At 36.6% G+C, this 72,089-nt stretch overlaps 2 protein-coding genes and 1 pseudogene across 4 annotated transcripts in view; 2 read left to right on the plus strand and 1 right to left on the minus strand.

The window, feature by feature from the left end:
- The first annotated feature begins 12,267 nt into the window (after positions 1-12,267).
- On the plus strand, positions 12,268-19,238 carry LOC120771344 (annotated as a pseudogene).
- A 2,574-nt stretch (positions 19,239-21,812) lies between these two features.
- On the plus strand, positions 21,813-37,277 carry LOC120772469 (angiotensin-converting enzyme-like). The gene is made up of 10 exons (XM_040101108.1): positions 21,813-21,863; positions 27,001-27,099; positions 27,205-27,735; positions 27,806-27,971; positions 31,470-31,833; positions 33,213-33,558; positions 33,623-33,843; positions 36,332-36,472; positions 36,646-36,818; positions 37,161-37,277. The coding sequence occupies exons 2-10, from the start codon at positions 27,046-27,048 to the stop codon at positions 37,190-37,192; spliced, it is 2,028 nt and encodes a 675-aa protein (XP_039957042.1). The 5' UTR covers positions 21,813-21,863; positions 27,001-27,045; the 3' UTR covers positions 37,193-37,277.
- A 29,602-nt stretch (positions 37,278-66,879) lies between these two features.
- Positions 66,880-72,089, minus strand: part of LOC120773108 (sodium/potassium-transporting ATPase subunit beta-1-interacting protein) — a 180,674-nt gene continuing 175,464 nt past the window's right edge. The window contains exon 7 of one of the 3 annotated variants that reach the window (XM_040102086.1): positions 66,880-69,191. In XM_040102086.1, coding sequence (XP_039958020.1) covers positions 67,852-69,191 — 1,340 coding nt within the window. In that variant the 3' untranslated portion in view covers positions 66,880-67,851. The remainder of the gene's footprint in view (positions 69,192-72,089) is intronic. The other 2 variants (XM_040102087.1, XR_005705124.1) reach the window with 2 other exon arrangements.

Genomic DNA, 72,089 nt, shown 5'->3' on the forward strand with positions numbered 1-72,089 from the left:
ATATTCTTCTAAAAGAGTGTAAGACTACCGATCATATGTTGGGTAAAGAAGCGAGGCAAATGGGTTTGTAGTGAAGGGGGGGCAAAACGAAATATCTCCTGTCATCAAACAAACAGTCGTGGCAGTCGAGACTTGGCTCCCACGTCACTTTTGTCAGTCATGACCATAGACCAAACTCTACAAGCCGACGTTACGAGTTTTCGAAAGAAAGGTTCTGAGGAAAATTTATAGTTCTTTGCGCGTTGGCAACGACGAATACCGCAGTCGATAGAACGGAGAGCTGTACGAGATATACGACCACATTTACAGCGAATTAAGAGACAGTGGCTACGCTGGCTTGGTCATGCCGTCCGAATGGATGAAAAAACGCCAGCTCTGAGAGTATTCGACACAGAAGAGGAAGACCTCCACTTGGATGAAAAGCCCAGATGGAGCAGGACCTGGCTACATTTAGAATCTTGAATTGGCATTAAACAGGGAAAAGGAAGAAGGGCTGGCGCCATGTTGTAAACTTGCCTATAGCCGCGCAAGCAGTGTCTACGCCCATAAAGAAGAAGAAGTAAAGTATGTTGATCATTTTATCGTATGTTCTTCCAAAAACATTTAAAAGATTTGTTTGAGTCTTTCGTAATTGTGTTTTAATATATCTATGGGGCGCATCGTCTTCTGTTTTTACATAGAGTGAGGACAACGATCATATTTTCTTATAATTTCTTCGGAAATTGAAGCGTGTCTTTGGACAATAATCCGTGTCAAATTTTAGTGGAGATATCTTGTCGAAAAGTTTTTCATGCAAGAACTTGAATTTGATCGTTCAGTTTATATTGTAAATGTATGTAGAAGGACCATAAAAACTATGCTTCGTCAGCTGAACTACTTTGTAGTTTTCCACAAAACACTCTTTGCATAAACTTTAAGATGGTTCAGAAAAATCAAACTCTCATAAACACAAAGTAATTTTCTGCTAAACGAAACGGTTTACAGAGCACTGTTAAAATAACCCGAAGTGTAGCAGCCCGCTTGCCGGCAAAAATTACCAAAGAGCAGAGAGATAGGCGAATAATGAAGTAAAATTCATGGCGCTAAAATAAAATCCCGTTATTTTTTAGCTGCTCCTGCAGTGCATCTCTGGAAATAAGGACAACAGTAACCTACTAAAGCATAGGGAAAAAAACTACAACACACAATGTAGTTGTTGTAACAGGCGCTTTTGTTGTGCTTGTTGTTGTTGTCTATGTGTAACAATTACAAAAACACACACATGCACAAGCGCGCACATATGAGTGCAGGCAGGGAAGAAGAAGAAGCACTGTAGAAGAAAAAGTAGAAGAAGAAGCAGCAGTAAAAGAAGAGAAATCGTGTTAGGGCGCAAAGCAAACTTATTTGTAGTGTTAACTGTCACATTGTGGCAGAGTATTTGTGTGTGCAACATAAAGTTTGTTGCACAAAGAAAAGTGAAAACGCAACGAAAGGGGGGAGGGGAAGGGGAAAGAACAACAAAATTTACGCGAGAAACTTCAAACAAAACACTACAGCGAAAATAAGTGTGTTGACGAACAAGTGGCGGGGCACACACACCGATACACACACTCAAATGAATTTACACACACTTACATTTATGATGTTTGTGTTCGCAGGAAAAATTAAAGCAAACAGCGGAATTCATAGTGTGTAAGGAAATCACAAAACTCATTTTGATTGCGCTGTTTTTGCTTTTCAGATTTTTTTCCTCGCGCCACCGAGACATTTTTGTTTATTTCTTTGCTGGTTTATTGTTGTTGCTTTGACTTGAAACCCGCAGAACATGCAAATGCGGCAGTGAAAATATGGCGGGGGAAGGTGGAAGTGGAGTGTACGGTTAAGTTAATTATATGCAGCCGAAGGGGAGCGACCAAGCGAAGTGGTAGGGCGGAAAACAAACGAGTGAGGGTGCGGGGTAATGCGAATTATAGGTAAGTCACGCAAATGCGGCAAAAAGTGAAGTCGCAAACTCATACATATATATGAAGCATATTTAAGGGTACAAGTGATGGAAAGTGCCTTGTTAAAAATTCTAAAAAAATGCTTAGGGTGTTTATTCGCGATGTGGAGCATAAACTCGTCACCTTTGTTTTAAATGAAAGTTTATCTCCTTGAGTCATTAGCAGACCATAAAAAATTTTTTTTTGAGGTCATTTCAACTGCAGTCTCATCAATTAAACATGGAAGGGAAACTTTCCGAAAGCCTGACCTTCAATGTCTTAGAAATAAAAAAAATTAATTTGTCGAAGATACCAAAAATACAAAAACAAAAACGAAAAAAAAAAACATTTATCACACTGAAGCTATAATACCCTTCACGGATGTATTTTTATAGCATAAATGCGACAAAGAGATCTCTAACTTGGTTTTGATCGATCAGTTTAAATGACAGATATAGGCTATAGTGGTCTGATCTAAACACTATATATTTGAAAATTGTAGAAATTCCGTGGATAATAATCTATGCCAAATTTAGGTAGATACCTTTTCAAATAAAAAAGTTTTCCATACAAAGACTTTAGTTGGATCGGTCAGTTTGTATGGCAGCTGTATGCTCTAGTTGTCCAAAATGGGCGGTTACGACAAATGATCAAGCTGATTTGGCGACAATAAGACGGATATAAAATTTCAGGTCGCTATCTCAAAAGAAACCAGGTCAGATATACACAGGCAGACAAACGGAAAGCCTCGAACGCGTAGCTCACATGGTTGTGGAAACATTTTTGAATACCAACTAAGACCTCAATAAGGGGTACCATGAATTGCAAGTAAATAACTGGGTTGCTGAAAGCGACCTCTTTTAGACTTATTCACCAGAAAGTACAAAATCGCGGAGGCGCATTTGCCATCAATGAGAGGTACTCGTCCTGAGCCCGCTGATAGAGTTAAGTTTCTAGGGTTCGTCCTAGACAAAAAGCTCTTGTGGAAACTCTACATCGAGGGGAAAGCAAGAAAGGCCTCAGTAGCCCTGTACTGGTAAACGGTGGAGCTCTCAACAAATTTAGTTCTTTAATAATCGATATTAGACCATGGTTCAAACTTATAATGTTTTATAGAATTTTTGTTTGATAGTAGACGCTGTAAGAGAATACACTTGCGCAAATTGAGCGAGGGTTCAATGGGCTTATTATAATTATTATATGATTAGACTGGTTTTTGTACCTGTCTACAGAAGTGTTGTAGGAAACTGTAAGACTGATGAGTTTGTTAAGTCAGGTACTTCAGTCTCAATAACTCCGAAATGGTTCACTACTGTTTGGGCCTTAGACCAGCCCAGCAAGCTGGTATTCGCAAAGTCCTTTCTGCCCAGGGTACATAGTAAGAGGCCTGAGGAATTCTTTGCTCTCAGCCAAGACAATCATTCAAAGGTTATAGGAGTTCTTACTGGACATTGTTCAATCGGATACTAGTTGGAATAGTTATTTGAAGGAAGATGAGAAAAGCAGCACTTCCTCCTCAACACATCTCGGTTCTCAGACTTTTCGACATCCAGGTAAAATTGCGGAAATAAAACTAAAACACATAAGGAGATTTTTTTTTAAGTTTAGGGTGTATTGCCGATAGCTGATATGCAACTAATGGCGTTTTTCGTTTATCTTCAAAAAAGCCTGTACAAAAAGTGATCCCCTGCCTTACTGAGGGATTGCCCATCTAACCTAACCGGCCATACATCTGTCAGTGCAAGCGATAACTTGAGTAAAAGTTCAGATATATTGATCAAACTTGGCACACCCATTCCTTAGCACTTATAGAAGGTTATTATTGCAAATGAGCCATTGTCACGCCCACAAAATGGCCGTTAATTCAAATAATGAAAAGAGGCATGGTGGTCTTGTACGAAAATAGGTCTAATGTACTTATATATATCTCTCGAACTTCTTAAACTAAACCAATCCAATATTACCTTTAAGGTATTCCACCACACAGCTAAAACTGATCAAATTCGAGTGCATATGGCCTAACCTATTCTAACCCATGGCTGACTTTTTACTAAAAAAATTACATATACATATATTATTAAATAAAGAACATTATTTTCAATACCATGCCTAGCTATAATATACCTATGATATCGGTAAATATGTAAAGCATATTAGGAAAATTAATTAGTTAAGCGTCTAGTATTGAATACAACATATGTACATAGTTTGATCGTGAACTAAGGTGAAACCTATTGACCTTTAGCGAACCTTTTGAAAAGACTTCTCTGAAGATTTAATTAATTTTTCAAAACTCCCGGAAAAAGTTCCGAAAGCTGTGTCTAATTACAAATAATGTTCTCCTTTTTCTCTTGTCCCAGTAAACAATCACCAAAGAATATTAATATACTTATTTCCAGAAACAAGATCAGTGAGAAAGCATACGGCGAAATATTTGTCCAGAATTATTTTATTGACAAGCTCTTTGGCCCTCGTTCTGCAACAACTTTACCAAAGTCACCAAATGCTTTGGTAAAAATTGAAGAAATTAAAAAAAAAAAACAAGAAAAAACGTTAACTTCGGCTGCACCGAAGCTGATATACCCTTCACATGTGTATTTCTTTCAGTCACTAGTATGTGTTCAATTTGCATGGCAGCAATATGCTATAGTGAGCCGATCTGAACAATTTTTTCGGAGATTATATTATTACCTTAAGCAGTAATCCATGCCAAATATCGTGAAGATACCAGGTCAAATGCGAAAGTTTTCCATACAAGCATTTGATTCCGATCGTTCGGTTTGTATGGCAGCTATACATACTTATGTTATAGTGGTCCGATATCGGCAGTTCCGACAACTGAGCAGATTTTTGAAGATGAAAACTAAGAGACTAGTTCGTATATATACAGACAGACGGACAGACGACAGACGAACAGGCAGTCAGATGCACATGGCTACATCGACTCAGCTCAACATACTGATCATTTATAATGTATAATAGGTGATTTAAAAAGAATTGGTACTCGTAAAATATGTTCCTAGACACCTCTAAGAAAGCCTCTCCAAATATGAGGTTTTTAATTGTAACGGGAAGGTCCTCCACCTAACGGTTTTTTATTATTTCTTATTATCAGATAGAAAAATTTATATCTCGCTTCCAACTACTTGAAAAAATATCTTGTTAATTAGGTTTTGTAGGAAATTGAATGTTCTAAAATATGGTCCCTTATGATTTTTTCATAAACCCAACCGTTTAAAAGATATTAACGGTTGAAATTTGACTATTTTTGGAAAAATTTTGTATTTCTTATGAATTTTATAACTCAATGAAAAAAAATTATTATGAATAGATTTTTGGAGAGGCTTTCTTAGAGGTGTCTAGGAACCTATTTTTCAGAGTACCAAACGAAAAAAAATTTTTTTTTTTTGATCCACCCTAATATGCATTGATGTTTGACGATGAATATCTCGTAAACGCTTAACTTAATCGAAATATCATCGTAGACCATTTTTATAGAGCAGTAAATTTCCTACAAAACTATGTGTTTCATCATTCATAATAATTTTTTTTCATTGAGTTATAAAATTAATAAGAAATAAAGAATTTTTCCAAAAATAGTCAAATTTCAACCGTTAATATCTTTTAAACGGTTGGGTTTACGAAAAAATCATAAGATACCATATTTTAGAGCATTCAATTTCCTACAAAACCTAATTAACAAGATATTTTTCAAGTAGTTGGAAGCGAGATATAAATTTTTCTATCTGATAATAAGAAAAAATAGAAAACCGTTAGGCGGAGGACCTTCCCGTTACAATTAAAAACTCATATATGGAGAGGATTTCTTAGAGGTGTCTAGGAACATATTTTTGCGATATACAAGTATACTTTATAGGGTCTCCGACGCTTCCTTCTGGTTGTATATGGAGGATAAAATTAACAAAAGAATACAAAGAAGGAATATATGAAGCTTAAATGCATGTAAGATAGAAGACAAAACTAAAATTAACAGATTAAAAATCAGAGTTAGCTCTTCCATCCTCAGCCCGTCGCATAGTAATCGCTGTGGTCAAAACAGACAGAAGCATTCCTTCGAGCCAAGGAGCTTCTAATAATAAGCAATATCAACTTAACTATTTAGATCACATACATCACACATACATATATTTATATTATTTAAATACACATGTATAGATGTATGTACATATGTATATAGTATATTTATATTTATAGCCGATGTTGCTCATTTTGCTTAACTCTGCCGCCCACATTTGTTGGAACATAACTTAAGTGTTCTACAAACATTTTAAATTGTTACATTGTGTCAGTGATTCAACCACACTCTCTTAACCCATACACACACATACATTATCTACTTTTGTATATGCATATTTTGCATTCCAGCGTTTTCCCACAAGCATACACGCATGGCAATAAACACGGCTGCAAATGTGCTGTGAGCATTTTAAAGCTACGGAGAGCTGCTGGTTTTTTATGAGCCATTAACAACTATTGTTGTTCCTGCATAAGCCGGCTCAGGTGACAAATGCTCTAGGCACACAACTACACACACAACCACATATACATACATGAGTCGTGGTGTACTCTAATATTATGGTTTGATGCTATTTAGGTTCAATGCTGCTCAGTTAGAATGCTTTCAAGTCGCTGTTGTGCGAAAGTGCTTTATTGCTGAATTTTAACTTTAGCCCTTAAGGCTCATATGGGTCATAGAACAACCCATGACCGCCATCTTTAAGAGTCTTAATTATGAAGGGAGATATAATGTTTACTTCAAATATTTCACAAAGTTTTGCTGAAGGGGACGTACAAATTGCATAAACAATTTCATAATCCGATCAACATAGACAAGCAATGATACATAAATTGTCAACAAGCTGAAAGTAATTGGATATGTTCAAAACATACCTAAAAATACTAAAGCAAGTATTGCTGAAGACTGCAATTTGTCGATTTCAAGACTTGGTCAAGCATTTGGACAACCTTGCAGATTTTGAAAAAGGATTTAGGCATGCATCCATATAAAATTGTCTTCACTTAAGAACTGTATCCATCAGACCACAGAAAATGTGAATTTTCCGATTTTACCTTGGAATAACTTGAAACGGTAACAATTGTCTAAAAAAAATAATCTTGCTCAATAAGGCTCACTTTCATCTGAGTGGTGCGTAAATAAACAAAACAGTTGATTTTGATGCAAAGGAAACCCATAAATGATTCATGAACAACCATTACTTTCACCTACATTGACAGTTTGGTGTTGATTTTGGTTTGATGTAATCATCGGTTCGTATTTCTTTCGAAATGAAGCTGGTGACACCATTGCTGTCAATGAAGAGGGGTATAGGTCGATGATAACCAATTTTTTATGACGGCAATTGGAAGAAGATGAACTTGACAACAACTGGTTTCAACCTGTCGAGAATACGTGCGAATTATTGCAAGAAAAGCTTGGAGATTCGATTATTTCAAGAAATTCTGACATTGAATGGCCTCCAAGAAGTTGTGATTTAACATTATTAGACTACTTCTCGTGGGGTTATTTGAAGTTATTGATATTAAGCACTAAATTAGATTCAATTCAAGCTATAGAAGTTAATACTAAACGAGCTATTCTTGACATATGACTTGGTTTAGTAAGAAAAGTACTTGAAAGTTGAGTAAATCGAATTCGTCCCTGCAACAAAAGTCGTGGAGACCTTTGAATGAGGTTATATTCCGAACTTAATTGCAGCGATTGTACTTCACACTAAATAAAATGCGTTTGACTTCCTTAATCCCTCAATTTGTGTGTCTTTTTTGTTCTAAGAATTTATACTACTGTGATAAAATTAAAAGGTGAATTTTGTCCATTTCATCTTTTTAAAAGTAATCCCCTCCCGTTGCAATACATTTATGCCAAAGAATCATCCAGCCATCAGAGCTGTGAACACGTGTTATAACCTCTCTGCGGCAACAAAAAGAAATTCGACACTCCGAAAGTTTTTTTTCAACTCTGTGTACGGTTGATTTTTTTCACATTTTCCAATAAATTCATACAGGTAAATATGATTATAATATTAGTTGAGCCTTTAGCCTTCGACACATAAAAGAAATTTTGCACGAATTTACATTGTGTTCTTTATCCACCGCCATTTTGCAAATATGAGCGTTTGGGGAATCTCGGTTTGGTACATTTGACATGCTAACTTCATATATTTGACGTGTATAAGTGATTTTTCGTGCAGAATTTCAACAACACAATAGTTTTTCAACATTTATTGATAGTTTCGTGCTCCAAAAAATTTTTTTTTAGTCATTATGCCGCGGAACTATCCCAAACAAGAGAAAATTGTTGATTTCGACAACATTTTGGAGGTGAAAATACATCACAACAGCGTTCGACAATCTGCGACAGCACACAAAATTCCGAGGACCAACCTGATGCGTTATATTGCAGCATTTGAAGGTGCGAGCATCGACGTTACTACTGCCAATGCCGATGTAATGAAGAATTTGCTGGCTGAAAGCACGACGATGGGCACAAAAACAGTGAGTTCTGCTGGTTTCTTTCTTTTTCTTTCATCGAATAATAAATAATTTTTTTTTTTATTTCAGGTCTTCAACATCGAACAAGAGAAGGCGCTACATCCTCCAGGCCAGCGACATCAACTATGCAATTAGTTTGATGGAGCTTCGTAAGCTCGCGTATGAATTTGCTCGGAAAGTTGACGCGTCGTATCCTGATCCATGGAACGACAATTAATAGGCGAGTAAGGATTAGCAGTGGCGTTCGATGCATTCTTTGCCAACTTTTCATCCGTTCTCGGTAAGACGCCGTTTGAACCTCACCGAATATGGAACATGGATGAAACCGGGTGCCCGACCTTGCCAACCAGACCTGTCAAAACCATCGCGCGCAAAGGACAAAAGCAGGTCGGCTCATCAACATCTGCCGAAAAGCACCAATGTGTCTTTGGCTTTGGCCGTCAGCGCGCTTGTGGCCAGTCTATACCGCCATTTTTCCTCTTTCCCGAGTCAACATGAAAGAGATTTTATGACTCATGCGAGTCATGGCGCTGTTGGTGTTGTTGAACTGTTCTGGTTACATGAACTCTGACGTATTCCCTCAATTCATACGTCATTTCATCAAGCACACCGGTGCTAATGCCGATTCGCCAACCATGTTGCTGCTGGACAACCACGGTTCGCATTTATCGATCGAGGCGATAGATTTGGCGTTGATCATGGCATCACGCTGCTGTCTTTTCCGCCGAAATGCACGCACAAAATGCAGCTGCTAGATGTTGCGGTATTTGCACCATTTAAAGACATGATGACCGTGAAGCATGATGCATGGAAAAAGTCCAACATTGGTGTCACATCCGATCTGCATCATGTGCCGCCCTTTGTCGATCAGTGCTCCTGATGTTATGTTAACGCCGAAAACCATCAAATCTGGCTTCCGAACAACTGGGCATCTACCCGTTCAACCCGCAAATTTTCACTGAAGTTGACTTTTGTCGCTTCGAACTGAGCGGCGAAAATTTGTCCGGTGACGAAGAGAAAGACGCCGACAATCAACGCCAAGTTCTTGCCTCTGGTGATGCCATTGTGACTGCTGCGTGAATGAGGAGGTGTCAACGTCGGAGGCATCGACAAGTGCCCCAGCTTCAACAAGTGGTGCTGCATCATCGTCGTTGTCTCTTGTTTCGGCTCCACAGCCCGTGATGCATTTGAAATCGGTTGGCCCGGTGAAATTGGGCACACCTGCCCCGAAATCAAAAACGTGGTTTGCAAGACAATGGAGTCAACGATTTTGACGTCGCCTGAGGTTGTCGCAGATCTGCGTGACAAGGCCGAAAAAAGCGGCCAAATTGACGAAGGCAGCCGATGAACCAGAAGCCAAAAAGCAAAAGGCCGCAGCAAATCGAAGACGCCACGGAAGAGAAGCCCGTTTCGACTGAAACCGACATCGAAGAGGACTTCGATTTTTGCAATGATTTGTAAGAAAAAGATGCTGAAGCACGAGAATCGTCAAACACGGCCATCCATGGCACGTTTGTGATCGAGGTTCACTTGAATGCGCCGACCGAACCCGAACATCCTACACCACGCATCCACTGCGAGTCGGAATAATTTTTTCGCCAATTCCTATTTTTCTTATTATTTATGAATCTCTTCATTTTCATTGATAAATAAACGTTTTTCATCGGTAACAATCATGTTTTTTAATCGATTTAATACTGCCGACATTCCCCACCTTTTTTTCAAAAATCGCAAAAATCAGGCTTTTTGCGCCAATGGCTATAACTTTTAAATTTTTGTGAATTTTATCATGTTAATGTTATCAAAAAGGAAGGTTGACTGCACTATCCATGCTTTGGGAATTTCTTTCAGCCAAAAATAACTTTTGTGTGACTTTTAACTCAGAAATCAAAACGTGGCCCATTCCCCACCTTCCCCTATTATATAAATAATCAAGCTGAGTCGTTTCAATCGTGTCCGTTTCTCTGTCTGTATATACGAGCACTAGTCTCTCAGTTTTTGAGATATTGCTTTGAATTTTTACACAAGTCATATTTATCCCAAAAAGCTGGGCATTTGTTGGAAACGCCGATATCGAACCATTTTCACGAAATTTGGAATAAAGATTGTAGTATATCTGCGAACATATTGTTCAGATCGGAGCACTATCGCATATAACTAGCATAATAAATGGTCCAACAAAATCAAGATATATGTACATATGTATTTTTATACACTTTTGTGCTAAATTCATCTGCGAAGGCTATTATAGCTTCAGTGGGGCCGAAGTTTATAAATTGAAATATATTTTTTTTCTATGCGATCTTTCTTTTTAAGGGCTTACATGGGTTTACGGGTTTCAAATTCTCAAATTTTGTTATTGTCTTATTAAATTCTACAACACCTCTATAATATTCGGAAGAGCCATAATTTTCAAATTGATCTGAGTAATAGTTTCGCAGATACAGCCTTGGAGAACTTGTGCTAGAGGCTAGCTAGGCTAAGTTCGCCGCCTTTAAACGAATTTTTCTCGAAACTGTTTTTTTGAAGTCGGTTGCCACGATTTCTCGAGAACCGCTCAACCAATTTTTATGAAATTTTAAACAGGTCTCTGAGAGGGAGAGATTTTTTTCGGTTACAACTGTTTGAAAAAAATGTCGAAAATTTTCACTAAAATTTTAATTTTTTTTTGTGTTAAAATATCTGCCTAAAATCCAATTTTTAGTTTTATTTTCTTCTTCCAAGTTCTAAGTTAAGGTTTTTATCAAAATACGTATTTTTTACTTTAGATGATTCTGTAAGGAGTTATCCTGGCACAATTTATTCCATTTGGCTAATCCTCTCATCTTTATTTTTTTTCTATTAACCAAATACTTTTTTCGAAACAATTCCTATTTTCTTTTTTGTCTTTTTGCATTTATTTGTGCTAATTATATTTCAATTTTGAGAGTTTAGCACTTACAAGTAGTATCGCAAGCTGCCAGGACCGCATGGGAATACTCCTGTTTCTCTCAACTTCGTTCACAAGTTCTCAAGACCGCACACACCGAGCGCTAAAATTGAACTAAAATTCTTAAAGTTTATCAAATAATGGCTTGTCTTTATTCATTAATGATTTTTTCTATGGTTTTTAATAGTTATGGAAGTTATGGAAAATATAATATAACCTAATGTCACTTTTCTTTAGTTCACAGGCGAAAAAAAAAAACGATTTAGTACTAGAAACCACTCATATTAAAACAAAATTTGAGTTTTGGTTATAAAGTGGTTATATATTGGTTATCATACATTCTTATTGAAACCAAATTAGAGCTTTCTGTTCTTTATATCCTAATTTTGTCATCTTCGAATTTTCGCTATTAACATATTCTCTCATAGCACAATCGCACTTTCTGTAATCATTAACTTAAAGTTCTCGATTTTGTCCTAAGCCTGATAAGCGCCATCAAAATAAAGCTTACGTAATAAATTTTATATTCTGCAGCGATATTGAAAAGAAACACAGTCAGATAGACAAATTATCCCTATTTTAAAAAACTTATTAATAATGTTATACACATATGTACATGTGCGTATATAAAGATCTATTTCTTGTATTATATTTGTATATGCATCTTGTGTTGGGTTATCAGCTCCGACCATGCATAGGTCAGCTCATATCACGATTCTTTATATGGTATACACACATATATATGAATAAAAAATTCATTATTGAAGCAAAGCCAGGCCATTAGTTGATAAACTTCAAGAATTTTAGTTTAATTTTAGCGCTCGGCGCGCGCGGTGTTGAGAACTCGTGAACGAAGTCGAAAGAAACATGAGCTTCCCTAAGTGGAGCGGGCAGTTTACAATACTGCTTGTTAGTATTAAAACATTTAAGCTTAAATTTGAAATTAATATCATACATATCTGTATTAAACAGCTGGTAAAAACAAAACAAGGAAAAAAAAATGTTTCGAAAACAATATTGGTTATTTGAGAAGAAAAAATAAAGTTGAGAGAGTAAAACAACACGATTAAATTGTGCTAAACAAGAAAAACCGAGAAAAAAAATTTTAAATATGAAAAACGTAAGCTTCGGCTCGACTCAAACTATATTAGCCTACGCAGGAGAATTTAAAATAAAAGGGTATATGAAGACTTATATCTTGAATTTGTTGGACCATTTATTATATTATTATAGTAGTCCGCTCTGAACAATATGTTCGCAGATTGCAGTGTTATCTTGGACAATAATTCATTTTAAATTTCATGATAATATCTCGTCAAAAAAGGTTTCTATATTAGAAATTCATTTTGATCGTACAGTTTGTTTGTCAGCTATAAGCTATAGTGGTTCGACATCGGCGGTTCCATCAAATGCCCAACCTTTGAGATGAAAATTACGTGTGCAAAATTTCTGATCAATATCTCAAAAACTGAGAGACTAGATCGCGCATATACAAACAGACAAACGGACACGGCTAAATCGACTCAGCTTGATGATTTATATGTATACTTTATAGAGTATTCGACGTTGCCTTCTGACTGTTACTTAATATACCCTGTTCAGGGTAAAAAGTATTCATTCACAAAACATAAAATTTTTAAAAATATTATTATTGAGAATTGAAGTGATATAAAATTAGACTTAATGCAGACTTTAAGTGAACCTGGTCAATATAACTCTCAGAGCGCATATCAGAACAATCAATATAATAGGTTGTCAAAAAAGTCTTGCGATATTTTCGCCAGTTGGCGCTGAAAGCGCGTAGTTCTAGTGTTTTTCGTCGCATCGGGTCATGCTATACCTTTTTGGAAAAGCTCATTTCACACGCTAACACGTGTTTGATTGATTGTCGTTTCTTTTAAGTCGTTCGTGAGCAAACATGGAGCAAAATAAAAAGAAAAATACGGCATATTTTACAGTACTACTACGATAAAGACAAAAATGCATCTCAAGCCGCCAAAAAAATGTGTGCAGTTTATGGACCCGATACAGTTTCCATTTCCACCGCACAACGATGGTTTCAACGTTTTCGTTCTGGTGTAGAGGTGGTCGAAGATGCGCCACGCTCCGGAAGGCCTGTCGTCGAAAATTGCGATAAAATCGCTGAATTGGTCGAAAGAGACCGGCATAGTAGCAGCCGTAGCATCGGTCAAGAGCTGGGCATGAGTCATCAAAAATTCATTTCAATTTCAATAAAAAAAAATTCTATAAAAATACTGCAAGACTTTTTTAACAACCCATTATGTATGGGGAAGGGTATTGAAAGTAGTGCCCAACAATATGGTATCTATACCTTTTCGTGATAATAAATATGTTTGTGATCTATGGTATTTTATTTCTAAGATTTCAAAATACTTCAGCATATTGTATTGAAACATAATGGCCTGTTTTTTATAAGCGGTGCCAAAAGAATGCTCAACTCATATAGAAATTACCTGAAGTATTTAAGAACTTTGAGAATAACTTTGATAAGTCCAAACATTCCGCCCATTTAAATTTTAATTTACCGCTGAACTCTTACTTAACTTTGGTCCTACATTGTCTTCTTTTTTGACTTTATTGGCTCTAAACGAAATCGATAAAATGTATTTCCTTACTTTCTCAAACATAGACATATTTCCGGAGATTGTAAGAAATGAGGGCTATCAACTCAGATGCCTTACGCTCCCTCATAAATGTTATTCTTGAGCTTACGTAGCGATTTATACAGATCACTTCAGTAAATGAAAATATTTTTGAGAAATATATATCTTAAAAGTCCGACAAAGATATGGATACAACAACAATTAAAATACAAACGAGTGAATATGAAGCATCCAGACCAAATAACTAGACGCCTTTTATATTTTTATAGCAATTTTTATTCTAACGTAAATCACTATAATTACCAAATTATCCTAACCTTAATTTATAAATACAGGTGAACTTCCTTAACTCGAGTCGCCATAATCTCAAAGAAATCTTGGGCTTCAGAGGCTTTGAGGTATGGAAGGAAATTTGATTTATGGAGAACTGCGAGTTATGGAAGTTGAAATGTGTGTGCTTTGAAGATTTAAGTCGGACCCATGTACAAAATACTAACTAAAATAAATTTCCTCCACAGTTAACAGCATTTATCTGCTTCGCAGAGGCACAATATAATCACAGTAACCCACATGAGCCCGAATTTTTCAACGAAGAAGCTGCGCAGTATCTGCTCACACAAATGAACGATGTATATTGGGCCAGCGCTACGGCATATCGGCAATTCGCCGACGACACACTCAGCCCCGAAATTTTGATGCGCGAGAAGTTGCGACCCTTCTATGGCACAATGCAGAAGTTCGATTGGCAAAACTTTGTAGATCCACTGCTGAAACGACAATTCGAGGTGATCTTGCGCGGCGCTAAATATCCGCCAATCAATTATAAATTCAAGCGTGCCACCAGCACGCTGAAGAATATGACGGAAGAAGTGGGTGTGCAACATGAAGGAGCCGAGCAAATGCAATATGGCCTTCGTGCATCAAATCAAAACGGTCTTCACGAACAGTGATGATCTAGATGAGATCAAGCATTACTGGAAGGAATGGCGCAATAAAATGCCCGCTGAAGTGAAGGAAGCGCTGCACTACTACATAGCGTATTACCGAAATATGAGCACACCAGATGTACAGCCCTCAGCTTTCTGGTATGATCAGTACGAAGATCCGCATCTGATCTATGAGCTGGAAAAGTTGATGGATTCATTGCGACCCTTCTATCGAGAAATCCACGCACATTTACGTAACGTTTTGCGGCACAAATACGGCGATGACGTCATACCACCGACGGGTCTTATACCGCACCATCTCATGGAGCAAGTGACATATCAGGCATGGAAGAAGGAAACAGTGCTGCAGAACCCCTTTGTACAACGGAAGTTACCCAATATGCAGACCGAATTGGATGGCGCGGGTTTGAAACCCTTCGATTTGGTTAATATTAGTGTGCAATTCTTTGGTTCGCTTGGCTTCAGGAATCTCACAGAGTAGGTTTCAGAAATTCGAAAGTTTTTGCTTAAATGTATATTTATTTCTGTTTAATACTTCTTCAATTAGCGAATTCATGAATGACCACTTCATCGAAATGGGCGCCGGTACCGGTGGACCCGATTGCAAGTCGCGCATCTTCGATTTTGGTGAAGTAGAGTTGCACTTCTGCCCCAAAGTCTACTACAAGAAACTGCTGCAGACACACGGCGACATTGCGGCCGTGCAATATGCGATCGAGAAGAATAATTTCCGCGTTGGACTCAATCAGGAAGCATGCCCCGGATTTGGTGCGGCTTTGGGCGAGGCAGTCATTTTATCTGTGTCCACACCGAAGCATTTGAAGCAACGCTTAGGTATTTTACAGAATTACGATTATGATGATCTCTTAAACTTGAACCGTCTATACCGTTTGGTGAGTAGCGATAAGAACTAGTATTTTTTTGGGTACGAAATGTGATAAGAAACACTTTTGAGTGGGTATCAAAATAGAAAAAAAAAGTAAACAACATTTAGCTTAAATGAAATCATTTATTTCTCACAAATTTTTTATGCTCTGCTCTCTTCTATGAGCTTTTTTACGCTCTACTCTCTTCTATAATTTTTCTTACGCTCTACTCTCTTCTATTACTTTTTTTACGCTCTGCTCTCTTCTATCTCAGGCCACTCACACTATGCTCACTCTGCCCACATACTTTGTGCACGAAAAACTCTGGGTCGACATGATCGATGGCAGAGTGCAGCCGGAGCATTATAATTGTCATTACTGGAATCTGATGCAGAAATATATGGGCGTGGAGCCACCACTACAGACCGATACCGGTGTTTATGATATGCCCTATAAGTTCTATGAGGGCATAGTTGATCAATTCCGGAGCACAAAGTATGAAAATATCACGAATAAATTTGAATGAACATTGTATTAAATTTTTATTTTTGCAGAAAACTATTCGATGAGTTCTTGGGCTATCAAATCTATCGCGCCATCTGTCTGAACATAGGCGAGTTCGAACGGCGCAATGCTTATAAACCATTGGACAATTGCGATTTTCATGGCGACAAACATGCGGGCAAATTCCTTTAGTAAGTAGAGTGAAGGTATCAACTGTGCTGGCATCATTCCTTTAGACATTCCCTTTTAAACGAAAGAATGTAGACCTCTAAGTCAAACCTCATTCCTTTTGAGGACACTCCAACCTAACTTAGGGACAAGATTCCATCAGTTAGTCTGCCGAAGGCTCATCCGGTCTATACGAAGTGTAGATCCACTGAGACTGCACTTCACTCGTTAACTTGACATATAAAGAGAGCCCTAGAGAATAAAAAGTATACCCTGGACGTCTTTCTTGACATAAGCGGAGCATTTACAAACGTTTCCAGTGGCGCAGTCGTTAATATTTCGGAAGCTCTGCTAAGCTGCAGGAGGATTAATGTAGAATGGAACGAAGTCAGACTGCTCAGATTAGCGTGAACAGGAACTCCTCCGAAGGTGTCCTGTGGCCTCAACTGTGGTCCTTTGTTTGCTACAAGAGCTTCCGGGAAAATTTGAAGGAACATATCCAAACTTATAGCCTGTGCAGACGACATAGCTATGCTAGTGGTGGACAAATTCCTAGACACAAGTAGTAGCGTGAAGAATACGAATCTAAAGGTCATACACCAATGGGCATTATCGGCTAAACTGAATATAAATGCCAGCAAGACGGATTTGGTACTCTTTACATGGAAGTAAAAGATCCAGTCATGGCTCAACGGGGTAGAGTTAACTACTAAGGAATATGCGAGCAATTTTGGACAGCAAACTGATGTGGAAGCTCAATGTAGAAGAGAGGGTGAAAAAGACTAGTTGTGCTCTTAACGCATGTAAGAATATGCTAAGGTCAACGTGGTGCCTATCACCTGTCCTCATGCAATGGTGTTACACAGAGGTAGTCAAGCCATTCTTATTCTGCGGTGCTTTGATGTGGTGGGCCGCTGTCAATAAATTATCATAAAGGAAGCCGTTGGGGTCAATATAGCGACTCACTTCTCTCTGCATTGCTCCCGCTATGAAACCCTTTCAACGGTTGCACTTGAAAGATTGCTCAACCTGCCACCAATTGAGATTGTAGTGATACCTCGGCAGTGAAATCAGCTGTAAGATATTGTGGCAGCCGGAAAGCTGCGGCATATATACTGAGTTTGAGGCCTCAAGGGCGTTCCGGAAAATGAAATGGATTTTGAGATTGCCAAAAGTGTCATATGCTTGATTACCGAACCACTTCAGTACGCAAGTCGTTAAAAACGATACACAATGAGACTTTCGAAAGGGCTGGCAGTGGGATCAAATAAGATGGTATGGCTTAGGGGCATGCCGGATCGCTACGGAAGGAAAACACGTAAACTTTTTACTCACATGGGTCTCGAAAGGACTGCAAGATGGTTGTTGGCCTAGTCAAAGGACACAACTTACATGGATCATATCCGAGCTGTATAGACATTATTAACGATGACACATGTAGAAAGTGCAGGGAAGTAGGCATGATAGAGACTAGAATACAACCTCTTTTTATGTCTGGCCTTATCGAGAACTCGGCTTAGATATCTTGGAGTTCGCATTTGAAGGGTTTACATGAAGTATAAGAATTAGACACGAAGTCTCCATTAATCATCTCAAAAAGCTTTGACGTTCTGCTGGACGTAAACTTCAGTTCGTATTAATAATGAACCTCCGTCTGACATCACAAAGGACCCGTGGCTCCAGTTAGTGTAACTTAATCCAAAGCTTAAACGCTTATTTCTTCAATTTCTGAGCTGTACAAGAGACATACAGCTAATTATAATATAGCTCAGACTTCGAAAAGTCGAAATTTATCTCAATTTATTTTTTAATTTGTTATATTTACTCTGACACCTACTTTTATGAGAAAAGATATACCCACATAAATATTTACAGTTCATTCTTTCTTTCAGCGACATGATGAGCGCCGGTTCTTCAAAGCCCTGGCGTGAAATCATCAAACCACTGACCAGCATAAAATTAACAAATATGACTGCCACAGCCTTTCTGGAGTACTATGAACCATTGAACACGTGGATCAGCGAGGACAATGTTAGCAAGAACCTGCGTGTCGGCTGGATGCCCATCGATAGTGAGTGCACAGAAATGTCATTTGCCAAACGCTTTTTCACGCTTCGCACTTTTCACACAAACACACGCACACGCACACACACACATGCTCATACACGCTCACTTATCTACCTCATCTATCACACATTTTCACTATTTATATTCTTTTTGCCGCAGAATGCAAGCTTGGCACCACACTACCACCAAACGCCACCAATGTGTTTTATTGAGCGTGTGAGAAGGAGGAGGAGGGGCACACGGCAGGCGTGAATGCGTGGCACGTGTCAGCACGTTCCAACTGTAATCTGCACGGAATCTCAAGCAGCGACAACACCAGCACAGCTGCCCGTCAACATCATCAACCAGCCAACTAACCAGCCACCCACCCACACAAACGCCCACACACACACACACACGCTATTGTATATGGCAACATACTGTTTAAAAGTGTTTTTATTCTTTAGAATTTTTTGTTTTACTTTCACATAAGCCGTTTGCAACAGTAAAATCTGTGAATAGATTCTCATAAACGTGATGTCAACCAAAGTCACATAGATTGAGGCAAGTGTTGATGAAGCTGCTGTTTAACATTAAAGAACATTAAGTCGATAGTCAAGTAGTTTAATATAAAGGCGCCACGTTTTCACAAATCGAATTAAGCAACTTGTAGTTTTTTTGAAGCAACATCTGGTAATAGGAAATATATTTTAATGAAATGGCCTAACTCAAACTAAGGATTATTGAAATCTTGAAGATATGAGAGCGAGGAAAACGATAAATGAAAGTCAGTTGAGATAATGAAATTGGAATAGTAATCATGAATTTTATTAAAACGCTGAATTCGGAAGTAAGTAAGGAGCCCACCTAGCGTGACAGTCTAAAATTATGGACTAAAACCTTATTTTTGAAGGCATTAACTATCGAAAAAGGAAAAAAAAATTTTTTTTTGTTTCACACTATCTTTGGTCTTGAGATCACTTCGCACAACATTTCAGTCAAATTAAGCGTACTTAGGAATATTACAACAGAGCTTGGAGATAGAGAAGCAAACAACTCGTTTCGTCACCATAGAAACCTGAGGACTTTAACTTTACTTCTTGGTGTCGCGTTCACACGGCTCTGAGACCATTTTTTATTCATCCATGCATTTTATATAGACAACATCTTAGTTTGCCATTGAATTTAAAGAGAAACTACGTTAGGTAAGGCTACGTTAGAGGGCTGATCCACCACTCTCACTATCTCCAAGTTTTTTGGTAAACACACTTAGAATGTTAAGTGCGGTTAACTAAAACTCTGATAAAAAAAGCAATACTAAGTCTCTACAAAAAGCCTTAAAACCGACACAAACTCTCTTAGATGCTTTCTTTCTATTTCCATTGGATATCTAAGAGTATGAGATCCGATGCTCCATGAACCCCGATCGTACAATTAGAACTGCTATAATTATGGGGGACGAAGAGTTCACTAGACTTCTTACGATTTATCCTGGAATGGAAAGAAATAGCGACTGAGCAGTTGCTAGTAGCTGACCAGGGCTTGCCGAGCTGCCCTGAGGCTTTAGATTAGATTAGATAAAAAAAATGATGATTTCACCGCGAGTCTGTTGTGTCCTCTCCTAAGTCACAACAACTCACTTAACCCCAGCATATTGATAAATTCCAATATACTGCTAGGTGCTATTGAGGCGATATGATTCCTAGTTTGAGTCAATTAGCAGGTGTTCTGGAATTTCAGGCTCCATGATGCAGAACTGCTAATTTGCACAAGAAACTAGGCCCACGTTAGAGAAATGCTTCTTAAGCTTACAAAGGCCAGTGTAGAATGCGACAAGTGGCCAGAGTTTGTCTCATGGGAGGCAACTTATCTTAGCGCTTGCCTCGAAGTTCTTGCCAATATTCCTCTCTGCCCACTTCATCATGCTTGCGGAGCAGCTCCTTTGTGATATGAGAACCAACAATTAAAAGGTTCAGGTCCTACCATGTTGGTGGATGCTGCGAAGCGGGCGAACTCATTAGCCAGTTCATTCCCGGCTATACCTTTGTGACCGGGTACCCGGATAAGGTGCACTTGGTTGTGATCTGATAGACTGTTCAGCCGTTCTATACAATCCTGCAACAAACGTATAATTCTACGTTCATTGCGCTAGTTGTGGTGGGGATTTATTTCTACGCACATACTTATAGCAAATACCGGAGACCTTACTATCCAGTACTGAAGGACAAAAGCTAGATGTACCCATTATCAAGCTAATGAGTCTGAAAAACCTGTCCTAGCAAGCTTATCAAGCTTTCAATTTCCTGTATTACTTCTACATCCAAAACAGCCTAGTCATGAAGCAACTCAAACCCAAAGACAGACATCTTTTCACTAGTCTCGAGTATACAGTTAGCGAGCTAATGGCCGATCTGCTATCAGAGTGGATAATCACTACTCTGAAGGAGGCTGCGCTTCGAAACAGTAGATCTACTGTGTCAAACTGAAGTCAATGGATAGTTCCCGACAGTATTATCCTTCAATAGCGCTGTAGCGATTTCTTCTCGCACATACTTCCTTCGATTTTTTTGTAAAGCATAGACCACTCAGTTTGCGGAAGTGTATGTATACCAAATTCTTTTAAACTCCGTATACTGTATTTCCCCAGCAGATATAATAGTATGAAATGTGGAGCCGAGAGAACATTAATTAAATAGTCATTTAAACTCTAAGCATCTTATGGTCTTTTATTGGTTTTTATGTATAATACAGTAGACATGCTCTGCCTTCAACTAACATGGGAATGTTATAGGGTTCCCAAATACTTATATGAGAGAACTATCCAAGGCACAAATTTCATGGTTTTCTTTACACTCTCTCTCTCCAGTGTTTCTTAATATATTGAAGTTCAATACTGTCGGGCACAGCGAACCACAAGTTCCATTTTAAACTTTGATTTTAACCTGAGAACATAAACCACATATAAATGATATATGGGGTAAAGCAGAAGAAAAGCGCCGATAGTCCTGCTGCAACACCATAGTCATGTTTAGTGTATGGTTTTCACTTTCAAGAGGATCACCTTAATAAATATTCTTAAAAACCAATGAATGGTATAAAACTGTGCCCAGAAAATTGTTTCTCAAATCTCACGCTCATTCTCTAGTTTTAAGCGCGTATTTATAATAGCTGATAAGCTCGCAACATCCAGCTTGCCATAATCAGAAGTTTTTCCAAAACTTTCAGTCTTCTCCGCGGCTTTGAACGATTAGTGTCGGAAATCAGTATTTCAACACCAGACTTTTAAAGTAAATACATATATATTTTGAAAAAAAAAACATTATTCTTGAAAAAAAAAAATATTTTAATTTTCTAAAATTATATTAGAAACTAAACTAATATTGAGTGCAAATTAAGTGCTGATACACATACATATATATATATATGTATTTATATATGTACATAAGGTCTATATATGGTACACATTGATCAACGAATAATTTTTTGTTTGAAAGAAAATTTCCGGAAAAACATCGTCAAAAGTTTTATGAGATTTACTAATAGATTTATGTATACATACATTTGTCTGAAGTGCCGAAAATAGAAGAATAATCTTTGAAGAAAAGTATTAATTTTTAATATTTATTTATTAAATAATGCAAAATAGTTTGAAGGAGAAAAGGAAAACACAGCTGTTCTGATTATGATAAACTTAAAAAATTATAGAATAAAAGAAAACCTTTTCTCATTAAAAAGAAAAAAATTCGAAAAAAAGGTATTATTAATTTTGATCGAACAGTTTATAGATACTGCGTAAAAATCGCCATACACAATATTATTTTTACATAGTACTATATGTATATTGGGGTTATTTTAAAAGCCGAATATCTCGAGAAGTATGAATGATAGCGATTTTGACCTCGAACTTTTTTTGTAGCAAATGAAATTTCCTACAAGTCTGTCATGTACATTTTTTTATATCTCATGTCATTTACGAGATATATACAAAAAATGCGAATTTCGTCGAAAAATCAGGTTTAGAGCCCCGTACTACCTCGCCGGTGTCGTAATGGGCACTTTTGTAGAGTGTTCAATTCTAAGGAATATGTGTCTAAAGTCAAAGCGATGCCATCTGAGCTATAGAAATTTAAAGATAAAAAATCACGATTGTCCTTTATTTTCAATGGAAAATTTTTCCATGCCTTGGTCCAATTCTTAATGTTAATATTAAGGGCTCAAATTTTCAGTGCATTTTTTTTTTTGGGATATTTCCAAGGTAATTTCTTGATGGTACTGAAAAAATGAATATTTAAAAACAAAAAGACTAATGTATATGTTGCAGTTGGTCTGTTACTTACCTTTGTGCTACCTGCTAACAACCAGTGAATTCGTTGATCTAATATAATTAGGAGTGATGCTAACCGCTCCATATACACATACATAGATATATAATTTCAAAGCCTTTTTTTGCAAATTCTCAACTTTGTCTTATCAGTCAGTTTTTTAAGTAAATAATTTCATTCACAAAGTTATCGCAACAATTTTTAATGCCACTGATTATAGACTCGTCGAGCTGTAAGCGTTTAAGTAGATGTGTGAAACATTTCAACTCATTTAATGGGGTGTTCTAGACGTTCTAGTCTAGTAACAAAGGAATCCATTTTTATTTTTCAAAGTTTAATTATTGAAAAATAGGTATACAAGAGAATTTTGCAAAATTCAAATTATTAAATTTTCAGAGAATAAGGTATTTTGTTGATCCTGCATCCATACTGGTTCGTCTAGTTCGCGAAATTTTAAACGCGTTTTTCTCCAAACTGTCTTTTACAAAACGATACCAAAGATTTCTAGGATTGTTCTGGACCGATTTACCTGAATTAGAATATTTAAAGAGTCTTCTTTATATACTTATCTTTGTCTAGAAATAACAATACGCCAAAATTTCATTTTTAACTATTTTATCAAAAAAAAAAAAAACATAACAGTAAAAAAAAGTGGTACGAAAGTAGTAAATTTTACCCAAGTTTCAGCCATTGCAACACTATTCTGTATTAATATTAATAAAATTCATACCTCTAGACTATAAAACTCACTTAATTTAATTTAAATAGATACTCACAAATACGAAGCCATCCTGTCGATTTCGATACAGGAGGATGATACACAAAATATGGTCGAATTATGCCAAAGCGATGTGTCTCAATATTTAGAAAACGTTCAAAAATATCTTTAAGAGCAGATTTTTATGTAAGAATCTAAATTTCGAGTTGTCAAAAACATTATCAGCCTTTAAATTGAAGAGTAGGAACACTTTCCCAAGTACTAAGGCTCTACATTAATTGGACAATCGATTAATACCATTCTCTCCGAACAATTAATGGAACTCCAGATCTCCTAGTAACAATACAATAGCAAAATCTCGAAAAGAGTAGATTGTACGAAGAAATATTATTTGTAAGAAAAGGTTTAAGAGTCATTAGGCACTATATGTAGACACCAAATTGAAAAGCATTCATGGAAACATAAAGTTAACTTATACCTTCGTTGGAGATAAAACAACTGAAGAACTAGTATGAACTTAGACGAAGTCTCTTAAGTGATAACAGCTATAATTAAAAAACAACTTTCATTATAACTTTATCTGGTTTCTGCCTCTTCTACATTACATTATTACCGCATTGAATGCAAATATAATTTCATAGTTGCTGAGAAACTAACTGAAAACAGCAAACAGTTGCGACAATAAATTCACGTCAAATCAGAACCTCAAATATTTTTCACTTTATACGAAATTTTGTCTTACATTTGAAATAAAAATATTAGAACAGAAGGATAGTATTAGGTTTTCAAATATCACCCTTCCGCCTTTTTGTCTTTTGAATTTCGCGGCTATCTATAAAGCGCTACGGAGCTCGTATCTGGCAATACTATACATCTTTGAAAGGTCTTGACATAACCTACAAAACAACGCTATGCATGATTAGTTTGGATTTTGCGTTCCACAGTTATAGACGTGAAAACATGGAGTTCACTAACGCCGAAATTCGCGCTATGTTAAGGTTTTCCTTCGTTAAAGGCAAATACGCTAAAGAAACGTTCCATGAGACTAATGGTGTTTTGGGGGATGGTACTCTATCATTTCGAACTGCGAAGGAATGGTTTCAACGATTCAGAACGGGTGAAAAAAACACCATGGAAAACATCGAGTTAGACCGCCATGTGGCATCTCGAGACATCGCCCAGAAGATGGGAGTTAGTCACCAAACCATTTTAAACCATCTGCAGAAGGCTGGATACACAAAAAAACTTGACGTTTGGGTGGCGCATGATTTGACGCAAAAAAACTTTCTGGACCGAATCAACGCCTACGATATGCTGCTGAAACGGAACGAACTCGACCCATTTTTGAAGCGGATGGTGACTGGCGACGAAAAATGGATCACATACGACAATATCAAGCGAAAACGGTTGTGGTCGAAGGCCGGTGAATCGTCCCAAACAGTGGCCAAGCCGAGATTGACGGTCAGGAAGATTTTGCTGTGTGTTTGGTGGGATTGGAAGAGAATCATCCACTATGAGCTGCTCCCATATGGCCAATCGCTTAATTCTACCATTTACTGCGAACAACTGGCAACTTGAAGCAAGCGATCAACCAGAAGTGTCCAGAATTGGCCAACAAGGAGGGTGTAGTATTCCACCAGGACAATTCATTGACTGTTCGTTGATAACTCGTCAGAAGCTACGGGAGCTCGGAAGGGAGCTTTTATCGCAGCCATCATATAGCCCGGACATTTAGCCAAGTGATTACGACCTGTTCTCGTCCATGGCGAACGCCCTGGTTGGTGTAAAGTTGAACTCAAAAGAGGTTTGTGAAAAGTGGCTGTTCGAGTTCTTCGCAAATAAGGAGAGGGCCTTCTACGAAGGGGATATTATGAAGTTGCCGTCTAGATGGAAACAGATTATTGAACGAAACGGCACATATTTGAACTAATCCGATGACTTTAACACTTTTTATAAAGCAATGAATAAAGAGCAAAAAGGCGGAAGGGAGATATGGCAACCTAATATTTGAAATAAAAATATTAGAAAAAAGTATTTCAGAGAGTCATGTTTCTTGAAGTATTATGGTGATGTTCATAACCCCCACACTCACCCTCCTCCTTACTAAGTCAATGCATATATGCATATATAATTCGAATGATTCTGTAAATACAACATTTAAGTCAGGCTACTAGAAGTCTAGTACATTGCGGTAAAATTTTCTGTTTGTTCTTTCTTATCACTAATTTCATTGAGACGTCTCTGGTGTGGGCGCGCAATCAGCTACTCAACTGACCGCGCTTAATTATACTCTCGCAACAATGTTGCTAACGAGAGTATTATAGTTTTGTTCACATAACGGTTGTTTGTAAGTCCTAAAACTAAAAGAGTCAGATATAGGGTTATATATACCAAAGTGATCAAGGTGACGAATAGAGTCGAAATCCGGATGTCTGTCTGTCCGTCCGTCCGTCCGTCCGTCTGTCCGTACGTCCGTCTGTCCGTCCGTCCGTCCGTCCGTGCAAGCTGTACCTTGAGTAAAAATTGAAATATCATGATGAAACTTGGTACACGTATTCCTCGGGTCCATAAGAAAGTTAAGTTCGAAGATGGGCAAAATCGGCCCACTGCCACGCCCACAAAATGGCGGAAACCGAAAACCTATAAAGTGTCATAACTAAGCCATAAATAAAGATATTAAAGTGAAATTTGGCACAAAGGATCGCATTAGGGAGGGGCATATTTGGACGTAATTTTTTTTAGAAAAGTGGGCGTGACCCCGCCCCCTATTAAGTTTTTTGTACATATCTCGGAAACTACAATAGTTATGTCAACCAAACTCTACAGAGTCGTTATCTTCAGGCATTTCCATATACAGTTCAAAAATGGAAGAAATCGGATAATAACCACGCCCACCTCCCATACAAATGTTATGTTGAAAATCCCTAAAAGTGCGTTAACCGACTAACAAAAAACGTCAGAAACATTAAATTTTACGGAAGAAGTGGCAGAAGGAAGCTGCACCCAGCCTTTTTTTAAAAATTGAAAATGGGCGTGGCGCCGCCCACTTATGGACCAAGAACCATATCTCAGGAGCTACTAGACCGATTTCAATGAAATTCGGTATATAATATTTCTTTAACACCCTGATGACATGTACGAAATATGGGTTAAATCGGTTCACAACCACGCCTTCTTCCAATATAAAGCTATTTTGAATTCCATCTGATCTTTCTTATCACTAATTTCATTGAGACGTCTCTGGTGTGGGCGCGCAATCAGCTACTCAACTGACCGCGCTTAATTTTTATTTCGTATTTCTTCAAACTTTTTTTTGTAGTATTTTTTTAGCGATAAGTACATTAATTTTTTTGTAATTTCCTTTTCCGCTCAACTTTCTTGCAGTTTCATTTCTCTACGCGCTCTGCCTCTCTCTCTGCGTCGCTGTCAATGCGAGCGAGCAAAATGATTGATAGACGCTTAACCCCACACCAGCAAGCGTTGGTAAGCAAAGCTAAGAGAAAGCAAAAACTGAAATAACTGTAAATAAAAACAAACAAAAGAATCTAACTCTGCTGCAACAACTAAATTTCGCAACTAATCTTCCAGCTGCCAAATGCCACTATCACGCGCTGCCGACTACTCGCCTCGCTCTGCTTGCTACTTTGTCTTTCAGGTGCGGCGCTTGCTGCACAATCCCCAACACCGGTTGTGACAGCCACTAACGCCACCACGAACGCAACGAAATATCCACATGCCGCCGTCTATGAGGCACATGCCAATCAGTATTTAGACTGGGCCTCGACACGTATGCAAAGCATTTGGGCGCGGCGGCGCAGCAGTTTCCTCAATCTCACCACCAAAGGACGCGGTTACAACGCCATCAATCAAGCGCCGATTAAGCAAGAAATCGAAAATGACTATCGCCACCTCGTGTATGCATTGGCGATGAACCTCAGCACCGTACCGGTGATGCAGCTGAAAGATCCAGTATTGCGGCGACGTGTGAGACGTCTCGCAAAATTGCAACTCTACGGTCTGCCGGATAAGGATTACGAGGAAGCCAAGGATTTGTTGCATACGATGCAAACGTTTATAACCTCACGCATGGTTTGCTCGCTGGGAGACTGTCAGCAAACGGTAAAGTTGCGAAATAGTCGAAAAGAGGCACGAAACTGAAATGCAAAATTAATTTTTGTTGCCTTTCCAGGTCGCTATGGTGCCGGCGATAGTGAATCATGCAATGCGCACGAAGAGTCTGGCTGACTTGGAGTACTTTTGGCGTGAATGGCGTTCGGTGTTGGCGGATCGTAATCGTGCCAAATCGGCTTTCATCTCATATGTGCGAATGCTGCGCCTGGCGGCCTCATATAACGGTATGTTTTTAAGGAGGTTACGACTTATATTTTTCATTAGTCATATTATTAGTCTGGGTTTGGTGAACAGCCAAGACGGTGTTTATCTACATATAATAAAGAATTACTAAAAAACAATTGGATTTAGGAAGATGGAGAACCTCTGAACTCTAAAAATAAGTGCAGTATATCATAACGCTTATATCCGATCGAAATATATGGTTTAGATCTGAAGCGTTATTGTTACAATGACACAAAACACTCGAAAACTGTTTTGAAAACGTTCTTGCGAACTCTTTAGCGGACACAAATCCATATGAAGTCTGTTGAGTAGATTTTAACATTTTGGAAAACGACCGAGGTCTAATTAATCGACTCAACTAGGCTCAGGGAACTGTGGGGCGGCTTTTCAAGCTCATTATGTACACCTGCAGCCGGAAGCATTGGTTATCGAAGGAGGCAAAAGAACAGCTGGTGTCGTGTCGCAATGGAGAGAAAACAGACTGTCTACCTCTCAACGTTACAATCGACCAAAACACATGCGGAAGTTGAAGATTCCTCTTCGGGAGTTGCATTTGCAGATCACCACAGAGAAAGGCCAAAATGCCTGAATACGAAGAGCTTAATAAGCTGGTCGACAAAGGTGGTACTCGAAAATTCTTCAAAAAGTTGCGGCGACTATCAGAAGGTTTCAAGACCTGATTATACTCTAGTAGAACCTTCAGAGGTGAAGAAGTGATTGATGCTCAGAGCTTACCGAAATTATGGAGGGAACACTTTTCCAGCCTGTTGAATGGCAGTGAAAGTATAACACTAGAAGTTGGTGAACCGGATTCCCTAATTGATGACGACGGAGCGGCCATTTCATTTTCCGACCATGAAAAAGTTCGAATAAGAACAAAGCGGCGGGGGCTGATGGATGCTAGCCGAGCTATTCAAATGCGGCGGCGAAGAACTGAACTGGTTTCAGATAAGGTGACTCACTATCGTTTAACTAATTCTTGCTAATTCGAACTGTGTAAGCAATTACGTTACGAGTTTTCGAGAAAAAGGTTCTGCAAAAGATTCATGGTTTTTTGCGCATTGATCAACGACGAATACTGCAATCGATGGAACGATGAGCCATACGACATGGACATAGTTCAGTGAATTAAGAGGCAGTGGCTACGTTGGCTAGGTCATGTCATACGTATCGATAAAAACACTCCAGCTCTCAGAGTATTCGTCGCATTACTCATCGGTGGAAGCAGAGGAAAGGAAAACTGCCTTATGGAAATAGAAAAGAAAGAAAAGCTTAACTATTCTTCATAACTCCTTTCCCAGCTTCCACACTACGCTTTTTATCAAAATAATTAGCATTAAAATAAATTTAGGCACCTTCAAGGCTCATTTTACCAGCAGCGAATTGCAATTAAAATCCCCGCAGTGTCGTGGTTGCTTGAAAAAAGAAATAAATTGCGCATTAAATAAATTTTACGCAAGTCATGTCAGTTTCGGCTAACACACACACACACCCATCCGTAAACTAACGGTAACCCATAGACGTAATGTTAACCTAATTTCTGCGCAAAACACAAAGACGAAGCACATATGTATATATACGTACAAGTGATTATCCTGCAACAAATTGTGAGTAAAATCATTTAGGAGAGTAGACCTGGAGTAGACTTTGTTGAGTACAATTGGCGATGAATTGGTCTCCAACAAAATGAAAAATTTCGAGGTTCCCTACTTTTTTAAAGAAAAAACAGAGAATCTTCAAATTTAATGGGGAATGATTACTATTACTCAAAAGAACATTCCTTGGCATTCCTTTTTTGAAGATTATCTCTTTCATATGTTGGCCGCGGCTACATTTCAGAAGGTCCATCAATTTTCGATGACTCGTTGGAGTATTTCGACTGATAACTGGCGACTAAATTGCCTGAATCGAAGCGGAATTGTTCGCATAGAATTTAGACTTTGCATATTCCCACAGGAAAAAATCTTGCTGGCCAATCGACCGGCCCAAAACGTGAAATTATCTGCATCTGAGGTGGCGTTAAAACCAAATGTCGCCGAGATCACGAGCTTGAAATAGTCGTTATCATGGCGCGATAGCGGCAACGGTATCGTTTTTGAAGAAATATGGAACGATGATTCTACCGTCCTACAAAGCACACCAAACCGTTGATTTTCTGGATGAAATGACAGCTTTTGGATCTCTTCCAGCTGCTCTTCGTCTTAAATGCGGCTATTTTGCTTGTTTGCATACCCATTGAGTCAGAAATGGGCCTCACCGCTGAACAAAATTTGACTCGAAGACGTCGGATCTTCCTGGAACTTTTCATGAGCCCATAGTTCAAAGCGATGTCGTTTGAGAAGGGCGAACAGTTTCAGTTCTTACATAAGCTGTACGCTTTTAATTTAAAATCTGGACGTAAAATGCGCCAAGTCGTTCCATACGTCAGTCCAAGTTGCTGCGAACGGCGCCGAATCGACTCTCCACGGTTTTCGTGTACACTCTCAGCTATGACTGCTATATTTTCTTTGCTGTGTGCTGAAGGTGGCAATAATGTATACTGGGTGTCAAGCTCTGATCAGGGTTTTATTCTTGATCTAGGATTGATCCTTTTCAGACTAGTTTAAGTAAAGATCGAAAGATAACTAGTTGTGAAAAAGAGTCTCGTTATCAAATGACTTTATATAATCGTCAAGTATCGTCGCCTTCCAACTAGTTCACTGCCATGTTTGTAAACTAGTTTTTTTCCGACCAGTGACGCTTCAAAAGCACAAGCTCAAGCATATAATAATATACAAATCGAAGACACAGGAAGCTAACTTAATATCCCACTAACTCGCTACCTGCATCCGCCCCGCCTTAAAGAGCAGTTTGTTAAGTTGGCACAGCAGCCATGCGGTCAGGCGGTCAGGCAGCCAAAGGCGGGTCAGTCGTAGCAATGTGCGCCTTCAATGTGTCGGGCATGAAATTGCAAATAGATGTCGTAAATTGCATTTAAAATGGCACATACAACTAGTCAATTAGAAGACACACGCACACACACATATATACTACTATACTTTGTGCAATAACGCGATGCCTGGCTGCGTATGTGTGTGTGCACATAAATATGTTAGGTAAATTGACCGGTGGACTCATAACCCGAAGGCCCTTATACCTCCATGTGTATGTAAGAAGTAGCACAACCTGAATATGCCGAGCAACCGCTTGAGATGTCAGGTCTGTCAAGTCAGTTGCGGCGGTGTGCTGCTGCTGGTGCTGGTGCTGGTTGTGGTGGTGGTAATGAGGCAACCAATGACCATGTGATTGACGAGAAATCAATGAGAACAAGATGCCATTCAACTAATCACAAACGAAAACGACATTTACCAACACCACTAATAAAATGGCTGAAGCACATATGCGCACACAACACATCACACTCATATACCTCAAGTCCACACACGTCCACTTACCTAGATTTCTTCGGTTAAATCAATGCTTGTATATGATGTTTGTTTGCTCTTGTTCCCAATTAGGCCACATAACCCCATCACGTACCTGGTATCTGTATTACGATACTGATAATTTTCAACGTGAGCTGGAGAATGTCGTATGGGAAATAATGCCGTTATATCAGGAATTACACGCCTATCTACTGAAAAGTGTACGCAGCACTTATGGCGAGAAATTGTATGCCGAAGAGGGCGCCATACCGGCGCCTGTGTTGGAGCAAATTGTACGACAGGCTTGGTCGCCGCGCCCTGTTTTCCGCACACCCTTTCCGACGCATCAATTGCCGACCGTTAAGCAGCGGTTGGAGGAAATACTTGTGACACCAGTGAAGATTATTAAAAAGTCAGCGGAATTCTTTGAGTCCATCGGGTTGAATCATATGTCGGAGTAAGTACATATCTAAGTTTATGAATAATATATGTGGAAGCTATTACAACGCTCATAACTTCAAGGTAGGAGAAATACAAAGATTAAGAGTTCAAATGGCTAACTAGCTAGCCAATTGGCTGGCAAAGCCGAAATAAGTTTCTTAAACTTAAGTAGTCTAGTAAAGTTTCAATGCAAAGATAGAATTATGGGCTGGAAAAATATTATTGTGGAGTAGAGACTAGGAGTTTTTGAGACCCGACGTAAAGTTATAAGAGTCAAACCGAAAATCCGTATACTTTACAACTTACAACAAAAATAATGTCGATAAAAACCTAACCGTCAATGGCGACCTTTATCGCCCCATGATAACCGACAATTTATTGCCTGAAATTGAAGCTCGTGATCTTGGCGACATTTGGTTTCAACAAGACGGCGCCATTTCCCACACATCGCATCAATCAATGGACTTATTGAGAGAACACTTCAGTCAGTTTGGGCCGATCGTTTGGCTACTCAGATCTCGTGATATCTTACCGCTAGACTTTGTCCTGTGGGGATATGTAAAATCTAAAATCTATGCGGCCAATCCCGCTTCGATTCAGGCCTAGGAGCAAAACATTAAGTATGTCATTGGCATGTTACCAGTCGAAATGCTCGAACGAGTCATCGAAAATTTTACTCAACAGATATTCTTCATTAAATTTGAAGATTCTGTGATTCTTTAGTAGGAAATCTAGAAATGAATTACTCCACATATATATGCTTTTATTGGATCCAAGTTTTTAATCGATTGTAGCACTAACAACTCAAAAGTCAAGCTAAATTTGTGGAGTTATCCATAAAACATCAGGTTTATACTGTTAAACCCCGACACAGGCAAGTCTATGGTCCTCAGGTTTACTTAAAACAGTAGATCTATTAGGCCTTATCTGAATGATTTTACCATTTTTCGATTTTAGAGATATAAGCTCAAGCTTCCTTTCAATTTAATGAGCTTTATAGTTTCGAATTTTCTTATGACCTTCGAGCTCTTCTTGAAACTGAATAGATTTTTAGAAATTCCCTTCAGAATTATTTAATATACCAGCTGCACAGAGACAGTAGGTGTTTGGGACTAAAAATATTGACCACGAAGACTAAATTTTAGAGGCCCTACCTCCGAAATGACCAACCAATTGAAGTTGAAACACTGGCTCCGAACATAAATCGTGAAGTTCCAAACTGGAATTTCCATATGTAATACTGTTTCATAGGAAACTCTTAAACTTCACAGCTAAACTCTTCAACGATATTTCCGCGATATTTCGATTCCATACTTTTTTGGTTCTGCTTTCTTTTCTTAAAATTGAAATATGCATAACTAATCTAACTTCTAACATACTCTTTATTCCACACAGCTCTTTCTATGAACGCTTTTCACGTCGCATTGGCGATGAGGAAATCGGTTCCGATTGTCACGCTGAAGTATTCTACTTTCCACCGGAAGCGGCGCTACGCTATTGCCCCAAGTTGGATTATAAGAAACTCTTGCAAATGCACGGTAATATGGCCGAACTGCAATATAATCTCTATCGTGGACGGTTGCCTTTTGGCGTGGACAGCGAGCCTTGCCCGGGTTTTGCAGCTGCTATTGGCGAAGCGGCCGTTATCGCTTCGGGCACACCACGGCATCTCAACCGATTGCATTTGCTCTTCAATCACAGCTTGAGCGAGGAACAATCAATGAATCGACTGTTCCGTATGGTAAGACAAGCGACTTTTATGAAGACCTATACATTGCTAATGTTCCATTTGCACGTTTCTTCAGGGTATTCACACAATTTTGGCGATACCACAGTACTTCATAAATGACAAGTTTTTGGTCGACGTGATGGACGGTCATATTGGCGCTCAGGAATTGAATTGTGCTTACTGGAATTTGCAGAATAAGTATGCTGGTATTGTGCCACCGCAGCGTCGTAATGAGAATACTTTTGATCCTGATTTTAAATTCTATCGTGGTCTGAATCCAGAGAAACCAAATACCGAGTGAGTAGACCATACATACATACATATGTATGCCTTTTTCACGAGAAAGATGTATTACTTTTGAGGAATAATCATCGAGTTTGTGAATGAGCAGCTTCAGGTTAGCTTGTTTACAGATTTATATGTCGGTCAAGTACTGAAATAGTCGGCTCTTTGGAAATTGCAGTATCAAAAACATTGAGTTTGAACTAAAAGTTTAGAGAAAATCATTGGGTTACAAAAATGGAAAAATTTTTAAGTATTGGGATTCATAGGTTCATAGCTCCACGCCAATGCCCTTTGCGTTAAAGATTATCACATAAATTGGCTGTAGTTGGGGTACTCTTTATTTCTGTGCAGAGTGGAGGTTCAAACTCATTACTTTCAGTCGTTTTAAGCTTGCAAAAACAACAAGAAACGATTCGGAATAAAAGTTTCAAAGGACTCAGTTCACAGTGGACCTTAAGGTCCATGCTGGATGAGTATAGAATAGACTTCTAACTACTTACATACATATATAACTTTGTTAAACAAATGAAAGTGAGGGTAGTGGAGTAATAGATACTACTACTAAAATAGCAGTTTAAAGTGTTCTAAATTTTAATATTATTTAAAGAACCTATCCCATGGCACTGTCGGATCTTGAACACCTCATTACATCAAGAACACATTTCTGACTAAAATTCTCAGTGAGAATCTCCAACTTTTTCAATACTTTTTCAAGCTTCTTGAGGGTCTTCAAAATTTATAAGAAAGTTTTTAGTAAATATTACAATATGGGTATCAAATTAAAAAGATTTAAGAAGGCTAATATTTCAAAAACAAGAGCGTTGCCACATATTTCAAATAAATTGAAAAAAAAAATAAAATATTTAAAAATAAAAATTTTACAATAAGTGTATCAAAATATAGAGGACTTAACTTACAATTAAAAATATTTTTCAGGAGAGTTGCCACCTACTAATTTTTTTTTTGTGCCCTTACATTGATAAAATACTATTTGAGCGCAAAATTAAATCGATTTAATAGACTAACAGTTGATTACAAAAGTTACAGTTTTTACGATAGTTGCCACATATTACAAATAAAATTATAAAAAGAAAATATGAATTATGCAATAAGAGTATCGAACTATAGACAGTTAAAAATATTTTTCAGGAGTGTTGCCACCTATTTATTTATATTTTTTGTTCTATTACATTTACAAAATGCTATGTGAGTATAAAATTAAATCGATTTAATAAGACTAACAGTCATTAAAAATGTTAAATGATAAAATAAAGTAATAATGAGATTTGCCACTTATTTAAAACTAACTATAAAATTTAGATGATAAAATAAAAAAATGAAAATCGTAATGTTTAAGAATATTTTTTCAGCAAGGTTGCCACCTATTTAAATTTTGCGAGAGTTGCCACTTATTTAGAACTCATTACAAAAATTAACTTATAAAATGAAATAATAATATTGTAATTTTTGAGAATAATTTTTCAGTAAGGTTGCCACCTATTTAAATTTTTACCTATTACATGGAAAAGATTAAATCAAGAGAAAATATGGGCTTACAAAAAAGATCTGTCATTGTTTATATTTATAATTATTTTGGGAAGAGTTGCCACCTGTTCTAAATCTTTATAAATATTTTGGGAAGAGCTACCACCTGTTCTAAAAAATACGGACATCAAACAAAAGAAATCTGACAATGCTTACCTTTTTAAATATTTTGAGAAGAGTTGCCACTTGTTGAATTTTTTATTGTACAAATTTTTATATTTTTTTAGTGCATTTCTTCATAACTACCACAGAAAAAGTTAGAATAAAATTGATCTTTTAAGGACGAGAATGTTTTTTTTTATTCTATAACTTTTGAGAAAGCTTGTCAGTTCTCCTCAGTAGAAACTGGTATTTGATTACCAGCGGGACCTCAAAAAGTGCTTCAAGTCAAATATTTTCGCTTAGAGCCCTTGTTCGATTGTTAATAGATTTAAGTAAAAAAATTTCGAAATTCTCAACTAAATTAACCTTGTGCTACAGCCGCAGCAAGTAGGGCGCACAAATGAGACCGCGGGCGAAAATTGCACCGAAAAGAAGCCACACACCTACAAACAGAGCGATTTTTATTTTACCTCACATAGTAGTACAGCTATGCATTGACACATGTCAATGGCGGAGTTAGTGCGCTGGAGCCGCGATGGAATTTTTGGCATACAAACACCCAGCTACATACATACATATATACTCTTGCAACACATATGTACATACATATGTAGTATATAGCAGGCGAACATTTCGATTTTTCTGACCTCCGTGCGCCAACAGCATTGCCGCCAACGCAACATTTCAACAGCTCGCGTAGCGTAGGTTTTCTAAAAGTAGTTAGTCTCCGCAGCAGACTCCATGGAATGGTGCATTTCTAAAAGCTCTGTATATTCAAATATTCTAACTGCAACAACGACAACAACTATGAGCTGTGCCCCACCGAATACACTTTTTCACATTTTGTTAACAGGAAATTGCTTTCGGAAATACTGGGCTATCAGTTTTATCGGGCATTTTGTTTGGCCAGCGAACAATATCGACCCGGTGATCCGGAATATCCATTGCACAACTGTGATTTTCATGGCAGTACGAAGGCCGGTGATTTGATGAGGTAAGTACCATACGTTTGCTCACGCATCACTTACACACACATTTGCATACACATAAGCACACACACGCAGTCACAAACACATTTGCACATAAACACCCACACACACAGCTGACCGCTTCCTTTCTAAGCTTTGCCATGCGAAAAAAGGCTCACTGAATGATTTCACTCCGCAGGCAAATGATGGAGGCCGGCGCAACCAGGCATTGGCGTGATTTGATGGAAATCGCCACAGGTGAGCGTAAGCTGAGCGGCAAAGGTGTGATGGAATATTATGCGCCGCTATACACTTGGCTGAAGGAGCAGAATAAAAAGAATGGCGTGGAAGCCGGTTGGGATTCAGAGACCAGTGAGTATGGGCGCTATAATGCGTGTTAATAATAAGTAAATATATAGGAGGGTGCACAACCTTAACAAGTTCCTAATATTGATTGGAGTTTTAGTAGTAGAATTTTTCGTCAGAAATTCACTCCTATCTAAAATACAGAGGTTATAAATATACTATACATACTACTGAGGTGCGACTACACTTAGGTGATTGAATCAGTGACAATCATGTCTATCATAGAGGACCGAAATATTTTCAAGTTATATTATCAAGTTATTTATATTTAAGCTCACTTTGATATCAACGTGCTGACTTAAAATGCTCATAACAATACTACATATTCCCTTTTTTTATTTTTGATAGGATGCAGCAAGGACTACAACATTTCATCCTAAAGCTTTGGATACCACAATTCGCTCTTTGTATTAAAAGTAAATATATATATATATATGTATATCGATATTTTTATGATATGATTATGATGCGATATTAAATATATTATTTTGAAAAAATAATAAAAAATTTAAACCGATTAAATTGCGATATTATTTCTTTAAAATTTCTTTAAAAATGCAAGATAAAAAACAAACAAATATTATATGATGTTTATATACCAATGCTCTAAGCAAGATTATTTTAAATATATTCAGATCCCACTTACTGTTGGAACTATGAACAATTTATGAAAGATTTTCCTTATAGATTTAGCTTTGAGGGCTTACAAAATCCGACCCGTTGAATGCGAACAACCATTGAGCGCATCAGAGATCGGCGAATGAGCCCCAAACGAGATGGCCATTGATCCCAATTTTTAAACGAAACATTTATTCAATGATGAAACTCACTTTTGCTTGAATGAGTTCGTTTATAAACAAATTTCAGGTATTTGGAGTGAAGAAAATCCAAAAACCATTGTTGAGACACCTTAACATCCTCAAAAAGTTAATGTTTTCTGTGCCCTATAGGCAGGGGAGTTCCGAATTTCCATAAAAATTAAGCCGGCTATAATGTTACAGTCAATAGGAAACCCTTTAGAACCATAGCTAATGTCCCTTTCGTGCTTTAATTGAAGGTTAATGATGTGAACGACCTTTGGTTCCAACAAGACGACGATACATGCCTTATAGCCAATAAAACAATCAATTTTTTGAAAGAAACTTTCGGTGAGCGCATTATCGCGCCTCCAAGATCGGTCGGATAAGCACCAACAAACTGATTGGACCTTATCAGTGTGGCTTTAGACCTGGAAAATCAACATCTGACCAGATATTTGGATATTGGAAAAGACCCGTGAAAAGAGAATTGACACTCAGCAACTCTTCGTCGACTTCAAAGCAGACTTTGACCGTAACAACCGCGCCGTTAGTTTTGCTTTCTCCAGGTTGGACAAAGAAGCGAAGTAAATGGGTCTGGTGGTGAACGAGCGTAAGATAAAATATCTCCGGTCATCAAACAAACAGTCGCCGCACTCGCGACTTGACTCCTACGTCACTATTGAACTAACATAATTTCGAAGTCGTAGATAATTTCGTTTATCTTCGAAAAAGCATTAACACCATAAAAACGTCAGCCACGAAATCCAATAACACTCCAGCTCTAAAAGTATTCACCGCAGTACTCGCCGGGGAAAGAAGAAGACCTCCATTCCGCCGGAAAGACCAGGTGGCGAAGTTATTTCCCAAAATAACTAAATTAATTAAAATATTTTACAGCAAGCTGCGGAAAAATCCGATAATATACGAAAACACAAAGATCAAGCAGCCCTTACAACCGTTTTCTGCCAATTTTGTACTAAGAAATGTTTTCTACCAGCTTCAAGCTCATAATTCTTGGAAAATTCTTAGCCTCCTACCTGCTTATTAACTAAAAAGGTTAGCGATGACTTTCTCGGTATACCTAAACAATTATTTTGGCTAATTAAACCCTAGACTAGCCTGTCAACTTGTCCAACAAATTTTTAATTGTTTCGAGAAATAATTTCAGCAATATATAAACAAAAGTCCCCGCTGGCACTTCCACTCCTTTACTCTACGCACGAGGTAAAAACTACTTATTTGAGACGACTTCGCTCAACAGCCAAATTGTGAAGTGCCGGCGGTGCATGTCAAGTGATGCCTGCAATAACACACACACTCATGTAAATATGCTTGTATGCGTGGAGAACTGTGTTATATAGTGTTCACATGGGTATAAAATTGTATAATATGCTCACTCAGCAGCTAAATAATCGCAGCCATCATGTGCACATGATTGTTCATTATTTGGGGTCCCCAAAAACACGAGCAAATTCAGGCGGATAATGTGGCAAGCAGCAGCAGCAGCAGCAGGCGGATAAAAATCTAACAAGTTCATAATTTAACAACATGCCAGCAATAGAAAGTTTGAGGCAAACACAGAAGCACCTAGCCGGAAAGGCACACACACACTGGTGAAAAAATTTACACGTGATATACATATACTTTCCATGTATGCATATGTACATACACCAGCATACATATGTATGTACTATATGTACATATAATATGGACACACACTTTATGGCCACATAAACTTTCGAGATCTACAAAGTGTCGGTAGCTTATTTCATAGCCACTTTGACCTCTTACGCACACACACACACACACTCACATTTAGGCATATACAAGCACATATAACAATTTGCGGAAACCTTTTCACTACCTTTCTCTCTAGTTTTTATGTCATCTCTTTATTTTATACTTTACTACCTCTCGGCCGAACTCAATTTCGCCAAATAAGACCATTTAATGCTGATTTAAATTTACTCGCTGGCACCTTTGGTTGCTCTTTTCAACCTTTTCGCTTGTCTCATCTTACGTTGAGCACACATTGTGGTTATTTGACCTTCAAACATGCGGTACAAATAGTGAACAAATAGGTCTAATAAAAATGGTTTAGAAAAGGTTTATTTTAAATATGCCCTGGCGAACATTTGATAGAATAGCTATTTATATGGCCACCTTTTTTAAATGGTTGCTTTAAATGAATGGATTCCGCCTGCGGGATTTAGCCAAACAGATTTCGGAGAATTTAGTTTCAGTGCTAAGGTGAGATTTTCGAAAATGGAAAAATTAATGATTTTAGAAATATGTATGAGCGTGGTAAGTCTATTACGTATATATCGTCACCTAAAATGCAAAACATCGAAAAAAATTTAAATTACATAAAAGTTTCAACTTCCGCTGTCAGATATAACCAATATATAACCGATACGTAACCAATATGTAACCAATATATAACCATTTCAATATGAGTATTATATCGTTTTTCCTTCGCCTGTAAAGTTATGAAAAGTGATGTTACGTTATTTTGCATATATTTTCTTTGAAAAATACTGGATTTTATTTCGAAAAAAATGTTTTTTAAAGACATACTATATATGTATGTATATATATAAGTAAACTATAATTGAAAGCAAAGCGCTGATATGGATTTAAAATTACCGAGGAAAACTGCAGTAAAACTGAAGGTTCCTGAATTGAAGTATTCTGTATGTTAACTAAAATCTGATCAAATTTGACCCGGACTGATCCATTTAAACTTGTGCATAAACTGACTTTATGGAACTCTTCCCAACATTGGTACTTTCTTAGGAACACAAGTATTTGAGTAGCACAAAAAAATTCACAACAGGTCGTGAAGTCATCGAAAACTTGCCTCATGTAAGACGTCTATGCATTTCTCTAAATTACGATAACGTCGAAAACTTGTAAGAAACCATGCTTGAAAATCTTTGTCGGAGAATCATAGAGATCGCAGAAAATTTCATAGACTCTTATATGTAGAGTCAACACATTTACGTTAATGTTTCGGGTATGATCCATGTCAAAGCTAAACTTATACCAAAAGACATGAATCTTTAGCAAAAACGACATCGAGCAGAGGTCGCAAACTAGATATTTAACAACGTAACAGAGGGCTCTACAATCATCAAAAACCTCGCTATTGCGATGAGACATGGGTTTATAAATACGATGTCGAAACTGTTCTACAATCGAGCTCCATAATAAGGCGAAACCGAAAAATATAGTAAGTCAAGTAAGAGCGTGGTCGACTTTACCGACAGTTAATGAAAGATTTCGCTCTAATTCCTTCGCGAGTCGATATAGGGAAGCTTTGTCCTTGATGCATTTTCAACAAAGGTTCAGTTTTCGTTGATCTTTTGAAAGAGAATTACGTTAAACGTCATGAGTGCTAAGTACGCGTCGCGTTACGAGGCTGTGTTCCTTTGCATCCACCCGAAAGGTCCCAAAATGTCGCAATCAGCGGCTGCTTAATATATGAGAAAGTCGATGGCATTTATACAGAAGTGAATACAGCGATATAAAGTGGCCAAAAATGTCGATGATTTACCAGAACGTGGTTCGATGAGAAAAGGGAACAAAAAAGATGAAAAAAGAATGGTGAATCTTTTTTAGCGGAACACTGCGGCAATACAAACAAAATTAATGGCAAAAGGTTTAGATATAACGTACAAAACTATCCGAATCCTTCTTCATACTCATGATCTGAAATGGCGCAACACAATGAAGAAGCTTCTGTTGACTGAAAAACTCTCATTGGATTGGCCGTCGCAGTCGCCCGATGCAAACCCTATTGAAAATGTGTGGGCATATATTAAACAGAAGCTTCGTGGAAGACGCATGTAGCATAAGGACAGAGAGGACTAATAGACTTACTGCCGTCCCCACGACAGTCTGGTCTAAGTGACCAGAACGAACCCGGATTTTTATCTGACCAAGGACTGTCAACTCGGTGCCACGCCTAGAAATTACTTTAGGATAACTTTCTGCCGCTACAACACAAACAGAATAAGTAGATTTGTTTCGATATTCGTGACGAGGTTGCAAAAATAAGACTGTCGATAACAACTTGTAGGTATGAAATTCATTTAAAAATGGAAATCGGCAATAGCAACGAAGAAAAGATCCACGCGAAACTTTGAGCTTCGTACTGTCTCGAAGGTTACAGCAAATAAAAGCTCAGAACCAGCTTATTTAATTTTGGTCTTACGGTAATATGGTCTTGAGGGCACAATGTTGATTCCTAATACTAAGGGTGCTCAAAGGCTGGTCCCCATAATGAAGAAATTAATTTTAGAAAATGGTTACATATTGAGATAAAATATCGAACATGTTGTCCGACATAAAACCATAAGGACTTACATCATTACGGTTCCAGTTGCTCTACACAACTCCGAAAACTTACTGCTCAGGGCAGATTTAGAGCCACTGTTGTAATTTCAATAAATCCTGTAGACAAGTCCAGCGAAAGTATAATGACCGATCGACGGCATAAGGCTTTAGTAATGCTATTCGCTATTTGGAAGATAGTATAGACATTTCTTTTTTCCTCCAGTACCGTTATGTAGTATAGTATAGCTGAATCGCAAAAACAAAATCGATTCATTTCTGAAGCGGACCTTTACTGGTGATGAAAAGTGGTTCAGTCACGCCGACATCAAACGAAAGCGGAATTATCAGGAAGACTTTGCTGTATGTTTGGTGCGATTTGCAAAAAGTCATCTACTAAAAGCTGTTCCCTTAGAACCAAACTCTTTATACGGATTTGTACTCTCAAAAATTGGCCGACTTGAAGCAAGCAATGACTAAAAATGGACAGCTTTATCGAATATGTGAGGAAATCAGTGCCATCAAGACAGCAATAGGCCACACACACCGATAGTGACTCGCTAAAAGCTCAGGGAGCTTTGTTGGAATGTTTTTATGCATCCACCATATAATTTGTATCTGGCGCTTTAAACAATTCTGAAAAAAACGTATATATTTATGTACATATGTATATTAAAGCGGGTCGATTTAAAGGGAGTCAAAAAACGGAAAAGTCGCTTATGAGGGAAATATTCCACGGATCATTCCTAACAAATTTTACTCAAAAGATTATGGGTTTAAAACAGGTTTCGAGTCAGCTAAGTTTCTTAGGGATCAAAAAAATTTGTTTGTCAGTTTTTGAGGTTTCCGAATAAAACTTAATACGTACGATAATTTTAATATTCTATTGAATCGGCATCGGTGTGATCGGACAACTATATCACATATCTCCCACGTAGCAGATTATTCAGATTTTTAAACTTCGTCTTCGTTTTGAGATCCTTAGTCTTTGAGATAAAGTTGTTCAGAATGAGTTGTAGCACATTTCCCGAATACGCGGTTTTATAGAATAAAAACCGACCCGCTCTAATGTTTATGTGTATGCCCACCCATAACTAACCTGTGGATTGCGGAATTATAAAACTTTTTTCAATAATTTCCCACCAAAGACCAATTTAAATTTTAATAAGAACAAGTGAGCCACTTAATAGCACACCAATAATGCCGACCGGCAGCGAGCACGTGGCCTGTAATGCCAGTCGAAAACTTTCCGAATGCGAACTGACACAGTTTTGCGCACCCAACGGTGCCATTAAATATGTGCCAAAGTGAAAATATTTCAAGTATGTACATAACTTAGTAATGCATTATATATATATATGTATATAAACATACATACACATATACATATATTTTTATATACACATGCGACTTCTTATTAGATGAGGCAAAGCCAAAAGCTGGTAAAAATCGGAGTATAGGCATAAAAATGGCACAGAAGTGCTGCAGAATGCCTGAAAACCTTGAAAATTGTGAAAACTCTGAAATTAAATGTAAAGCTGGGGAAAAACCCACGAAACGTATAACGGTAAAACGAAAATGAAACGAAAGGCAAGTTGAAGTTGGCAAAGTAAATAAATTATAAAGCAAAGCAAAGCAAGCGCATCCAACTAACTATATGCAACACACACATGTATGCATATACAAACAAACATATCCACGCATACACACTCACATGTATAGGGGTCCAGCTGTGCATGTGTTCAAGTATTTTTGTAAATGCCGGCCTGTTGGCTGAGTAAATCTATTTTATTTTATTTAAAGTGCAAACACAGGCGAACTTTCTACTTTCACTACCGAACAACAGCAACAACCACCACAAGCAGCAGCGCACCGTTGCGAATGCCTAAAGTGCTCCGACGCACACACACATCTGCGCAACACACACCGACACATTTTCAAAAGTTGTTTGCGCTTTTGCGGTCAATTTGTTTTTGTACTTGGCAGAGTGGCGGACGGGTCCCCTCCTGGGCGGCGGGTAAAAGTGAAACTCGTTAAGGCTTTAAAAAACGGGCGACACACACTCGCTGCTGCTGAAAAACCGGAAAAGTTTAAGCAAAAAGCATGCGGCTGCACGCAAACTCTACATGTTTGTTGTTTTTGTTGCTGTTTTGCTTGTTGCTCTTTTAAGCACAACAACAGACAGTTGGGACAGTTTTTCCCGCAACACAACGGTTTGCGTAATTTTTTAAAGATTTTATGTTTGTTTGCTGAAAAGGCTTTGTATGGCACGTATGTATGTATGCATGTGTATGTGTGTGATACAAGGTTTGTGCCGACTCTGCGGTCTTTGGAGGCACAAATTAGAGCGTAAATATTGGCAATTCGTCAGTCCAGCCGGCTGTTTGGTGAGCGTTTTCGTCAAAGCACAATATTTTCAAGTGTTGGGGACTAAGAGAGGTACATGAGATATGCGTGGAAGTATTTAATGGGAAAAAATTCGAAAACAGGGTTACCAACTTTTGTACCAGAGCCAAGAGAAAAACTAGAGACTATTTTTTATGACAAAATTTTATAATTGTATAGTTTTTAGACAAGTGACAGCAGTTCTAAAAAAATATATGAATAATATGAAGCAAACAGCGTTGCCAGTGTTGTGAATTATTCACAATTTAATTTCGATGAAATCTTTATTAAAAAAAACATTTCAACTGTAAGCTTTGTTAAACCTTTTCAGTTTTAACATCATTCTGAAATTTTGCTTCAGCTTCTCTATTAAAATTATAATATATACAGTTTTCAAACATGTGGTAACCCATGTATCTGAAAAAATTGCTAATATAAACTTTTCTTAAATTATATTATATTTAACTTAATTCGCATATTGCAAAAAATTCATTAAAAAAAATAATTATACTGCAAATTACATAAAGTTGGCAACCCTGTTACAACTGTGTGATTTCATATAAAATCTTTTTCAGTTTGACACCCATTTTACAATTATTTTTTGTTCATATTTTCTATTTGCCCTATCACATTATATTAATGTTTGTAAACAGGTGGCAGCCCTTTTCAAATTTTTATTTTTTCAAAAAAGCTATTTATACCTGTTGGGTTCTATGCACATATTACAATTATTCATTTATACCTAATTTATTCATTTCAACTAAAATCACTAAATAGGTGGCAACGCTTCCCAAAAATATTTTAACTGTAAGAATTCTTAAACATATTACAATTATGTTTTGTTCATATTTTTTATTTTTCTTATCACCTTACATTACAATTTGTAAACAGGTGGCAACCCTTTTCAAAATTTTATTTTTTCTATAAACTTTTTTAAACCTGTTAGTTTCCATAGCCATATTACAAGTATTCGTTTAAGCCTAGTTTATTAATTTCAACTAAAATCACTAAATAGGTGGCAACACTTGCCAAAAAATATTTTGTGCTATAACAATTCCTAAATGTATTCAGTTTCCTTTTCTCTTTTACTGACATATATTTTTTGTTTAAACTTTCAAAAAGGTGGCATCATTGCAAATAATTATATTTGTCTGTTACGAGTATGTCCTTCATTACGACCTTATGTGTATTATAAAGCAAAGCAAATACAAAATTTGTGTAACATTATCAACTTTTTGAAAGCCATGCAGAGAACGTAACCATTGATATGTTTCTAAAATAACTACTTTGAGAAGCGAACGTCTCATGCAGTGCAGGGTTTTGAGCCTATTACAACGTAGAGTTAACTCAAAATTAAAAAATAATAGAAAACAATATATGATACATGTTGTGTAGGGTATTTTAAAAAATTTCGAAAATTCCACTTTTTTATCGGCTTAAAGTAGTTTTTGGGGTCGAGACACATTAGGCAATTGGTAGAATAGTGAAAATATGTATGTATGTACTTCTGGTCAATCCACTGCAATTTTCAAAACAGACAATCATGGTTCTCGGATGCTGTCATTGCTTACCTAATGAAGAAAACAATTACATTCATTCATTTACATGGGGAAATAATAAACAAAAACAAATCTTGCAAGAACACATAGAAAAAATTTGGAAGTCTAGGCCCAAGAACTAGTGGCTTAAAATTTCGAGCTCCTGTAGAAAAACCATTGCCACAAAGTTAGGTCTACGATCCCAAATCGTGCATTATATGTACGAGAAACACTTCAAAATGGTTTGGTGGTCTGCTTCAAAACACCGATACTTTAGAATTTCGAACTCTTTTAGAATACTTTCAAGGTCTGTTAAATATAGAAAAGGTTTGAAAGTCTACGCCAAAGAACTGGTGTCTTAGAATGTCGATCTCTTTTAGAATACTTTTAAGATTTTTAATTATCTTTCAAGAACTCATGGAAATAAAACTAGACTTCTGAGAATATATTTCGAACTCCTGTAGAAAACCATTGTCACAAAGTTGGGTTACGATCCCAAATCGTACGTTCTAACCCAAACACTCTACCTTCAAGGCATCATACTAGGTCTTGCCTTAGAACTCAGACTATGTGGTAAAGCGACTGGGAAATGACAACATGTTCTTTCTCAAAAAGATTCAGTTACCAACAGGACGGAAATAGAAATTTACGTGTTCACTGTCGAAAGGCGCAGCAGGCACCTCGTTGTATTCGCAAATAAGGCAATCCGCATCAAAGAGGTCTCAAGAGAAATCAAAAGAGTTATTGTGACAGAGTCAGTAAAGTTATTCAGAGCACCTAGTCTTATAGTGTCATATGTTAGAATAGCTAGAATTGCTTCGAACTTACCGAGGTATATTACACATAAAATCATATATTTTATGTAGACCCGCGGCCTTTACAGAATTAGGTATCATTGACAGGTACGACGGCTGTCGACAATTCTCAACGCCACAAAGAAAAGTGGACCTGCTTTTGGAACGGATATAACGATATATAGTATGCTAAGAACTCTACTAAAATGCAGATAAAGACAAAACTGATGAAATATATACATATGTATGTATATGTTCACCGATGAGTCAATGGTAATCAATTGACTTTAAGTGGTAGACCCCCTAACTGCTTATTTATTTTATTTTAAAGAGGAAAGTTGCAAAGCAATGAGGATTTCAGGTATGATGGATGAGTTATACTCCAGCAGAATTTACAAAGTCGGGCTGTGCTTCCATCTATAGGTCAACTATCTATTTTTAATCATACCTGAAGTCCTCACTGCTTTCCCACTCTCCCATTTAAAATGAAAAAAAAGAAGTAGTTAGTGGGTCTACCACTAAAAATCGATTGGTTTCCAGTACAACGATTAAAAAATTTAGATAATCTCGGCTATGAACATTCGTATTGATGAACATAATCATGCTGGGGTAACAGACGGCGCACATAGACAAATATCGCGTACTAGTGATATTTTTTACAGACTCTTAACGTAAAATTAGACATTAAATTGTTTAAGTTTGATAACTTACCTTTTTCTTTGGTTGAACAACTTTTTGATTTATTTTTTGGGCACACGAAATCTCGTTGCTTTATGTACTTAACATTAGTTATTAAAATATCACTTAAACACATTTTACTTAATAATCACATGTAATTGTTCACTTTTATAAAACACTTCACTTTTATAGCAACAAAATCACATTTAAATTGGACTTTTCACATTGATTTTGCACTATTTATCCTTTCACTAAAACCAAACACTTCTGAAAGTATCGTGCAATAAATTTTAATTTACACAAAATAACAAAATTGCCCTGCAGACATAATTGCGCGGCACAAATCTTTTCAGTGCCAATTATTATAATGTATAAAAGTGTAGCCATCTTTTAGGTGTTAAGTATGTTAATTATACTAGAAATACCCAAAACTGTAGCACACTTTTAGGTGCTGGATATTATAAAGAAGCCTTTTACTAAAATGAAATAAACTTTAGGGGTATGAAATATGTATGTTAATATGTAATAAATGTTAAGCAATGAGATTTTTTAATAAAAGTAGTAACGGAGCAAAAGAGAAAAGCACTAGTTCAGGTAGTATTAAACTTATAATTAAGTAAAAAAAATTATTTACTTTGTGATATAAAATAGCGGCCACTGGACCAGTATTTAAAATCATATGTTTCAAGAGATGCTCTGCGGGTGAAGGTGATTCCAGAAACTTATGCTATCTGAAGCAAACTTAATAATGGAACCGCATCCCTTTTAAGACTTGTTATAAAATAAGGTATACTTTTAGATTTACTTTAGCTTGTTGGGTCAATGACTATACATTTGTGCCAACGTCTTTTCCAATTTTCAAAACAGTTGTTTTTGTCGTCAATTGACTCAAAAATGCAGTATCAGACGTGGCTCACGAGTTGTGGTCCCATAATTCCAGCCTCTTTTTACGAATAGCTTCGCGCAAATGACGCATAATACCAATCGTGCTTTCACTTTTTTCGGGCCCAAATTATCATTCAAAATGATTTTCACCAATCCTTCCGATATTCCAACGATTCTAGTAAGATCTCTGACAATTATTCGTAGATTCTCAAGCACCAATTCTTTTGTTTTATTGACGTGAAAATCATGAGTTGATGTTGAGCGCCCCCCTGGACATTGGTTCGTGGTCAACGTGTTCTCAACTCTCTTTGAAAAACTTGTACCAATAAAAAAACACTTGCTTGCAACATACAATTATCACTTAAGGCCTTTTCCAACATGCTGAACACTTCGGTACCACAAATTTGATTTCGCACACACAATTTAATGAAATTTCTTGGTTGAATAATTTCACTCAACGTATAAATCGCCGAAGGCACTTTAGAAAGACAAACGTATATTAGACACTAATGATTATTTTGATATGACATTTAGCACAGATGTTACTGACAGTCTTACCAACCTAGGAAAAAAAATATTCCGACAAATGGATTTTTGCGCAAAAATTTAAATTAAAAAGTCTCACTAATTCTTGCCCACAGTAGTACTTTTGCGGTTAGAGATGGTTATTCTATGGTTCGCGTATTCCGACCAAGCGTTGACCAAGCGTTTACTGCCCTTGACCGTCTTTTTCAGTAATAGGCATTCATTTCAAATATAAACAACAATTTTTTATCACTCAAAGATATTGAATCTTTAGCCTGAAAAAGTGTGTTTGGGGAAAGTTCTTCTTCATTACTTTAATATGAAGAACACCTCAGCGAAAAGACGTCGCATTTTGGTGGAAGTTTAATATAAACATGCTCTAGTTAAGCGCAGGTGTCAAGCGTGGTTTGAACGATTTAAAAATGATGATTATGGCTTGCAGGACGTAAAATATCCTGGGCGATCAAAAACAGTGCAAGATGTTGAATTTAAGTATTATTCGCTGAAAGTTATTGCAAAAGCATCGCAGAATCGTCAATATCTTGCGGAATATTTGAGAGTCACACAAAAAGCCATTTTAAATTCATTCATTTTTTTTCAAAATGTTAAATTCAGCAGGCAGATATTTTTAAACGTATGAAAATTGGCTGCCATATGAGAAGCTAAGACAACTTAAATGACTATTTTTCCTGTCAGCTATGCTTAATGAACGCCACAAAAAGAAGTTGTTTTTACATTGAATTGAGACAGTTGCTTAAAACTGGATTCAAGACGACATCCCGAAGTAGAAAATATCATAAGTGAAACCTGGCCAAACAGTCACATCAACAGTAAATCCGAATGGCGTTGACGACAAGAAAATGCTTTGAATTGATGGGATTAGAAGGGCAAGTTGTATTATGAGCCTTTGAAACTGGGTAAAACCATTAATCGGGAACGCTATCGGCAACAACCCTAAAAATGAAAGCGAGCGATTGGAATTTGGGACTATACTAGAGAAAATAATTTACCACCATAACGACGCTCAGCTTCATGTTGCAAAAGCGGTTCTAAATAATTTGGAAAACAGCGTTTGGTAAGTATTGTCTTACCCGCTTTATAGGGTAGATTCTACACCTTCTAACTAAATTTTTTTTTTGGTGTTTGGAGTACGCAATCACTGAAATACGGCTCACATTAGAACAGGGTTCAAAAATTGGCTTGATTCAGTTAGGGAAAATATTAGAGGTTTAGATATGTGCGAAAGCCCAGAGTACCCTCGACGTCCGATTTCAAAAAATATAGTGCCAAAAACGACACGTTTATAGTTGTATGCGCTGCAGCGACTCAAATGGTTTGAGACTATAGTAGATTGGATAGGGAATACGTTTTCTCATTATTCTGCCAGTTAAAAAACCAGTTATAATGCCCGAAAGTAGACTTCAAACCAAAAAATAATAATTTTTTTGAAAATGCAAAATTGGCCTAACCTCTTACAAATATTAAAAATAGATCTGATACAAATATTCTTATTATATTTTTATATAAAATCATCATTAAAAAATTGTTCCAAAATATACACAAATGAGAGGATTAAGAACTACTTTTGTACTGAAACTCCAAACTCAACGCATTTTCCCAAAACTTCAAAAATTGCAAACGTAACTAATCGCTTTTGTTTTCAAGCTATTCAAGCGTTGAAAATTTAAAAAGAAACTGTTTAGCAAAATAAAATTCAAATTTAATGGTTTCGGTCAAGCGCCTTTTAGTTAGGCAATTTTTAGCTAAACTTTCAAAAATATTAAAAGTTTTCTGCAAAGTCAGTTGTTGCGCTTCAAGCAACTATGTAATGATAGCTATGTGTGTGTGTAAGCTGAGGCTATTTAATATTCATACGAAAATCTAGCATATGCTGTAGCATTTAAGTTCTTAACTAGCGAGCAGGGTAGGCGGCTGCCAAGCAAGCACAACCAAGCGGAATATACAAAATGTTACATGCACTCGGCCACACTCAAGCACACACACACACAGAAACACAGCTGTGCAGAAAAAGTGTCAACAATGTCCTTCCTTCCTGTGTTGTTACAGATTTTGGCATTTTACGGTGTCGGTAAATCCAAAGAAAAAGATCATTACAAAGTGTGGAGCGTACGAACAAGTTCAAGGGACGAGAGACAATGAAATTGAAAGGTGTGTGTGTGTAAGTATGTGAATGTAAATAGTGTTTGTGTGTGTGTGTGGGTGTCAACAAAGTAAGAACAAGAGGACATCAGCTGGCCAAATTACATTTTGGATATTAAATTTATGAAATGTCGCACTCCACCACCGACACGCCACACTTGGGTACAAGCTTGCAGGGTTACAGATTTACTTACTATACATATATGGTGTGGGATGAGACAATGTACATTAAATAGATGTGAAATTAAAGCGTAAATATTTGCATAAGCAATTGGTTTGTGTGAAAAATTGCATATAACTAGTTATTATGGAGTGAGTACTGGTCTTATATGTAACTAGTTACTATAGGTTGAGTACTGGTCTTTAGATATTTAAGGGTTGAAATAAATGATTGAAAATTCGAAAAATACTTAAAGACTTTCGATTACTTTTTGAAAGATCTCCGTTAGAAGTTTGTTAAAGCTACTTGTTGTGGTGTTTCCGTTATTTCCTATGTAGAAAAACCTACAACTCAATCAAATTTGACCCGGACTGGTACTTTTAACAACAAAAAAGCTTCACTTCGATTGCACTGAAGCCGGAAACCACTTTACAAATATATTTTTCATACAAAAATTTGATTTTGATCGGTCGATTTGTATGCTAGCTATAAGCTATAGTGTTCCGATCTAAAAAAAAATATTCAGATATTATAGTAATGCTTTAGATAATAATAGATACCGAATTTTGTGGAGAAATATTGGTAGTTAAAAAAGTTTTCCATGCAATTACTTGATTCTGAACGCTAAGTTCGTATGGCAGCTATATGCTATAGTCCTGCGATCCTAAGAAATTCTTCGGAGATTGCACTGTTGCTTTTGACAATAATCTGTGCCAAAATTCGAGAAAATAACTGGTAAAATGAAAAAGTTTTTCATACAAGTACTATATTCCGTTCGTTCAGTTTGTATTCCGATGTCGACGGTCTTAAAAAATGAGCAGCTTCTTCGAGAGAAAAGGATTTATGGAAAATTTCAGATCTATATCTCGAAAGCTAAAGGACTAGTTTGCGTATATACAGACCGACGGACAATCGAACACAGCTAAGTCAACTCAATTCGAAGTTTCCTTCTCAGATAGCTTCAACATTCATGTAAAGTTCGATCCCCATATGTCAATAAAGTCGATTTTTAGCACCAAAAGTTGCAGTTGACAAGTTTTTTAAGACAGAAATACGGTAGGAGATTAGATCGAACAGCTATCGAACACTGATTCTGCATAATGGTGACACGTTCCTCCAACAACTTTCAAATGAACACCATACGTTTTAGATAAAGTTGTTCCGCTTAACAATTTAATGTAAAAATCAAAGCCGGAACTCATTACTTCGCGACTAGTCTGGTTACAGATTGCTTAGCATAGACACATACCACGAAATATTCCTCATGCTTAATTAGGCGAAAATAACAACGTATATTATAGACATATGCTTGTCATTTAAAGCTCAAAAGAGCATGGCAAAATTAAGGTACGTGGCTGGGTAATAACGCTATGATTAAATTTTTTATGTTTATAAACAGGAACACTTCTATTTATAGACATATGGCGCTGGTACATACTTATAAAAATTTCAGTTGCCAATTTTACTAAACAACCAGACAAGATTTTGATGAGGATGCACGAGCCAATTTCCTCACATAGCAAACAATCTCCTAATGTTAGTGTAATTATTTATTAAACTTAGGCACTTTTGTGCTACAATGACATCTGTCAAGCTCTTTCAATTAGCAGTAATGTGTTCTAGTGAAGTAGACCAAAAGACACATTTGTTTCTATTCCGAGAACTATTTAGGTATCGAGTTACAAAAATATTTTCAGCTCTAGTGAAAATAAGATAGATATGTAAAAGCATAAATGGGTTCATTGTTCTGCTGAAAACGGATGGAAAAGTAAGTTCACTTTCATGCAAGGTTGAAATATTGGAGAAGCTGGAAAGGCAACAACTATTTAATGAGCCCAAAAAGATGACGAACCGAAAAACGATTATTTCTCAAAGTTTAATCTTGTATGTGTAGAGCAAGCATAAAGAAAAAAGGTTTAGGAAAGGCCTTTAATGGATACAATATTTTTCGTTGATCGAGTTTTAAAGTAATTTTCGAAAATATCAAAGAAACGTGTTTTCCTAAAAATATTCTGAAGTTGAGAAGTAGAATTTTTTCGACTTTTGGACATAAACGCTTCGATTATGAAAGTTAGAAACGCTTTAGTTATAAAACCCATAAAGTAGATTTCATTGCAAGCGACTTGAAGAAGCGCCACAAAACAAAGTGTGTCTAATTTCACGAGCTTTTCGCATACTTGGGCTTCAGCGCTTCTTTTCAGCTCTTTATAAGTGCTTAAAACCAAAATAGTTGAAAAGAAGACTGCTAAGATATTTCGATCAAATTATGTTTTCACATACTATATAGACTTAAGCTAACGAAAACTTGAGAAAATATTGAATTTAAGATAGCCTTTTTGGCTTTGGTTATGGTTGATAGCTTGAACGACAAGAGAAAACCTTTCTTCTCAACTTCGTCTAGAGAGAATCGATTACGTTTGGACAGAATGTCTGTACAAAAAGTTGTCTAAATGGGCATTATCACAATCGATGAAGGAGTTTTAGAGGAGGATTAGAATGCAATTTTTCCTAAGTTTCGAGGAAATCTGTGGAATCGGAAACTAAAAAGGTATTTTAAATTTTTTCTCAAGCATATATGAAACACTCAATGATCCTGCCATTCAAGAGTTCTTGAAAAGCAGATAGCGTATAATTAAAAGGATAGTAAAAGTTGTAAAGACTTTGTTCTATAATAAAAAATATCATTGAGAATATACTACGCTATATCTGCAATGACTACAATTGAAACGTCTGAAGTAAAGCGGTCAGCTTTGGCTAATAGAAGAGGCATTTTGCGGTATCAGAACAACGCCCGAGCACAAACGTTGATAGTGATTTGTCATTGCAGCTTCGAGAGCTTGTTTGGAAGATTTTATGCATCTACCTTATAGTCAGGACCTACCACCAAGTGATTTCCTGCAGTTGCTATCGTTAGCAATTGAAATCACCTCAATAGTAGCTTGTGAAAATCGTCTGTCCCAATTTTGTTATCAATCGGAACGAAAGGTCCTATGAATATAGGAATAAGGGATCTCAATTTGAAGATTCGGCAAATAGTAAATCAATATCAGCGGACAAAACGGGTAGAGCACCTGAAGTCTTACAACCTCTTCACAGGCGTGAGTAAGCTTTAGACTACTGTCAAGGTTTTGTCTAACCCGAAGAGACATGATGACCGAATTGAAATGCAATTCAGACCCGAAAAAATGCGGGAGAGCTATTTTAGCCAGCAATTCGGTGTAGCCGGCAATTCGGTATTGGCTACCCTCAACTTTCACTCACCATCTGAATCTATCAAATCACCAACATGCCTTCCGTAAAGTGCACCGCACCACCACAGCACTAATCATCAAAAACGTCCATATAGTTCATGGCCTCAATCAAAAGCCACCCTGCGAGAGGACGATCCTCGTACCTCCACACAACGCTACTTTAAGACATCGAATAATCTTTTTCCTCCCTCCAGGGTTGAAGATGTGGAATGTGAACTACCTGAGTGGTCGGCAACCATCCGTACTGTTTCAAGGTAAAAATTCTAAATTGTGAAGAATTAAAAAGCGGGTTCCGCAAGGTAGTGTCCTCTCCTCATTGCTGTTTAATGTCTACATTTTGAAACTCCCTCAACACTAGAGAGAATTTCTGTCACATCGTACGCTGATTACGACGTCGGGCAATGTTATCAATGACATGTGCTCAAAAGCAATGAACTCCTCTCCAAGCAGTTTCTGCTTAGGTGCTTTCGAGGGACCACCCCTGCGGTAGCCTGCTTGAAGCGGAATCGTCTCCTAGGAACGTCAAGAGATCTTTTCTTAACTACGTCGACGACATAAGACAATAAGCCAACCAGACTTCGGACGCAACAAACTTCTGAAATGTACTGACCGCCATTCACAGTGGATCCATGAACACTTTCACCGATTCAATCTTAGTGAAGGGCACAATAGACCTAAGATCGCGGCGCATTCCTCATTTATTAATCTAATCTCAGTAAAAGGCGTAGTCGGAGTCAAACCACCAACCATTGCAGACGACGAGCTCGAGTTGCCACGAGAATCGAGAGCGACCCTTGCACAGCTTCGTTCTGGAAATTGTAGCAGGTTTAACTCCTACTTATGCAGAGTTGACCCCGACATACCAAATATAGTTATGTACGAGCCCCCGTATGACTCTAACGACCTCTTTGATTGCCCAGCTAACCCTAAACCCTAAACGAGAGGTGACCGACCCCGTCGAAATAGCACGTTTCCTAGGCTTACCGTTGGATGACCTCGATGACAACTTATTTGAACTTTACCGCCTTAAGGGGGCTAGATAATCGTTACAACAGCAATAACAAGTGTTCTATAAGAGTGGAATTATGAAATTACCTTCAATTATCTTGAAAACGGTGTATATCTGGACTACATTGGTTCATTCTAACTATGTCAAAACTTTTAATAGAATACAAAAATAATGGATTTCATTTTAAGATACCTTATTCTTCCCAAAAGAGTGGAACAAAATTAAATTCTTTTACATATTAACGACATTTGCAATCACGATTCCGTTCGGATTACAAAGTCACCCAACGCGAGAAACTATGAAATTACTTGTAATTCACAGCAGTTCTTTACGATTGCCAAGAACTGCTTTACACAAATTCTCTCAGACACATCACACAACAATGATCCGCAATCTTTAAACGCAAGCAAAAACCAAGTAGCTTAGATTCTCAAGGATGCACGAGCCGTTCCAATCCCAGAGCAGAGCACAACAAAATAAAATCGCCAACCGAGAGTTCATTCAGTCAAGTGTTAAATAAACATTCAACAAATTTCACCTGCTCAATTACACAAACAAAATAAATACACTTGAAGAATTTCACTTTTGGCACTAAAACAAATAAAAAACGAAACTTCAATGTTTTCAAGCTTTTGCATTGTCCTTTATTGAGCGCCAGTCCAGCAGTTTTTCGGTGCTTTGAAGGTAAGCAGCAAAGACGACAGCAAAAACAATGAAGTTCAAAGCAAAAAAACTAAAACAAAAAAAACAAGAAAAAGTAGGCAAATCGAGCGAAACGAAGACTATTTTTGCTTCGACCAAATCTTTAGAATAGTTGGCCACCCACCTAACCCTTCGCTCACCCCTCCTACCGCCGAGCAGAAGTCAAAAGCGCTGAACGTCGTGACCGAATATATATTTCGTATTGTTTTGAAGGCCAACCCATGGCACCTAACAAATCGTCAATCCGTTGCATATTTTCCAAAGTTTCCGGTTTAATGTTATTGTTACAATTGTTGTTGTTGTTGTTGCCTATTGTTTTCCTCATCGCCTGCCTTGCTAATGGACGAGCTCAATGCTTGGGTAAACATGTTTATCGCATAATTTGGCAAAGAAATTTCAACTGTCGTCCTTTGACCCAACGGTCGAACCATCGCCGGTGAAGGTACTCCGTTATTGCTTTTGTTGTTGTGCATTCTGGGGAAAACAGCACGAAAGCTGAGGTGCGAGGCAAAATGCAAAACGAAATGCTTCGCATAGCAAAGACCACATTACGAATTATTTCGGCACGCTAGTATTTGCATATGTGTTGGTAAATGTATATGTGCATGTGTTTTCAAACGGTATTTATATAGGTATATACATATGTATTCCGAGAATATTATGCGGTTGACTTTTGGTGTGTGAAAGCTTTTGTGCAAATATTTGAATTTCAATTAATTTCAACTCTGTGAAAGAAATAGTTATGCTTCACTAAATGCGAGTATACAAATACAGAGGCATAAATGTATTAGTGAATCAGTGTTCGCAATTTGAGTTCGACCCATTTGTGCAGGTGAAAATTTGGTTGTCAAATTGTTTGCGAAATTTCGCATTCATAATGCTGTTAGACACAACGTTACGAGGGCATGTGAGTGTGTGTGTATTTATGCATGTGTGACCTTGAGCTGACATAAGCACTTTGTGAATCGAATTCTAATTCGCAGTATTTAGACGAATCTTTTATAATATTGTATTTTAAATGTTGATGAAATTTTGATTTTGATTAAGAAAATTGTTGTTGTACACAAAGAACGCTAAAAAATATTGATGATGGGTTTTACTAGGACCCTCCTATTATTGATTGAATAATTTTTTATAAATTTTTATTTTATAATAATTTTGTTTTTCAAAAATTAAAAAATAAAAAACTATTTTTCAAAAATATTTTTTTTTCAAAATTTGCTTAAAATTTTTTTTGTTGTTTCAAAATTTTTTTAAAAATAACTTTTTTTCACAATTAAAAATAAACTTCTTTTTCAAAAATTTTAACAAAAACTTTTTTGTTTCAAAATATTTTTAAAAATAACTTTTTTTTCCAAATTTTTTTTTTAAATATTTTTTTTTCAAAAACATTTTAAATTCTTTTTCACAAAAAAAAAAAAATTTTGGAAATAAAAATATTTTTATTCTTCAAAAATGTTTTAAAAATATTGTTTTTTTTTCAAAATAAAACTATTTTTTTTTTTAATTTGTTTAAAATATTTTTTTTCAGATTCTTATTTTTTTTTTAATAACTCAAAAATTTTCCTAAATAATTTATTTTTGTAAAAAACTTTCTGACTACATGAACGCTTTCAGTATTTCGGTGAAATTTGAAATTTTAAGATTTTACTACGAAACCCAATTTTGTATGAAGTTTATTGATACCTAAAATATACTCGTTTGAATAGTTACATATGTATAGTATATACGAGCTCTAATACACCAAAATTTTAAGTAATTTCGTTTGATGACAACCGCTGATCTCATTTTCTTTTTTTTTCGCAACCAACTTCACATTTAACCGAACTTAACCGAACACTAACGCCAAAATTGGTTTGCAAAATTTCGGTTTTGAGGATGCATTGGATAAGTCCTGGAACGCGTGCTGAAGCCGATGTAGATAAAGTCGTTGGTCAATGTTAATCATCGAATAACAACTCGGGCGATAACTCAAAGATTAAATTTGCCCAACGCGACCGTTTACAAACACATTAAACCTCCAGGATTTGCTTATTAAACGTAAGAGAAGTGATCCACTTTTGAAACGCATGGTTACAGGTGATGAAAAGTTGGTTGTTTAAAGCGCTATAGACCATGTAAGAACCAGTTCACACGAACTGTTATACGTAAGCGGAACGGACCCGGGTTTTTTATACGACGAAAGACTGTCAACTTGGCAGAATTCTGCCGCTATAACAACAAAACGTGGTTGAACCAACTCAAATCACTTCGAAGGCCGACAGTCATTAAACATCGGTCACGTTGTCTGTTTGGTGAGATTTCAAAGGAATAATTTATTTTGAGCTTTTATACAACAATATCACGATTTATTCTGAAGTGTATCATGATCAACTGCACAAATTTGGTGATGTACTCAAACAGAAGAGGTCAGAATTAATCAATAGAAGAGATTAATTAGAAAGAGATTAGGAAAATGCGACACCTCATACAAGTTGGATGACTCGCTAAAAGCCATTGTGGCTGTGGCTTCTCAAGACTATGCACCTACAGGCTATTACTTGTTTCGGTCTCTGCTTAATTGTTTGAATGGGAGAACCTTCACCTCAAATCAGAACGTCAAAACCCACTTGGAAGTGATTTGTCAGCAAGGATCAAATTTTAGTTAAGCGTGGAATCAATGTCTTGCCCGAAAGATGGTAAGAAGTATTGGATGAAAATGGAGAATATTCAAGTAGAATTTCATAAAACGTTTCACATAATAAAAAAAGCGTGTTTAAATTACACTAAAACACGAAATTACTTAGTGAACAACCCAATATATCAAAGCAACATATTAAACAAATAGTTCATAAGTATTTGGGAATGCGAAAGTACTGTACAAAATGTCATGTCATGTCACGCGAACGCTTAATACATCAGAAAGCATAAGGAACTAATGTTTTTGAGAGGTGTTTGGAGCTGGTCAGTGGTAACTGATCTGTGATAATGATTAGTGGATCAATCAACTCAATTTGTAGGAAAGGAATGTGCTGTTTCAGCAAAACAATATAATGTATTATATTCCTTTCTGGTCGCCAAAAATATTTTATTGTTCTCAAACCTTAAAAGAATACTCTCTGTAAAGATATTCAGCTATATTGAAAAGGCAATCGCCGAGATTGACGTCTGTGTTTTTGATTGACACAAATTTTTGAAAGAGGGTCGAGAACGCATTGACGACGAACCACGTCCAGGACTACCATCAACATCAACTGATGATTAACACGTCAAACAAATAAAGAAATATGTGCTTAAGAAACGACGATTAACAGTCACAGATATAACTAGCATCGCTGGAATATCGAAACAATCAGAGAAAACCATTTTGAAAGGTCATTTTGAGAAAAGTGAAAGCACGATTGTTTCCAAAAACGGTAAATTTTTTCGAAAAACAGCGTCGCGTTAAAGTCTGGCCTTCCGACTACTAAGATGTCATGAAACGTATTATTATTTACTTGCAATTAGTCTTGGATCTATGATTACAATCCGGAAACAAACGATCAATCTGCTAAATATCGTGGCAAAGGTGATCGGAAGCCGAAAAAACCACTTCAAGGTTACGTTGACAGTTTTCTTGGACTATCGAGGTGTAGTGCACATCGATTTCCTTCCGATCGGCCAAACCGTCAACAAAGCATACTATTTGAGTATTATGCGTTATTTGCGCGAAGGTATTCGTAAAGAGAGGTCGGAATTATGGGCCGACAACTCTTTTTTTTGCACGACAATAATGCTTTAACGCATACTGCATTGATTCTTCTTGAGTTTTGCAACCAATATCGTACCGCAACCACCGTATTAGCCTAATTTAGCGCCGTGTGACTTCTCAAACGACAGCTTCGGAGAAACCGTGAATTGAGCACATTAAACGTGAACACATTGAACGTTATTCCGGAAGTTGACTTTAAAACTGTTTCGAGGATTGGAAAAAATTTTGACACAATTGTGTTGGGGCCAATGTGGATTACTTTGTTAAGGAAAATATAGATTTTGAAAAATAAATTAAGAATTTAAAAATTATGAACAAAGTCTTGCTATTTTTTTGCTCATAACAGTAAGTAACAACAATTCAATACTGTACCGAAAAAACAGAGATTTCGGGAAAGGTTGAGCATATTTTTCAACTCCAAAAATGATATTCCTGATATAGATAACTACTCAGTTTTTGGGAGAAATCAATCAAGCTTCTGATTTCTGTAATTTACTGTAAATAGATCAAACATTTTTTTCACTGAGAACATCATAGTGATGTTCTGAGTATTATGGATTGCTTTATACTGAGTAGCAAATTGAGAGTAAACGATTAGGAAGAGGAGAAGATAATTAGAAAAAATGCAGAAACAAAGAGTTCGAAAGTATCAAATGAGGATTAATTTATTTGTAAAACAAAATTCTGAGAAAAAGTCTGAGTAGGGGTGTATATATAGGGAAATTAAATAGTTTGGAGAATAAAAATTATTTTTTCGAGGATTTGATAGGAAAATAAAGGGTCTAGCCTAGTGGTTTTAGTTTCTTTACAATTTTGTGATTTCACAGTCTCAAAAAATTGCGTTACAAAGCCGGAAATCAGCAACTTGTTAAACAAAATATTAATCTAAATATTCTATCTATGTATATAGCGTAAAATATAAAGATTTTCTAAGACTTACCACTTCTCCAAAAAAAATCATTGAAAATTTCTGAAAATTTTGAATTTTTCGAAAAATTATTATATCACTTACAAATCGGAGCTCGGGCTGTAAAAAAAGAAGAAGAAATAATGAAGCATTAATTTATAAAAGGAAGACTACAATAACTTCAATGAGATACATATTTATATAACCTTACCCATTTATTACTAATCAAGGTACTTATCGAGTCTCCCTCGTATCTGAACAAAAACGTGCTTTACTCAATTCATTTTGAGTATTTTATTACATTTTTTGTATGCCATACACAAAGAATGAATTTTATTGCCGTGAATGCAACCCCTTGCAACAACAACAACAAGTAACTGCTAACGACTTGTAAATATGGCTGTAAATTTTCGTCAACTCTTTCTTTAGTCGTTGTTGCTGCAATCGTTTATCGAGTTGCATCTCTGATCATTACAATGAGAAGCGAGAGGAAGTGAACTGCTACAGCTGAGAGGGCAATTCGTTAAATGCAACTAATTTTCTTTTATGATAATTGTGTATGGCAAGCCTGCAAGGGTCGTCTTTTGTTGCATGTTGCACAAGTGACCATAATATTCACATATGTATTTATCAAGTCTGTGTGCGTACAGATTTAAATCAATCATTGCCACACAATTCGTGCATTATTCGAGTCGGGTGTCCTTTGAAGGGCAATGATAATTTGGTCGAAATGTTGGCGAAAAGCTTCTCAATGCTGCTATTCATTCGTTACTTCTGTAATTAAATTGTATAAGTTGAGGCTGTAGCTATTTGTTACTAAATATGGGAGGCAGTAGAGTTAAATCTTCAACGGTCTCTTTAGAATGCGCTTTATATTCAGATAGCGCATATTCCTTATTGCATTTTGAACAATTATTTGGCCAATGCACACAATGACCTCTATAACATACTCAGAAATTAACTACGTAGACCATACAACTATTATTTCATATTATTTAACTTCGAATGAGCTGAATGACTCGAAACATTTGTCATGAGATCGATTCCTGAAATTCTATAAATCGATTTTTCAATTCCAAATTGCAAGTCTTACTATAAGTAGATCGGAATCTGTGCTGTAATCCAAGCGCTGACCAACAACTGATGAAACTCCTTACTGGGAATAGACACTTTACTAGCTTCGCGCTTTCCTGGGAAGAGTTCAGTACTTCACAAACTTTTGAAATGATTATTGTTGCGCAGAGGTTCAAATATATAAGATCTATTCACAACTACTCAAATACTATTGCAATGGTCGAAAAATACATACGCTATAAAGCTCCAAAGATGTTTTCCAACTTTGGCAGACTTGATGTTTGTGCTCAAACCGATTCAGGTACATCATTAAAACAAGATTTCATAACTTAAATATATGGTAGTAGTAGTACAAGGATTCTGGGTCCATACTTTGGAACATCAGCTACGGTGCTATACTAAAACTCCTTCGAAATAAGTATGCAAACGACTACGGATATTCTTAGAACACAAAAAGCAGTAACCTATCTGGGACCCCAGACTAACCTCTGGGTACAAATCCAGCACGCTCCAGAAAAGACTGCAAAAATCACCTTCCAACTTACTAGACTAATGGCCAACATAGGGGTAGGGCTAAGGAAAGAGAAAGCTTCTAATGTCGACGACAATCAGCGTCCTATTATACTGAGCTGATATCTGAGCAGGTGTGCTTAAAAAAAACCCGGCGTAAGGTAGTGGCCAGAGGGCACCGCACCGCAGCGCTCAGAGTTCATCAGCCTATCGAACAGTGTCAGTTGATGCAATATTAGTTTTAAGCGCTAATGCCCCAATTGACTTTCTAGCATACGAAAGGAACAAGCTGTGGGAGCTGAAGAAAACATCCGAAAACAACAAGAACGCAATTGATCGAATAAAGAAAGACACGATACTCGCATGGCAATGAAGATGGGAGCATAAGAGTCGCGGCAGATGGACTGCCAGATAAAAGAGTTAAACTTATGGACTTGGCGTAAATTTTACACTACTCAGCTGTTATCCCGTCACAGATACTTCAAAAAGTACCTTCACAAAAAGGAAAAAGTCGAAGGGCCGTCCTGTCTATACAACGATACTACAGAGAACGACGCTGAACACACATTTCTTGAACGCTTCGCCGTAGAACACCTGATTGACCCAATAAACACGGACAATTTAATCAGGGTCATGCTGGAGAGTGAAGAAAACTGGAGTATAATCCGCGGCAAAAAGAAAGTGCGCAGATGTAAATCTCTCAATAAGAAAATTGGAACGCCAACCTGATCAACCGAAAAAAAAACAAAAAAAAATATATTTATTTATGGTGTACTTGTTGCTATTTTGTTGGAGTGGCATAGTCCTTGTTGTCTAGTATTCCCTACCACTAGTAATTTTTTTCCATGAATGAAAGGCTCCTTAACCCTTTCTATACAGACGCGTAAATTCTAATTTCAACAATTTGACATTTTCGTGCTTTTACAAACCAATGTGAGAAGCCTACAAAGGTAAGGGCCTTGCAAGAAGCCGAGAAATTTCAAGCTCTTTATGTCTCTAGTTTCCATCGCAGATTCTTATAAATGATATATTATTTTATACCTACATATGTATGTATATTAAACATTCTCTGTTGACCTCACTTGACTAAAGGAGTTTTCTGGATTTTAAGTCATGTATGAGACCATGGTCGTTAAATTTATTTTTTTAAGTATCGACAAGCAATGGGACCTGCTATTTCAATTACACCGTCAGCAGAGAACGTATATTTATAAATACGTTCTCTGGTATCCTAACAACGAAATTCCCGTTATAATTGCCAATAGGTGCATGTATTGGATGGCTGCAAGTGTCCTGGATAATAAACCCACTATTTGGTTCATGTATTTGCTAAGCAGTTAAAGTTTTTTTACCCAAGACAAGTGCAATACAGTGATGGCTAAATATGTAACAACTGCTTTATAAGACGAAAAATAACATTTTACAGGGAAACTACTACGAAGATATACATTTTTTGTAATCTTTTGTATTTATAGTTATATTGGGTAGTCGAAAAAGTCTTTTCGTATTTTGTCAATAGATGTCGTTGCAATGGTATATCTCCAATGCTACCAATCACATTGTGTCATGCCATATAGGGTTGGAAAGTTGAGAAAAAAATTAAATTCGGGGAAGTTGAAAAAAAGTTACAGCTGTTCAAAAATGAGTGAAAATAATAAAGAAATTCGCTATATTTTGAGATTTTTGCATGAAAACGGAAAGAATGACACGCAAGCCACCAATGAAGTTTGCGAAGTTTACGGAGATTGTTGTATCAGTTCGTGCAGCACAACAATGGTTCGCTTCGCTTCCGTTCTGAAAATTTCGTTTTCGTAAAAGATGCACCCCGATCTGGTCGATCTATCGTTGCAAACGTGTCTGAAATTATGGAAAGGATTGACCAGGACCATCACATAAGCAGCCATGACATCGCTAAGTAACTTAACATTCATCATAAAACGGGTTTGAACCATTTAAAATAGGCGGACTACAAAAAGAAGCTCGATGTTTGAGTACCACATGAATTGTCTGTGAAAAATTTAATGAACCGAATTAATAGCTGAGATTCTTCGCTGAAACGAAATGAAATCGAACCATTTCTGAAGCGAATTATAACAGGCGACAACACGTGGATCAAATACGAAAATAATGTGCCAAAAAGATCATAGCCCAACAAATGGTCGCAAAGCCTGGATTGATGCCTCGAAGAGTTATGCTGTGTGTTTGGTGGAATTGGAAAGGAATCATTCACTATGAGCTGATCCAGCCTGGTTGAACGATTAATTCTACATTATACTGTCAATAACTGATGAAAGCAAGCAATCGAAAAAAACGGCCAGAACTAATCAACAGAAAGGACTTCGTCTTCCATCAGTACAACACTAGACTCGACAAAAACAGGGAGAACTTGGCTGAGAAGTTTTGAAGCATCCACCATATAGCTCTGATCTTGCACCATCGAAATACCATTCGTTACGTTCAATGAAGAACACCCTTAATGGAGTAAAGTTGGCTTCAAGAGAAGCATGTGAAAATTACTTGTCACAGTTTTTCGCCGAGAAACTAGAAAAGTTTTACACTGATGGAATAAGGTATCTAGCGAAAAAATGGCAAAAAGTATTCGACCAACATGGTAGATATTTGCTTCATTAAAGTTCATTATAAATAAAACAAAAAAAAGTTGAAGTTTGATTAGAAATACGAAAAGACTTTTTTGACTACCCAATATTTCATGTTGGCAGCATTCAGAGACTGATCTGTCGCACACCCACCACTTTTATAGCAGGAGAAAATAAATGAAATCTTCACATAAATTTTCATAATTTACAAAAATTTTTAAATAAGAAGACTTGCAGTAAAATAAGGCCAATTGGAGTGAGATGCATATATTTTACTATTTGAGGACCATCTTAAAAGGTGGTGTTCTAGGTTATAAAGCCTTATAGAGGCTTCAACTACTGCAAAATAGGATATTGTGTAACACCACATTTCTTGATTATCCCCGAAAAGATTATACTAATTTATGTTATATTTGATTATTGTCGGACAATCTGGTCGAGGTTATTTAGTAAGAAACCTTTCCGAATCAACCTAAATTATGCTAGCCACGCTGTTTGGCTTAGAACGTCAATGAAATGAATATTTACTAAACATTTAGACTTTGTTGCTTTCGGTATTCTGAGAACTCTCAAGTAATTCTCAAAATACAAATGCAACCACAACGTGCCACTGTTTGGTATGGATTTCGCGGGGATTGCGTGAACTTATTCGTATAAAGAGGTCGGAATTATATTTTGAGTCAATTGAAGCACATTAAACGTTATTCCGGAAATTGCCTTTATTACTTTCGAAGGGAAGGACATCGATTTTGAAGTATAAGAATTAAGAATTTTAAATTATGAACGAAGTCTTACTATTTTTTGCCCATATTTAGTCAATGTGAGTTATCATAAAAGCTGAGAGCGTCTGTCTACGATATTATCAGTTGCACTCGAACTAGGCTATTTTATGTAATAAAAATAAAAGAACATCACCTAAATACATATTATTTGCATATATCTTTATTTCATAGTTCTTCAAAATTACATAATGTTACACGTGATTTCGTTGTATTACAATAAAATTTGTTTGTTTTTATTTTGCATTAATTTTCTTAAAAAAGACTATTTGCGATATTTTTTTTAATATTTACAGTTATTACTTTGGTTTTATTAATTATAAGTTATTACCTAATTTAAGTTCTTAAACGCATAAAGAAATTATTTTGAAGTATATTTTTAAATTAATTAAGTATTTTTTACGTTGCTGATGACTAATTTAAATTACTAAGTGATTTAAGCTTCATTGAACAGTTATCTTATAAATAAAATGAAAAATTAAAGTCAATTATTTTTTAAAAGTATACCTCGGTAAGTAAGTATGTTAACTCAAAATATACTTATTAACACTTTTTGATTAACTATATTAATTTTATTACTTTTTTTATATTGTTAATTATATTTTAATGGAAGTCCAACCACTTAAGAACTTGTCACACAAGTTACATGATTTTTACACATATAAATGCGTTTGTTTTTCCAAAAATAGAAAATTTTTAAAATTTTTTTCATTTAATACAGAATATTTTACGATTAATTTTTATTTTTGAAGCCAATTTCAAAAGCTTCAAATTTACCCAAGTAAATTCAAATTTTGATTAAAGTACAATATATTATTTTTTAAACAAATAATTAATAAAGCCAAAAATTATGTTTCCATAGAAATACATATATAGGAAATAATTTTTGAGATCAGAGCTTTTATGTAAGCTTCAACACTTTCATAAAAGTTGTACTAAAGCACAGCAATGAATTTCGAGAGTTTAAAATGGGTTAGAAATACATTTAAAATTAGTTATCGCTACTTTATTTAGATGAAAGCTTATTTTTATAAAGCTTTTTTATAATAAAAGCTTTTTATAAAAATAAAAATTATAATTTCAAATTTTCATAATATTCTTATATACTTTTTAAAAGTTCAATGAAAGCTAATTATTTTTAAATGTAAAAGCTTATTTTTTTTTAAAGAAAGCTTTTGTTAAAAGGAGTTTTTCCAAACAATTTTTTTTTAATTTCAATGAAAGCTAATTTATGTATGTATGTTAAATATGAAATTTTAACTCGAAGAAAGCTTTTGTTAAAGGAAGCTTTTCTCAAACTAAATGATAAGCTTTTCCATAAATATATGTAGATAAAAAAATCCAAATGTAAGTTAAAAAATAATAAAATATTTTATAGAATTAAAGCTTTACTTGCGGAAGATTTTATTTAAGCTTTAAGAAATGAAAGCTCTCCCTAACTTTATATTTTAGCTGCGAATCTTTCAATGTAAATATTTAATTTATTATTTTCTATGAACTGAAAGCTTCTTTAATTTATTTTTACCTGATATTTTGTAAAGTTAGTTTAAAACGAATGAAAGCTTATATAGAAGTAGTTACTACCTAAAGGCACACATTTTCATAGTCAAAAATATGACTAACGGTTTTAATTTTTTTTGTATGTACTCTTCATGCTCTCCAAAAATGTAGTGGTTGATTTTGAGAGCTTTCACTTTAAGTATAAAATTTATGAAAATTTCATGTTCCGAAGCTTTAAAAAGGATAATGATTGATATCGAAAGCTTTCAAGTGTGTTATCTTCAAGCTGTGCAAAAGTGTGATGATTGATCTTGAGAGCTTTCACTTTAAGTAAAAAATTTATGCAAATTTCAGGTTCCTCTTAATAAAGCTTTTATAGAATTGCAGCTTTACAAAATTTGTTGACTTAGGTCCAAAAGGTATACAAACATCCAATATTAAAGCTTAGAAAACATTTTCTAAGTATGTTTCTGCAGAAAGCTTTTGCTTTCAGAAAGCTCAAATTAACTACAAAACTTTAGGCACAGTATATGTATATTAGACATATATATGTATTTCTAGGGCTTAATTTACATTAAATAGTTTACAAAGTAACTTTTAAAACCCAGTCAAGTTGGACGGTTTTTGTTGTAGTCAAGTTTAGCACGATTGGTCTTCCCACACTATCGCGATGCCGCAATTTACTCTCTCTTCTCTGCTAATATTAAGGCTACCTCAACATCACATCGTCGTCTCTGAGTCGGGTGGCGTGTGATAGTTAAGATTGTAGGCTGGTGGTCCGCTATTCAGGAACGCCATAGATCGTATACTCTCACGCGACGCAGTTCGCTTGCCGAAAGGTATATTTTGAGGTGGCGTGCTGGGAAAGTTTGGCGATGGCAAAGGCGGTATATGCTGTTGACCCGCCACATGCGGATGCTGATGCAGCGGATTCGTTTGATACAAGGGCGGTGTGGCAGGTGCCACATGCGGCGGCAACGGCGGCAGAGTTGGCAAATGTTGTGATTGCTGTTGTTGTTGCTGCGCCTGCTGCGAACCAGCAGTCGGCGACTGTGTAGCGCCAGTTAAGCCGGCGAATACATTCTCCGTAGCAGCCGAGTTCGACAAGTAGGAAGAGAGAGGGCGCGTGCCATGGAAATTCGAGTAACTGGAACGTACCGAAGGCGGTCGATTGTTATATAACTCGTCGACGTGTTCCACGTCATTGAGATTCGTTGTCGAATGTTGATAAGTCGGATTGAAGTGACCGGCTAGTGTGGGCGTAAGGGTAGGTGTTGGCGGTGGCTCATCGCCCACAATCGGTGATTGTGAATTCGATTGCCACGTTTGTTGGTAGAGACCCGTCTGCGCATTGGTGTTGTAATAGATCGGATCGGGCGGTATATTCTTACGGAAGCTGTGATAATGATTGTTATTGGTCTTCGTAAGACTGCCACCGCTCAATAAAATATTATTCAGAGTACCACCGGCATCGGCTGCCGCGGCACTTACAACTGTGCTGCCACTTGTATTATTTATAATTTCCTGATTTAGGGTCTGCAAATTCGAGGCCGTCAGCGGTGCTGGTATTTCCTTGTGCTGGAATGAGCCCAACTGCTGTTTCGGCTGTCCATGATGGCCACCATGCGGATGATGATGGTGGAGGTGCTGTTGTTGTTGTTGCTGCTGCAATTGCAATTGTTGTTGATCCAAGAGTTTAGTCACCGGGTTCTGTTGATATTTCCGTCGCGAGCTGCGTGTGCTGTTACGCGGATGCGTGCCGCCACCGCTGCTGCTGCTGCCATGTGTGCCGCCTTCACCGCGCTCGCCGCGTCCATGATGACTGCGCCGACTGGTGGTCGATTGGCGGCTGTTCGTGCCGCGCGCCATCACCGAACGGCGCTTGACGCGTCGCGGTGTCATCGGCTTCGGCGACAACTCGCCGCCATCGTCACGACCATGCAGGTGATCGTCGTAGTCGAGTATGGTGTCGGCGCGACTGCGTATCGTGTCGATGCTGGGTCCGAATTCGATGGAGTAGAGCGATTGGCGGTGCTTGGACTTCTTGCTAACATGCCTTACTGTGTATTCAAAGCGTAGGTGTAACGAAGGTGTAGCGAAAAGTAGAAGAAGAGTGGGCGTATTAATATTTATGGCATGTTCTTTGTGTGGTTGCGGCATGCTATGCACACACATATGTATATATTATTTATGATTTAACAGTTGCACAGAGTTACCTGGTTAGTTGTTTGTTGTTGTTTTAGGTTTTTTTTTACTTTTTTTTAAATTAGCACAAATCACCAAAAGAAAACAAAAGTTAGGGAAAAATTTTCAAATAAAAAATCATAAACAGGGTTGTTAGCACAATTTAGGTTGAAAAAAGGTTTGTTTACGTGTTAAGAAATAATGCCAGATACCGAAAAAAAAATTAAAAAAATAAAAAATTAAAAACTTTAATAAATTAAAAATATATATATTTATTATAATAAAAAATCTATTAAAAATAACACAAACTAAGCTATTTTGCTTTACATCGCCTGAAAGTATACTTTAAATACTAAAAATTTAAGTCTATGCACCTGAGTGGGAGAGGTCTACTTTTGAGCTGCGAGTTTTTTTAAAATAAAAGTAAAGAGTGGTTATCAGAAAGAAAGAGATCTTAAAAGTTCTTAATAAAGGAAGGAGTTTCGAACACAATCCTCACAACTACTTGGATCCATTTTATTTTTTTTCGTTATATAATACAATCTAAAGTTTTCACTACGTTGTTTAGTTATGATATATATTCAATCCTAAGATAATTTATATAAGTTCATGAAATAATTATATGTATGTAACTACCGGATATAATTATCTGCTCTTCTCTTCTCTTGTTGGAAAAGACTTACAGTAATTGCGCTTTATCAAAACACAAGCCTACGTGTGGTACAAAGCCGTCAAATACGATCGAGAGATCGTTGAAGACATGCCTCGAGCTGGACGACTTTCGACCTTTTCAACTGATGAAAATATTGAAAAAGTGAAGGACATGGAGCATGAATTGTCAGACAAGTGTTAGAGAGATCGCAAGATTTGGGTATAAAACGCGTTCTTGCTCGACTCGTCCCGATAAAGCCGAATTTCTTTCGAAAATAATACCGTAAACAGGTCTCTTTAGACATATTTGATCGTGTGAATTCCGATCTCACATTCATGGAGAGCATTTTAACTGCCGATAAGACATGGACTTATGATTTTGACAGGCAAACAAGTCAACAATCATAGGAATGGAGGGAAAGGAGCCAAATTAAAAAAAACTACTCCAAATCCGCACAAAAAGCAAGGTGATGCTCATTGTTTATTCGATGTTCGTGGTTTGGCTCAACATGAATTTGTTCCAGACGGACAGATGATCAATAAAGAGTTCTGTTTGGCCGTGGAACCCATTTTCAGTCGATCGAAGAGATAGAACCAAAATTTGCTGAAGAAGCTGAAGGTCATCCCAAAAAGTGCTTATAAAAAGTGTTTCGAGGACTGGAAAAGTCGTTGGCATATGTGTATTGCATTTGGTGGGGATTACTTTGAAGGCGACAAATAGAAAAATTCATAAATATTAAATATTTCCGCGTTTATTATGGATGGCCATGGATTATTGGCCTTTACAGTTTTTAGAAATCTGCTTTCTATACTTCAAAGATGGAGTGTGGATGCAAAAAAAATCATTTTTTCAAGGAGAGTCAAAAATGCAAAACTTTGTTTTGTAAAAGTTTCTAATAAGAAATGTAAAAAACATAAAAACTTCGGAAAACACTAAAAATTCCAAAAATTATATTTAAAAAATGTTAATAAATAAATTTGAAAGCTTATTAGTAACACACTAAATATTCGTCCTCAAATTCCTTCTAGAAGCACCTGCATAAAGTATAAGGATTATAAGCAGAACTCTATAAAGAATTACAACAATATTTTGTTTTTCTTGTGTATAGTTTGAAAAAAGGAAAACATTTATTTGAAACATCATTTCTTACTAATGCTCTTTAGTTCGTGTATATTTATTAGTTTGTTTGTATGTCTGATACTCAGTTTTTACTAATAGTATTCTTTTGTTTTGTTTTTTTCTTAAATATTTAAATTAAAGTTCGCATTTATGCTGCTTTGAGTTTTACAACAACATTTAATAATAGTAAGTTCAACTTTCGTTTTTGAGTTTAGCTCAATTAAAATGCTCTTTTAACCGTTCGTGTTTTCAGTGTCGGTAAGCTTAATTATAAAAAATGATTCAACTATATATGTATGTGTGTGTGTAATCATGGATGTATTTACTGCTTTTGCAGTTTTAACATTTCTTTCAATTAATTTATTATTTTTTCATTTAGAGAGAGATAGTGATTTAGTACTAACGCACACGCACAGCGAACGCATGCTCGCGTTGGGTGTTGGATAACAGCTTAATTAGCCGACACACATAATAATCAAGTACATACATACATGTGTGTGGGTGTTGCAACTACACAACAATAGTAAATATTTCAAGTTTGAGAGTTTTTGTTTTACTTTTAGTGTGGTTTTAATTTGTTTTTTTTTATTTTAATTATTTACTTAATATTTAATTTTATTTTATTTTTAATATTTAATTTAAACTAATTTTTGTATTTATTACGTTTTTACTTGCGTGCAATGTAATTATTGTTATGCAAAAAGGCAACTACAAATCATTACAATTCTTTTTGAAATATTTTTTTTTGCGATTTTAATTTATTTTTTTACTTTAATATATTTTTTCTTTGTTTTTTTAATAATCACTAATGCTTGCATTATTTTTTTCTGTAAATATAAAATTTTGATTCTCAATTACTACGCTTTCTTCAGGCTTTTCTTTATTTAAAACTCCGGCATATTAAGCTGGGTACACACTCGGCAGAAAACCATATGGAAATTAAATATTTTGAATGTAATTTTTAAATCACTACTCAAAATGAAAAAAAAAAATTATAAAATTA

The sequence above is a fragment of the Bactrocera tryoni genome, chromosome 3 (assembly GCF_016617805.1).
Source record: "Bactrocera tryoni isolate S06 chromosome 3, CSIRO_BtryS06_freeze2, whole genome shotgun sequence".
NCBI classification, from domain to species: domain Eukaryota; kingdom Metazoa; phylum Arthropoda; class Insecta; order Diptera; family Tephritidae; genus Bactrocera; species Bactrocera tryoni.

Coding starts and splice junctions, on each gene's coding strand:
- LOC120772469 (XM_040101108.1), top strand. CDS start 27,046: ATGCGAGCGAGCAAAATGATTGATAGACGCTTAACCCCACACCAGCAA. Junction 27,100..27,204: donor CCCCACACCAGCAAGCGTTG/GTAAGCAAAGCT, acceptor CTAATCTTCCAG/CTGCCAAATGCCACTATCAC. Junction 33,844..36,331: donor CCAGAGAAACCAAATACCGA/GTGAGTAGACCA, acceptor TTTTGTTAACAG/GAAATTGCTTTCGGAAATAC.